Here is a 55178-nt window from a genome sequence, read left to right on the forward strand (position 1 = left end):
TGTCAGCAGGAATACAATCTCATCTGCGGCAGACTTTGGCACCCCAAGAATTTGTTTAAAGAGGTGGCACTGGGTCTTGTCGAGCTTCTGCAGCATAGATTTCGTGAATTTGAATACAGTAGAGCCTTGCTACATCCTAGGGATACAAAAGGTTTTCCATAGCTGGGATATAATAGTGGGGATGAGTCCACCTGTATAGGCACCTGTGCCAGAGAGAGCGTAGAAGGTAAGGAGTCACATTCCAATGATGTTATCTGTAGGATCAAACCTTGTTCCAGATTTGATGACACCAAGATGTGGGTGGTTATCTTTCTCCTCTATGATGGAACCACCGACTTCCCAGGATGATCTTGTAGGTTTTTTGGTCTTGTTTGTTACAACTACTGCACATTTGGAAGGATTGAATCTGTAGTGCCATTGTTGAGCATAGTTAAAGGCAACCTCTAACATTTGCTGCAGCTCTGTTGATGAGGAGGTGATGAGTGCAATATCATCCGCAAGGACTACCAGACCGGAGAAACGACCATCTATTGTGCAGCCAAGATTCTTTTCACGGAGTTTTTTATCAGACCATCAACATATGTAGTGTATAATGTTGGAGATAAGACCCCACCTTGCCTCACCCCTTGGGTGACTGGTATCAGCTTACTGGCTTGACCCTTCCAGAAGACCTTGCTTTCTAATCTGTTGTACATAGATCCTAACATGTCCTGAATGCATGGGCTTAGCTTTGATGATCTCAGCTTATAGAAAAGACCTCTGTGCCAAACAGATTACCACCAGTACCACTTAAATTCCTTAACTAGGCCTACTCAAAAACTGGTCAGGTTTTTAACACACAATGCAACATTCTGTAAACAGTGTCTTCCTTGTAAGTATAGTTTAGAATGAAATGTGATAATTCACTACTCAATACATTTTACAGCAGTCGTCATATGTTATAAAGTAGCAAATATAATAATAATAATAGTACATTTCTTAAAAACGCATAACACTTACAGGTCTCTATGCGCGATTGACTAAATCAAACATTCTGAAAGATGTGGGTTTTTAATTGAACTTTGAATTTCTCAAGCTGGGTAATATTTCTTAATGTCGGTGGTAGAGAATTCCATAGTGCTGGTGCAGCTTTCTGGAAAGCCCGATCCCCATATGATTTGGTCTTGACAGTAATTTCAGAGAGAAGATTTTGTGAGCCAGAACGGAGATTACGCGTGGGTTTATGAATCTGGACAAGTTCTTGAAGATAAGCAGGGGCAATACCATGAATACATTTGAATGTTAATATGAGAAGTTTATATTTGATCCTTGATCGAATGGGTAGCCAGTGAAGGTCAGATAAGATAGGGGTGATGTGTTCAAATTTTCCTTTTCGAGTTATAAGTCTTGCAGCAGAATTTTGGATGTGTTGTAATTTATCAAGAAGCGATTCCTGTATTCCGAATAGTAAACTATTATTATTATCTAAGTGACTTAAGATGAAGGCATGTACTAACTTTTCTGTTGTTTTCCTATCAAGATATTTTCTCATTTTCCCAATTTTGTGTAACCCAATTGCAGCAGCCCTACCCCGGGGGGGGGGCACTCGACCAAATAAGTGGTAGGGGTGTGCCGCGGGCGAGGCAAAAAACGGGGGCCTTGGAGCGGGCTTATTGTAAAAAGGAGGGTCCTCGGAACGGGCTTCGGAACTACAAATGTTTGTGAAAACGGGGGTCCTCGGAACGGATCTCCGTATCTCTGTGAGTGCGTATGCATCCCTATGGAACGGGCAATCGTGCATGACGCAGCTAGCGCGGCCTCCGCCGGGTGCGCTCCCGCTTAGGCGATGGTCGAAAAGCGCTCTAAGGCCGCTTTTCACAAAAATTGCAGCTCCTTGTAGCAGATCAATGCGACCGGAACGGCGTAACGAAAAATATGCGAAGCTTTGGAACGGATTTCTTTCTTCTTTTTTCTCGATAAGAAGGAAATGCTATGCCTTGGAACGGAAATTTTAGTGTAAAAATGGGGATCCTCTCCGCGGCACATACCCACTATGCATTACATACTGAGTGCCCCCCCCCCCCCCGGGAGCCCTACAAATATTGTTAACATGGGACTTCATTCCTAGTTCATTCTCGACAATTACCCCTAGATCCCGTGCCTTCGAGACTGGCTGAATGATAGAACCAGCAACATTCAGAGTTGAGACATCATATGAGTTCCTGTGACGAGACGTTATGTGCAAGATCTCAGTTTTCTCAGAATTCAACTTCAAACTATTCGTAATTGACCATTTCATAATTCCATCTAAACACGACTCTATCCTAGGGATAATTGAACTACGGTCCCTATCTGAGAACATTCTATATAACTGGGTATCATCTGCATATACAATTCTATTTATACCTTGCTCCTCAATAATGGATTCTAGAGAAGCAGTATACATTATATAACACAACGGTCCCATTACAGAACCCTGAGGTACACCATCTGACAACGAAACTGGTGCAGATGACACACAATCAATTACTACACTCTGAGAACGATTTCTAATATATGAGTTGAACCAATTCAATGCTAGACCTGAAAAACCATATCTGGAGGACAGACAAGATAGTAAAACATCATGATTAATACAGTCAAAAGCAGAAGAGTAATCAAGCAACACAAGAAGTGCTTCCTTGCCCTTATCAGCCGTTAGTAGGAGGTCGTTGTAGATACGAAGCATAGCCGTTTCAACGCTATGGTCCTTTCTATAAGCTGATTGCGTTTTGCCATACAGATCATTGGATGAGAGATAAGCATGAACCTGCTTAGCACATGCTCGCTCAATTATCTTACCAATGAACTTCAGTTTAGCTATCGGCCTGTAGTTTTTCAGCACCTCAGGATCTAGTCCAGGTTTTTTCAAAAGAGGATTGACATTTGCCTGTTTAAGCGAATCTGGAAAGTGACCATTTCTGAATGACAGGTTGATGATTCGAGCAATCACTGGAGACAATTCGTCCACACATTTCTTGACAAGCCATGTCGGTAGAGGGTCCATCTCACAGGAGGTAGATGGGGAATCTATAATCAATTTCTTCACTGCTTCTACAGTAACACAGTCAAACTCTATCATACAGGGATGCTCTCCTGGCGTCACATCAGTGCCTGGTTTATGTGTACTTACAGGTGCTGACGCAAAAGAAGACGTGATGTTTTCAATTTTGTCAGAGAAGAACTGTGAGAAATGATCTGCAAGTTGGCGCCTGTTCATACCCTCGTTTGATGGAAGGGTTTTGCTTGAAGATGGTGAGGACAATCTACAAACTTTCTGGAACAGTTGACGTGCACTACAGCCTTCAAAAGAAAGTCTGTAGTATTCTTTCTTTGCCTGTTCAAGCATGTTCTTATAAAGAATACGCTGCTTTCTGAAGATTTGTCGATATACCTCAAGTTTAGATGAATTCCACAAGCGTTCCCATCTACGCAGATCCTGTTTGGCTAAACGGAGGGAATTATTATACCACGGTGCATGGGGACGGGCTCGAACTTCTCGTATCATCTCAGGTGCATGGACATCCATAAGATCTGCTAGAACATTTTCATACTGATCGATGAGAACATTGAGATCAGAAGATGGAGTGACGCAGAGTGTTGACGAACGAATATCAGATCGAAAAGCATCAATGTCCATGTCTCGAAATTTGCGAAATTTGACCTTCACCTTGTGTTGCTCTGGTTTGCTCAAGTTCAACCAACATTCAACTACGGCATGGTCTGAGGGCAAAGGATTTGATGTCTTAACCTCATCAACAAAGTTATCCAGAGCTCGTGTCAAGATAAGATCCAACGTGTGTCCGGCCTCGTGCGTAGGACCTGCCACCAATTGACTGAAGTTAGCCGAGGAAATGATATCATTAAATATCACAGCATTTTGATTGGAAGCATCGTCCACATTAAAGTTAAAGTCTCCGCACAGCATGACAAAACCGGGATGTAAAGCAATGTCTTCCAGGAGAAGTAAAAAATCATTATAGAATAGAGGAACAGTCAAGCGCTTATCTGAAGTCATTTGTGGCCTATAGACTACTACAAAACGAACAGGTAAGCAGTTACTGGAACTAATAATCAAGTCCATGTATTCAAATGACTCAAATACTTTGGTCTCGCACAATCTAACATCAAATGACTTCCGAAGGCAGATGCATATTCCCCCTCCTCTCCTGTTCAGTCGTGGCACATGGTGCAGCTGATAGTCTGGAAGTGTACTTTGTAAATCTGCCAAAATGTGATGACTTCTATAATCCGCTGTCAGCCAGGTCTCTGTAATAGCAAAGATGTCAATGCTTCTCTCAATTATTAGATCACAGAGCACATGAGTTTTCTCATTAAGCGAATGGGCATTCCATAAGGCAAAAGTACACTTATCATTGTCTAGTGAAGATCCAAACGATGATAACAATGAAGGCTCAGGCCCAGGCCCAAGGTCCGATATCAGTGACGTTGAAAGCAAAGACGACTCCGGTGATAGTGAAGAAGGCTCCAGCTCAAGAGAGGGGCTTTCAGAAGTGGTATAAACTAGTGAGCTATTACCAGCAAGGTTTTGGTCCCCAAGCTTTTTGAAATTCTGATCATCTGCTCTCGGAATGACAAAATGGCGCCTCCGATTCCTTCCACCCTTGTGGCCACGTCTAGTTTTAGCTTTTCTTTGGATCTTAAGATCTCTGATCCTTTCCCTCACACATGGTTCCAGATGGTACGCAACATGATGGCGCAGGCTGCAAAGCTGTGCACTCGTGTATGCTCTTTGAACAGGCAAGGTTGGATCTAGACTGGTTGACGTAGATGAATTTTCAACGCCAGTTGGTCCTGGGTTCATGTGAACATCTCCACACTGTGCAAGTTGAAGTTGGAATGTACATACAGCATTGCTGTAGTAGGCTATTCTCCTTCCACAATAGCCCTTGTGTGGGTGTTCTTTATTCTTCAGGTCATGATTACAAGAGTGAAGTTGATGTCCATTGTAAGAAGATCCAGCAATGAATTGAAATGAAATCACCAGGACAATAAGATGAATAGCCTTCATTGTAAAAGTAACTCCAATCAAAAGAGGAATTAACTTGAATTTCTTAGTTGAATGACCAGTTACCGGCTCTGTACTGCAGTAATGGCTGTCTGCCACCTTGTTGAGAGAACCAATGTCCAAACTATTCAACCCAAAAGAACAGCAACATCTTGTGAGGAACAGCAATAAAATTATCTAGCCAAGCCCATTTATAATTTCCTCTCTAGAATGTTTTATTTTCTTTATTACGAACTTATTAGCTATTTTATTATCTCAAAGGATAATTATAAATACTTTTTAATTTTTCTAAATTTTCATATGTATAATTGAAATCACAAAAATGTTAGTCATTTTGCTTCCCCCTTAAACAAACCAAACAAATGGGCAGTGAGTGTATAGTGAAGTGCAAAAATAAAATGAAAGACAGCCCCTTCTCCACGAGTTGATCATAATTTTCTTTCCCCCTTTTTCCCCCAGAAGAGATATTACTTCTTGTTCAGTGATTGCATTTAAGAATAGAATGGATAAGCACTGGGAGAATGTTGCCTATGATTTTGAGTGATTTTCGATTTTGTTGTGCTTTTCATGGAATTTTTTGCTGTCTACGATACCCCTGCCACCCCTCCCTGCCTACACAAGTAGTGCATCTAATTTTGTCGGAACATGCTGAAGGAGAGCAGCGATAGACATTCTACTTTGGTCGATGAACAGGCTTTTTCCTACAACATCGCTGGAGTAAACTAAACGAGCGAGCCAATGTGTTAATGATAAATTTTGTCATGGGGCCGAATAATTCCATTCCCTTTCCTACTCTTTTCTTCTTTTTTTCTGAGTCGTAAAAATCTGGGTGGGGGTCCATGGTACCAAGCCCATTACCCCTTCGTTTGTGATTAGGCAGAAGCAGTTTCGGGTCTTGAACTATGCCTGTAATATTTAAAGGTTTTAGAACGCGTTGTGGCTTCTCAGATGCGTGCTTATCTCTCAGACTCGGATTTATTCCCCAAAATGCAATCAGCATACCGAAGCGATCATTCAACTGAGACAGCTCTACTAAAAGTGTACAATGATATCTTGCTCGCTCTGGATAAGGGTCATGAAGCCATATTGATGCTACTTGACTACTCGATCGGCAGCCTTTGATACGATTAACCATCAAAGAATTATTCAGTGCTTCCGAGAACGTTATCGTATCAGTGGTACGGTTTTGAATTGGCTTCAATCATACCTTGAAGATCGAAAGCAGATCGTTGTTGTAAATGGAGTTGAGTCCGATGCTTATCCTCTGGAGTGGGGAGTACCTCAAGGCTCCGTTATGGGGCCCTTGGACTTTATTCTATATACTGGCCCTCTTTCCGACATCATCGCTGCTCATGAAGGTATAAATCACGTGCTATATGCTGATGATACTCAACTCTATGTGGTCATTCATCGTGATGAGCTGACTGTTGGCATCTCATCTATGGACAAATGTGTGAAAGACATTAAAGTCTGGGCTGGCAAGAATAAGCTTCTGCTCAATGACGACAAGACTGAGATGGTTCACATTTCTTCACAATTTCGAAAGCGGAATGGTCGTGCAGTCATCACTATTGATGGAGCTGTCATTAATCCTACTGAGTCCACCAGATATCTTGGTGTCATAGTAGATGACGCATTAGACTAGGGAACATATTCGTAAGGTCTGCAGAGTGGCATCCTTTGGTATTTACAGAATCGGCAAACGTAGAAAGTATCTGAACCAGAGTTCCATTGAGCGCCTTGTCAACGCATTTGTAACGTCACATTTGGATTATTGCAACAGCTTACTTGTCAGCCTACCAGCCTCCCTTCTTACCCCTCTTCAACGAATTCAAAACACAGCTGCCCGTCTCATCATTCGCACTAGAAAGCACGATCACATCACTCCTGTCTTGCAAACATTACATTATACTGGTTAAATATCCCTCACAGAATTCAATTAAAAATACTTCTTCTCACATACAAGGTAATTCATGACCTTAATTGCTCCATCATACCTAATCGATCTTATCTCACAAAGATATCCTACTTCCATGTCTCTCCGCCCATCATCAAAACTGTAACTTACACCTGGCCCTCGCACTCGTACCCGTTATGGTGATCGTGCTTTCTCGATGTGCGCCCCTGCTCTCTGGAATAATCTCCCTGCCCACATTCAGAATTCTCCTACTGTCGATGTATTTAAAAATCGACTCAAAACCCATCTTTTTAATCAACAAAGCAAGTAGGCTGTTGTAATTACCAATTATCTCTTATCTTTCCATTTATTTGTTGTTATATGATTGATATTTCATTCTCTCTTCATGTTCTACACTTAATGATTACCAGTTATCTGTTATTTTCTTTCTACTTCATTTATTGATTTTTGTTTATAAAATTATGATTGACATTATTACACTTATACACTTATATTCATACTATGTTTCTATTTAGATTAATTATATTGGACTTGTTTTATTTACGTTCTGTTTAAATTGTAAAGCGCTTAGAAACTGTATTGTATTAAGCGCTATATAAAAGCTCCATATTATCATTATTATTATATATCCTAAAATAAACAAACAAATCCCAAGGAAAATTTCAATTAAGATTTTCTTCTCTGCCCTACCATACCATACACGTGCAGGGAATTTCCCTAACGTACATGTACGTACGTATACGTACTACATGTACTGTAGCTGAATATGAATGTGAACGATTTGCCCTAACTCTGAGTCTGAGGTTCACCCCCGGCAAAGTAGTGAGTTTATTGGTTATTTTACACTGTGCGTCTTGAGATTTATCCTCAAATAAGTCACCAGTACATTCAACTCTGCTTAACTTTATGTTGGTGGGATTGCTTGGATTAAATAATATTACAGTAGCAGCATTAACCAGGTCATGTCATGACATGCCATGGGAATGAACAATCTAGCGCCATATTCAACTCTTGTGCACACATATCTAATTGGTGTATCACAATTCTGTGTTAAAGTCGTTCGAATTGCACAGTCACTAAATCCCGAGGTATAGCACATAGTTTTGTGTGAGATTATCTACACACAATCTGATAAGTAATTTCAGAGTCAACAAAGAGCTGAATATTTTTCACTGCCCTCTGGCTTTCTTTATAGTTTCCAGCTAAATCAAAACAATTCCAAGAAAAATGGCAAACAGATAACCCTTTCGTGGATTTAAAGATGCAAAATATGAAATTTTAGCAACTTTTGGTGAAGGTTTTATTTTTAACTTAAATTTAGTTAAAATAAACGCCCATTTATAAATAGCGAAGAAAAAAAATATAAATAAACGTAATGACTCAGGCCTACGTTGCTGAAAATAAACTCTTATGTGTGTTCTTTTATACTGTACATGATTCTCAATTGTTATTTTGTATGACCTTTAAAAATAAAGAGTAGTGCCGTCATAATAAAAAAATAAAACGAATTGGGCAAGCAAATTTTTTCATCACTTGCCCAACAGGGCAAGTGACGAAAAAAAAATTTGTAGAGGCCTGCCGTAGTGAGTTTTTTTTTTTAATGCATTAACGTTTATTTAGACTCTGACTCATTCTAAATTTATTTTATTCATTTATATATATATTTATTCATTCTAAGGTAATCCTGCTTACCTTGGTTGTTGAGAGACAAGAGACATCACCGGTATCCGACGACAAAGTTCCATGTAGCTCACAATCTCTGGTATAATCTCACTCTGGTATCTGGTCTGGTATAATGGTCTCTGCCGTGGCCCGGCGTGGCAGCTCTTTATATACGTGGCTGCTGGGCCTACGGTTGACTGGGCAGCAAGGGCTATTGATCGGGGGAAACAGGGGATCAGGGGCAGGGTCTCCTGCCCTACAATGTAATCTTACCGATTACTATATTTCATTTACTACTATTGTTGACTGATTAATAATGATTGATTTATTGAGGCCTAGACCTCTATTTATTTATTCAAATTTATTTTTGTTTTTATTTTACTTAACTTATTCCTTATTTTGAAGTTGAACTCATCCCCCACCCACAAAAATGTGATTTTGTTATTCCTTTTCAAATTATATTGTTTATATTACAGAGGGGTATTATATACTCTTATACTGTAATTTAAATATAACAGTGAAGTTATATTTTTACATTAGCACAAGAATGTATCATGCTACACAATTGACGGAATAAAAAAGGGTGAGGGTGGTTGAGATGGTCGGGAAAACGATGCAAACAAAGTCTAAGGGAGCGATACGATTCATGGGTTAAATATGGCGATATAGCTTGGCACGAGTTCAGAATTTGATTTATTTTTTAATCGGTGCACAGACCTAGTTTGCAAAAAAGGCCATGATGATCAATGTTGTACACTCTCCAACTCAAGTCATTTCAACATATCCAATCAAGTACTTGTAAAACCTTTTCTTATCTTTAATACAGACTAAACCCAACTGTGGATTAAATCTGATTTAAAATGGCTGCACCTCCAGATGTAGCGACATCGGCCGTCTTGGTCCAGAGCTCCGAGATGCCAGAAGGCTCGGTAAAGGTCAAAGGTTATGATTTCAATGAGGGCATTGATTATCACAAGCTTCTGCAATCTTTCAAGACATGTGGATTCCAAGCTACGAATCTAGGACTGGCTATAGAAGAAATTCAGAAGATGGTATGTTTTGCAAGTAAATTCCCTCTCTCATTTAAACAACTGACTAAAGGGAGAGCTAAATTATAAAAGGTATAAATCACTCTGTTTGGGGTAAGATGGGTTGGAGTTTGCTGTGCAAACCCTTCGCTAGCGGAAAGTTGTCCAAATATGATGCTAAACTTTTCAGGCTGGGACTTAAACCTAGAAAATCCCTTTCATTGTATTTTTTTCGAGTATTTTGTCAAGACCTATTTGTCAGTAAATTTTCAATCTGTGTCTGCACTATTTGTTGGCAGTTTAGGTCTCAGGGGGGGGGGGGGAGGGCACTCACATGTATTGGTGGTACGGGATGTGCCGCTTTGATGACCCCCTTTTTCAGACCTAATTCTTAGTTCTCTAGATACTCTGAATGACAAAAGTTCCATTCAGAAGCAACCCCGCCCCGCTCGCAAGACCCCCTTTACGAAACATCTCAGTTCCCTAGCAATGCCAAAATTGTCTAGTGCAAGCACCGCATGCAAGAGCTGCATGCACGGCTTCACAACTCCCTCCGCTAGCAGCTCCATGCACTGCTAGCGCTCGTAGCACCCATATAGACACCGTACCCACTGTACCGCGATCCCGTTCCGAAGACCCTGTTCTCACACCGCCCGATATATATTTAGTTCCCAAGACCTCGTATTTTACCCATGTGGTCAGTTCCTTAGACCCCCATTTCGGATGTCATGAGGCACACCTCCATCAAAATATACTTTTAGTGCCCCCCCCCCCTTCCGGGTTTAGGTTGTGGTTGGGGTTCGCAAAATGTACATAGAAAAAACACCAAATGGATTTTAAAAATCTGATTTTCAAGTAATAATATTTAAACAAAAGGGTTTGATCTTCCTCCGGTTCACAATGGTCAGTCACCTTGAACTTAATCTTTATTCCAAGAACATTGTTTTACCTAATTATTTAAAAGGATAAAAGGAACCAGAAAATAACAGGAATGCTAAATGAGTATGGGTACAAGTACGTAATGTCTTTGTATATTTAAAAAACAAGCAGGTACCTGTTGTATGAATCTTGCTATTATTATGATAACTATGCCAGCCAGTGGTTATTACTGTTGTAACACTGCTCAACAGCCAATCAAAAGCAAGGATTCTATCAAATTTCCTATTGGAGGGAAAGCTTCTTATAGTAGTAACTTATATGGAACAGGGTCCAGAATATGTATCATGTAATACCAAATGTGCTCTTGCAATTCATAATTGATATTTTTTTCTTCAGATATCAAAGAAAGAGGAAGGATATGATGAAGAGGAAGCAAAGAAAGGAGCTGAACTTAACCCTTGTGGTCGACTCAAGTCAAACTGTACCATTTTCCTCGGTTACACCTCTAACCTCATCTCATCAGGACTCAGAGAAACCTTTAGTTTCTTGGCTCAACATAATTTGGTGAGAAACTGAAGCTCTCCCCTTCTCTCTCTTCACCCCTACCCCCCCCCCCCCCCCTTCCTCTCTATGTTTCTCTCTATACAAGTTTAAATACTTATCCTATATGTAAATTGGCATTACTACATTTTTTCCATTACAAAATACAATTTGTTTGGTATGAAAGCATCTACAGAAATATCTACTTCTACTCTTGGGGTGATCCTACACATAGGCGGCGGAAACGGGGGGGGGGGGGGGGACCTGTCCCCCCTAAATTTTTAGTTGAGAACCTTTTTTTCTTTTTTTCTTTTTTTTGCTTGTCAATTGTTTTTCCTGCTTCCCCCCCTAAATTTTTTGTTGTACCCCAAAAAAATTTTGGTTGATAAACTTTTTTTTTTTTTGCTTGTCAAATTTTTTACCTGTGTCCATCCCAAAATTTCAGGTGGACCCCCCCTAAATTTTTTTCCTTCTGCCGCCAATGATCCTACATGGAGGGGTAATCTGACCCCCTCCCCCCTTTACCCCCCTGTGATCATACCCTGGTACTGCATATCTTCAATGTTGAGTCTTTTCACAAATGAAGAAATGCAAAATATGATGGCTATATGTTGGCTTTAGAATTTAATTTCAAACATTCACTAAAGTATGAGGCATAATTCATGTAAAACAAAAATACTAGGAAAGTTTAAGATTTTGCCTGGACAGTAAGCCCAACTTACCGACTTTTAATGTCATCTTCTTCACCCCCCCTCTCTCTCTCTCTCTTCCATTCAAGGTTGATTGCATAGTGTCTAGTGCTGGAGGCATTGAAGAAGACTTCATAAAATGTTTAGGAGATACCTATATTGGGGATTTCAGCCTGAAAGGTCGTGAGCTTAGACCAAAGGGCATCAATCGTATTGGCAATCTCTTGGTTCCGAACGAAAACTACTGCAAGTTTGAGGACTGGCTCATGCCGATCTTGGACCAGATGTTGATTGAGCAGAACACGGAGGTTGGTTTGATATTTAACTGGATGGATTCTCAGCTGCATGCATATAAAATTCAGTTAAGATGTTATGATGCATATACTGTACATGATTTTTTTTTTGGGGGGGATGGAATGTGGTTGAGCAAAATGAGAGGTGGAAATTTGCTATGACATCACAGATGCATTATGAGCTTGACAAATTATGAAGTGCAGAGCCCATGAGTGAATTCAACTTTTAAAAATGCACAACTATTTGGCATATCTCCATTTGCATGACAAATTATGTAACTATTACTGCTCATTTTCCCTACTCTTTAATTGATTGCATTCATATCAATTGCATGTTTATATTACAGGGTATCAACTGGACGCCATCCAAGATGATTGCTAGGTTAGGCAAGGAAATTGATGATCCAAGTTCTGTCTACTACTGGGCATACAAGGTACATCACATTGTTCAATGCATTATTCTTTTATTTGGTTCGTTTCATTTTCTTTAAACCTGGGAATTGTTTCGCAGTACAACTTTGATCATTATTGTAACTACCAAAGAAGCCTTGATTGTGATTGGCCGCTGAGTCCTGTTACCATGGCAATTGTCATTATAGGAGAATTGCCTTAGTTGTAACTCTTGATGAAACAGCCTCGTGATCAGTGGACTGATAATACCAAACTCAGATATATTGGAGAATGTAGTAACGTTATTATTGATATATTCAAATTCAAGGGACACTTTACCCCAATATCATTTCAAGTTAACCAAGATGTGTTAAAAAGCTTTGACTTTGAAGGGAAGAATTATGCATTAGGTCACACCAATACTAGGGAATAGATGGGCATAAGTACACTGTACCATTGAGTAATGCATTACTGAAAATACAAATTATTATTAAAAGTTGAATTTGACACACTTAGCGCTGTATGCTAATTTCATTTTTACTTTTACTGAAAAAAGTATTTAACTGAGGTTAACATTAAAAGCAAATATGAGCTATGGGAATAGTCTCTTATATACAAATATAATTTTATTCATATTGTTGTATTCATATAATGTATACTTATTCTATTAATTATTTTATTGATTATTATTTTGGAAGTGAAATTATTTCTTTCTTTTTTTCTTTCATTTTCAGAATAACATTCCTGTGTTTAGTCCTGCTCTAACGGATGGTTCATTAGGGGATATTCTTTACTTTCATTCTTACAAGAACCCGGGCCTAAGATTAGATATCATTGAAGGTATGTCATCAGGACTAAGAACAGCTAGTAACTTATCCAGGATTAATAATGAAATTCACTAATTCAGCTGCAAATTCAATCTTAACTGAAATCCTTTGTCCCAGAATGGCCAGAGCTTTATTTGGTTATTTATCATGTGCATTAGACATGTATCTAAGCGCTTACAGATACATTATTACCCTGGTCATCGGATTCTATCAGTCATTTCCGCACACAAAGTATGCACTTTCTTCACTCCCTAGGGAGTATTCCAGCCAGTCGCCGGTGAGAAATACACAGTACTGGACAAGCAAAAATGACTTTCACATCCTACCGGGTACCCATTTAACACCTGGGTGGAGAGTGGCGAAGCTTAAATTGATGCCTTGCCAAAGGATGCTAGGCTGCGGTGGGATTTGAACTCACGACCCTCTGTTTACAAGATGAGCGTCAGAACCACTACACCACATCACTTATGACCCAAGTGGTCAGTTATTCATCAAGATATCTCCATAGGAAGATAAGATTATCTTTTACAATTTTTAAATATAATCATGAGTTTTTTTCCAAGAAATTCTATGGCATTTGTGACACTTTTGCTGTAGAATATTTGCATTTTGAATATTCTGAACAAAAAAAATAATCAAAACTCAAAAACACTTATCCTTTGTTAATGTGAGTGAAATTTAAACAGGAGTTAATGTCGGGTAAACTTTCAAAGGTTTTATTTTCAGAAGATAAAGTTGCATTTCATTACTGGGACATGTCTCTTTTTTTATTCACACAGATGTAAGGAGAATGAACAGCCAGGCAGTATACGCAGCACATACAGGAATGATCATCTTGGGTGGTGGGCTTGTCAAACATCATATATGTAATGCAAATCTGATGGTATGTATAAAACAGGAGATTTTTATCTCTCAAGGGTGCTAAACACCCACCTAGGTTTTTGTCTCGCCTGCATAGCAGAGCGAGACTATAGGCGCCGCTTTTCCGACGGCGGCGGCGGCGTCAACATCAAATCTTAACCTAAGGTTAAGTTTTTGAAATGACATCATAACTTAGAAAGTATATGGACCTAGTTCATGAAACTTGGACATAAGGTTAATCAAGTATTACTGAACATCCTGCCTGAGTTTCAGGTCACATGACCAAGGTCAAAGGTCATTTAGGGTCAATGAACTTAGACCATGTTGGGAAAATTATTTTCAAAATCTTAACCGAAGGTTAAGTTTTTGAAATGACATCATAACTTAGAAAGTATATGGACCTAGTTCATGAAACTTGGGCATAAGGTTAATCAAGTATTAGTGAACATCCTGCTCGAGTTTCAGGTCACGTGACCAAGGTCAAAGGTCATTTAGGGTCAATGAACTTTGGTCAAGTTGGGGGTATTTGTTGAATTACTATCATAACTTTGAAAATTTATGGATCTAGTCCATGAAACTTGGACATTAGGTTAATCAAGTACCACTGAATATCCTGTGCGCGTTTCAGGTCACATGACCTGATGACCATGGTCAATGGTCATTTAAGGTCAATGAACTTTGGCCGTGTTGGGGGTATATGTTAAATTACCATCCTAACTCTGAAAGTTTATGGATCTAGTTCATAAAACTTGGACATAAGAGTAATCAAGCATCACTGAACATCCCCTGTGAGTTTCAGGTCACAAAACCAAGTCAAAGGTCAGTTAAGGTCAATAAACTTAGGCTATGTTGGGGTAATTGTTGAAGTGCCATCATAACTTTGAAAGTTTATGGATAGAGTGAATGAAATGTGGACATGGGTGTAGTTGACAGTCTTAAGTCTCTGTTCAAATGTCATTTATGGTCAATGAATGTGGTATTATGTCATTATATGAATGATGTTTTTGTTAATGATTATTTTATAGTAGTTTTCAAAGTTAGCACTGCTGCTATATTAAATTGCGTAATGCAGGCGAGACTGCCAGAGGCGTTCCACTTGTTATATAATTGTGTTGTGAATGCTCCAGGGGGGGGGGGGCACTCACATATATTGGTACTACGGGGACGTGCCGCTTAAATGACCCCCTTTTTCAGACCTAATTTTCAGTTCTAAAGATAGTCCGAATGACAAAAGTTCCATTGAGAAGCCTGCCCGCTCGCAAGACCCCCAATACGAAACGTCTCGGTTCCCTATCCCTGCACGAGCACCACATGGGAGAGCTGCACGCACGGCTTCACAACTCCCTCCGCTAGCAGCTCCGTGCACCCAGATATACATGCACAGCACTAGCATGCACCGTACCTACTGTACTGCGATCCCGTTCCATATTTTAGTTCCCAAGACCCCGTATTTTACCCATGTGGGCAGTTCCTCAGAACTTAGTTTCGTGACGCACACCCCCCCCCCCCCCCCCCCCCCCCCCGCCGGAGTGAATGCACACTTAAAATGCTTATTTGGAGGTTTGAATACCCAGGGGGGTAGACTTCCTTTGTGCAATTGGGGCCTTCATGTTTGTTGCAGTATTGGTAGCAAAGTGACATCTTTGAAAGAATCTAAAAAAACAATATCCGATTGTACATGTATGAATAAAAAATATTATATGCCAAATAATTCTGGTAAAAAAAACATTTGTTCTGTGATTGGGAAAATAAGCAAGGTATCCAGTCATGAAACAAGTCTATATATAGCTAACTTGATTTTCAGCTAGTTTTGAAATGTTTCACATGCCAATATTTCAGAACTCCTGATTTAAAACAGCTATATGACTACAATACATCTCTATTTTATAGACTTTCAAAGTTAATGCTCAATGTGGCTATCATGAGAAAATGACAGATAATGATAATGAAAGGTATACATACCTCATACGCTACTACAGACTCGCATGAAAAACTCTAAACCTCTCCCAACAACAATTTTACCAGAAGTGATTCCAAATTATTTGATGAAAAAATAAATTTAATTAATTACATGTTAAGGTATTCAAGTCGTCCATTTGTCCTATAGGTTGAAATGAAAATTTCTGTCCATCATTCTTCCATTTTTGTAGAGGAATGGAGCCGATTTCTGTGTGTTTCTAAACACAGCTCAGGAGTTTGATGGATGTGATGCTGGAGCTAGACCTGATGAAGCAATCTCATGGGGAAAGATCAAGATGACTGCATCTCCAGTCAAGGTATGAACACAATATTCAATATGTGGGACTGAACAAAAAATTATTGTGGTCGTTGACCCATATATTCAAAGATGGTTTGAAACTTCATAACTTTTGATGTTGAGAAAGGGTGAAAATGAACAAAGGGGATAAGCTTATTCCTGTTGTGGGTTCACCCTTTCTGCTATTTCATATGAATAATCAACAGACTCATTCATTTAGAATTGTGGGCTCATTATGTTCGTAAATTAAATTAGGCCCATGTGACAAATATCTGACCCCTTATTAAACGAATTTAAACATAATCAATACATACAATTTGAGTAACCAATCTGAATTTGGTTTCTAAATCACATTTGTTAATTTGGTCCATTGTCTTTTATTTGAATATAGAATGCATACAAATCTACAAAATTTTATCACAAATATTCGAATTCTTTGTAAAAGTAACAAAATTAGATTTCAGAACCCCAGAAATTAATAATGTAAGGTTTAAGTGTACGTTTTATCTTTTATTTATTACATTTCCGTAAAAAATACAGATCTCTGACTTTATAGGTTTACAATGAAACAAGAACAATGTGAAATAATACAGTCAGTCGGCAAGCCCTGAAAAAGTAGCTTCTTTTATCCAAGTGATATATAGAGACCACACACCCACACAAATTCCAATGTTCCCCACACTGGGCCTCTGCAAGGTCACACTCACCATGTGGTAATCTCTTCAAATTACCCGCGCCTGTTGTTGTGAAAACATTATTCAGCCAATCAGAACTCTGGATTTTATGTTACTCAGAAATTTTAGAAATCTCGTCTTGCATCTTAAAGTAGAAATATATTGAAAATCATAAAAATAAAGAATTATATATCAAATTAAAGGGGAAAATAAGAAGAACACGATGGTGTACATCATTTATCATGGAGACCGATGAAACTCACTTAATTGATAGTTTAAAGTTCTCTCTCTGAATGCTTCAAACACACACAATTACGTCCGCGAAATTGGGGTTTTTTGATGACGTGTATAAGTGTACGAGAGACGTGATTGGCTCTCCCACGTCAAGCTCCTCTTGCATGCAAAACCTGTTGCTAGGGTACGTTTTCTCCACACTGTCACTGAATACTTCGATCACGAAATGAAAGAAAACCCAGAAGTTTATCTAGATTTTGGATTTTCAAATTGATGATTTTGAAGATGAAGAGAAAATTGATGAAGTTTCTAGCTCTAGTGACGTGGATGGAGGTAAATTAGGGGAATTACGCCTATGATGATAAATCGGACAATTCAACTTGCATGCCGATTCGCTACCAACTCATGCAGCTGCTAGTGCTAGCTGCACGTACCGCGAGCCAAAATAAATCCATGAAAATTAATTCAAGCCTGACAATCTAGACAGAGTCTCTTCCCTCATTTACTCTAAAGAAGGAAAACAATGATATAACTGTACTTACAAACAAGTGAATATATCCGAATCTGAAGGCAACTCAACGAATAGCAGCAGACGATATGCACCGACGATAATATTCACGTGGCTGGGATAAATTGTCACTCGTTCTGTTAGATATAATTTCTATCTCATTATTTTGACAAAATTACGAAACTCGGGGAATTATTTATCTATATAAAAATATAGTAACACCTCGTACTATTTTTAAATTACGATAAAACCTTTTTTGAAGCAAAAAGTTGAGGTAAATTAAAATTAGATGTAAAAGATCATCCCCAACATGCGTAGCTCATTCTGTATGTGATTGTAAACAAACCATCCAAAGTGCCGGTTGAGAGCTGTGCAACACGTGCATCTACCGTACTCTCTCAGCTCAGCCAAGGCGAGCAAGCAATGTGTGTTTGTGATGGTTTGTTTACATACGAGCTACGCATGTTGGGGATGATCTTTTACATCTAATTTTAATTTACCTCAACTTTTTGCTTCAAAAAAGATTTTATCGTAATTTAAAAATAGTATGAGGTGTTACTATATTTTTATATAGATAAATAATTCCCCGAGTTTCGTAATTTTGTCAAAATAATGAGATAGAAATTATATCTAACAGAACGAGTGACAATTTATCTCAGCCACGTGAATATTACCGTCGGTGCATATCGTCTGCTGCTATTCGTTGAGTTGATTTGCCTTCAGATTTGGATATATTCACTTGTTTGTAAGTACAGTTATATCATTATTTTCCTTCTTTAGAGTAAATGAGGGAAGAGACTCTGTCTAGATTGTCAGGCTGGAATTAATTTTCATGGATTTATTTTGGCCCGCGGTACGTGCAGCTAGCACTAGCAGCTACATGAGTCGGTAGCGAATCGGCATGCAAGTTGAATTGTCCGACTCATCATCATAGGCGTAATTCCCCTAATTTACCTCCATCCACGTCACTAGAGCTAGAAACTTCATCATCATTCTCTTCATCTTCAAAATCATCAATTTGAAAATACAAAATCTAGATAAACGTCTGGGTTTTCTTTCATTTCGTGATAGAAGTATTCAGTGACAGTGTGGAGAAAACGTACCCTCGCAACAGGTTTTGCATGCAAGTGGAGCTTGACGTGGGAGAGCCAATCACGTCTCTCGTACACTTATACACGTCATCAAATTCGAGTCAATTCAGAGACCGCTGGGAGGCGTATTTCGGAGAGGCATTTTAGCGCTTTTTAATTGGCAATTTCCACCTTATGTATTACTTTCGTTATTTTTGAATGACCAAATGATAATCCCCACATCATGACCTTTCCACTGATATATAATAAGGCCATATTCATAATCAATATATTTCTCCTTTAATGGAAAAAGCTGGCTGCTGACCCATCTAAAAGATGCCACATATCAAGTGTGACATTGTAAGAAAGTATAGAGTTTGAGCTTTCTGATGATATAAATAATGTTTGTGCCTAAAACACAAAATGTTGCACAATTTGCAAGTGAAAACAGAGGAAGAAAATTCTGTTTGGTGCATCTTTTCAGGTAAAAAATTTACTTATTTGTCAAAATATTTTATTCAAAAGAAATGACAAATATAAAAGAGTAACATTTACGCTTCCCCATGGTACAAAAATAATAAATTTTACTCAAGGAGAAAGTGGTTAAATTCTTTGAGAAAGAAAGTCTCACAATTCACGAGATTCTGCAGGGACATGAATTCAGCCATAAATTTTGCCCATTCAATGTTGAGTCTAGTTCTGACAGCCATTCACTTTTTACTTTGTAAACATGTGCACATTTTTCAATGCATGATTATATAGTTCCAGTGTTTCTGTTAATGTTTCCTTGCAATTCAGGTTTATTATCACAAACAAGATTTGTTTTTGTCTTACAGTACATCACAAGTATCCATGCATCTATGTATGAAGTTATATGAGTGAATGCAAATTTCAATTGTTTAGATCAACTACAAAATTGAAACTTGCTCATTTAAATTCTCAATTTATTTGTCTAATGCAGGTGTATGGTGAGGCGACCATGCTATTTCCTCTGCTTGTAGCCGAGACGTTCGCCCGCTGTGTTCACACAAAAGAAAGTGAGAAGGATGATCAGCCTCTGAGCAAAAAATCAAGAAACTCTGACTCCTACATTGCAACATAAAACTGAATGCATGGGACTGAAGATTATCATTGAAAGCAAGATGTGGTCAGGGTAAAGCATGCATGAGAACTAAAAGCAATTTTACATCAGATTTGGTGTGTTATCAGAGATGAAAGCGAGGCTCAGATGAGTTGGAACATGGAATTGAACTTAGGAGACTAAAGGTTGGAGAGAGCAGAGACTCAACTTTTGGAAATTAGTGACATCGCATTATGTGCAGGTAGAACATGTCTCAAGCGTGAGGCACTAAAACCTTGTGACCAGGGTTCAGACTAGCCTCTTGTCGAGGCCCTGGCGGCTGCTTCCCGAGCGAAGCGAGGGATTCCCTAATTCGCGAAGCGAATTAGGCCTGGCGCGAGCCAGGGCCTCTTGACATCTGAACTGAATTATATATTCATGAGGAACGTCTTCCTAATGAATATACATGAGTCATGATATTACTGGTCACCGAGTAAACCAATGAAATGTCAGAGCTGTTTCGTTTTGGGTTTGGAATACTATATAGTACTATAGTAGTCCACTATTCTGCAGGGGATTCATTTAATTGCGGGACACTAAAGGGGATATAACCAGCAAAATGCTACAAGTAGTGGTAGTACTACTACTACTACTACTACTACTACTACTGGCCGTAACAGACCCATCACCGCCCCGAAACTTCCCGGGAGATACTGCTCAGCCGCTGGTCAGACTCGAGTCAACTCCCAGCAACTCCACCCCAGCTTCCCTCACTGCACTGCACAGCGGAGATCGCCCGGAGATCGATAATCGACGCCCCGGTTCGACCGGTGGAATCGCATGAAATATTACATTTTTTCCATATCCTGTGGGTAGATTTACAAAGACATCTCGTCCTTTCAGTGCAGAGTTAATTTCATCGACTTGCAAATCCTTAAATCGGTCAATATTCAGCATTTTAGAGTCATATTCAGCGCTCTTTGATATTTCGTCGTCACTCTTCGCCAAGAATCCAAGGGTCGCCATTCAAGATGAGCTCATGAATATTTAATATGACGTCATAGCAGCTCGCGCTCTCATTGGATGATTTTCACCGGCCAGTTTTTGGTCGGTGAATTGGTAAAAACAAAAGAAAGTCGGTGAAATTCGGCATAGATGTCAAGAGGCCCTGTCTCGCGGCGCTCTGCTTCGCTCTCTCCCTTGCTTTGCCATGTTCGCTCGGAAAGCAGCCGACAGGGCCTCGACAAGAGGCTAGGTTCAGACCTGCCTTAGGGCCCTGGAAGGTTGGGTCACCAGGTGCTCTCTGGTACAATCTGAGGCCTAATCTGAGCCTTGTTCTGCAGTAGTTCACATGTAACAGTTCCCACTTACTTCAACATAAACATTACAGAAATATGTTAAATATGCATTCTTACATGATTTTGGAAAATATATTGGTAAATATTTTTTTATCTTTTAATTTTTGGATTATGGTGATGATCGTAAGGGTGGGAGTTGGGGCAATTTTTCGGAAGCCTTGCAATGGAATTGGGAGTGTTGGATATCTCTAGAGAGCGCCCCCATTGGTGGCTTCAAGTGCAAGAAGTGAATGATCTGGCCTTAGTAGGTGGTTTGTTGATGAAATGGTTTGCTCTGTGAGTCATACTGCTTTTTCTGTCCATGGGCAAGTCATTTATCTGCTTTTACCACTCTCCACCCAGTATGTGTATCAAATTATTTTCATTTTTCATGCAAAATTTTCTAATATTTATCCTTTGTTGAAATTAACTAAATAAATATGTAGAATTTCCTGTATTATCTAAACAAACAGTATATGTGTCACCTCTCTTGTGGCTCAGTGGATAAAACAAGAGTCTGGGTGAATGTTTTGTGGGAGAAAATTTAATTCACAAACCTAGCACAATATTTTCTCTAGATCTAATAGGCAATTTCAATTTTTTTATATGTGATCTGTATTATGTATAACACTGTTTGTTTACCAGATAATTTAGAATTTTGGGGAAAATGTAGTCATGAATTTATTTGGGAACATGGTTTGGTGTCATACTTCAGTAATCTATTTTTAAAGTGTGATAAAGAAAACTATCTTATAAAAGGTAGTTGTACTTCTTTGCAAAGTTTATTGTCCTTAACTTTTGAAATTATTTTACATTCACTTGCCTCTGAGATTCTGTAAATCCCATAGAAGGCACGCCCAGTTCTCATAGCCAACTAGTTAAATTTCCTGGACTTTTATCAAATGTGAAATATATAGTGAATTTTTTAAAGGAATATTAATATTTGGTATAGAGAAATACCAATATTTTGTTACCTTTTTCATTTACAATTTTTATTTTCTATTTTTTGAAGAATCTTTAATGTCATGCCAATGGCTTTGAAGGGTCCTTTCATAATATATTAAGATACTTTTTAACATTAGTAAAATTAAAAAGAAAAATGAAACTCCTAAAAATCAGAAAATTTGATGCACTTGTTTAGTATAGTCTTATTGTATGCTATTCTGGTAGTAATATCTGTTTATTATTTGAAGCGCTTAGTGACTGAGATTTCTTTTCATCTGTTCAAAAATTATATTAATCCTGTGCTTCTTAAACAGTCACATGTATAAAGACATGTGTATAAATAGTTTTGAAAATGTATTACTCTTTCAAATAGTAACAAATATTCCCCCTTTATTTTATTATAAAAACTATTCTCAAACAGAATAGATATTCCATTTTGGCTTGACATTTTTTTTTCTTATTTAATCACGCTATATGCTGAAGGGACAATGGATCCATTGCAATCTGTATTTTTCTGACAAAAATGATACGGTGGTGTATGATGAAGAGCAACATGTTTAAAAATAAATCTATTTTCTGATTTCTCAATTGATGGATTGAAGGATAAAGATATTTCTGAATGGGGAGATGGTAAATTAAGAATGCAAATTTCCTAGGCCCTTTGCTGAAAGAATTGCATTTGAAGGCTAAATAGAAACAAACTTTAAAAATAAAATGCAAGTACCCAATACACAAATTTGATTAGTTGAATTTCAAGTTGTTTTTTAATGCAACTCTTTCTACAATAGGCCCAGCACTGTAAGAGGTCACAAATAGAGATAAGCTAATACTGATGAATCAATATGTAAATATGTAAAAGATATTAAAGAAACAAATGAAATTGACTGAGGTGGTTCTTTCATTAATCAATTTATTGATTTCTATATATTTGTTGTCATAAATCATATATGCGATTTGCATCAAGCAGTGTTTAAGTTTACATTTGATAAATATTCATTTACATTTGAACCATATTTTAAATACAGTACATAAGAGTGATAGCATAAGAATAGGCTGTAATATTTATTTCTTGAAACAAATTTTATACATCTGCTTATGAACTGCATGGATTTCGATGGGTCCATTCATGACATAATAATTGAATTCCTTAAGTACATGGATTGCATAAACTAATTTTGTGTAATTCATGTCCGGCCTCCTGTATATAGTATATATATAGTATATTTCAATGCTTTATATGGTACACAGGTTTCATAAAACATGAACCATAAATGTTCTGGTTTAGAGTTACCTCATGAGCAATTTTGGTCAAATGACCATTCATTTCTGTAAAAACTGATTAGACCAGGTGACTAGCATAGCACACCAATAAACACACGCTATGAAAGTATTTGTTGCATTTCTACTTTGAATGCATCTGCATGTTATAACAATGAACTTGGCCAACTGTGAAGTATCAGTCGCTAGTGGACGCATTGTTTTTTGTGGATCTAATGAAAAACACAATTCATAAGAATATATGAATAATAAAGAAATCAAAGTTGGTGCATGTCTCATTAAATATGAAACCACCATGTAACTTTTTAGTACAAATGACCTTCTGATTCATGCCTAGAATGGAACCCGAACTGGCTTATAATGAGGGGTCAAGTTGTGCCCTCAAGGGTTGACAACTTTTTCTTAGATAGCACACACCGAGAGTGAAAATATAGAGAAACATTTTATGTATTGTTAAGCCCAAGTGCAGGGAAAAATAAGTATTGATCAGTAAAAATAGCAGTAATATCATGGAATCACTTTGAGGGAGAAATACACTGATTAATGCATGGAGTTAAGTACTCCTAGTGATGAGGACAGTGTCGTTGGCCAATCCGCTAAGGATTGATGTCACAACTTGCATGCATTTATTATGAAATGCACAAATTAACCAGCTATTTTCACACTGAAACTACATTTAAAACCCGATTAGCAATTCCAATTATGATTATTTTATTCAACGTGCTATGAATTCCATCTTAGAATAGGAGAGAATCCTTTTTTCCTCATACAGAAGATTAGTTCTCTTGATAATTCAAAATCATTAGTGTCTATCTCTAGGTAATACGTAATGAATATTTATTTTTGAATACAAAGAAGTAACATTTATTTAATTTGAGTATTCCTATTTTGTCTCATATTACATACACAGAGATGCCAACCGTTACGGATTCGACGTATTTGTTCCGATTTTATTCCTCCAATTACGGTGTTACGGCAACAATAAAAAGGTTACGGAAAAAACAACTACAATACATGTGTATTGCTTTGCTGTGCATGTGTATATATGCGTGTATTGTGTATTGTGCATGTATATGCGTGTATTGTGTATACAGGTATCGTGCATGCAGCGTGTGTGTGGCCAACGGTAAACCAACGGGAGTTTCTCTACTGAGATTTCTATTGCAAGCGCCTCCGCGCGCTGCTGCTGAATACACAGCGAAGTGCGGAGTGCAAGCCGCGCCGCAGTTCATGCATGCACAATGTCAATGGCGATTGACTGTACACATACATGTACATGTAATCATTGGGTGGTTGAGCGTATAAACGATGCTACTTCGCGGGATGTTCCTGAGAAACTCCCATTTGTTCCTGACAAATATGGTAAATATTCCTGACAACCATCCCTTTAGGTTGGCATCTCTGCATACAACCTGTTAAATACAGGAAAATTATATGAATCTGTATAACAATAAATGGTTATAAATCACAAAAAAAGCTATGCAATATGAATCTTTTTTTATTTTTTAGTACCGGTAATCTCTGTTTATATACCCATGTTCATATTACGCAAAAAAAAAAGATACATGAAAGACAAGTTACATTATATTATAATAATGAAAATATAATATCCATGTATAAATAAATCTCTGAAGAGTTATAATTATATTACATGAAAAATTACAAATCCATATAATCATTTCAACACAAACCTAATGCATATATAATTAGGCAGTAAAAGTAATGCTAAATTCACAATATAGAAAAAATTATTTCCTAGAAAAATACAAAAAAATATCTGTAGCAATAGCTTTATACATTTATACATCATTAAATATTAATTGAAATTAGAAAGTAGTATCGAATAAAACATGTTATGAATATTTATTGATAAACCTTGAGAGATAGAACATATATTTCCAAAAGTGGTTTCATATGCCCAAGTACTACGAGTCAGTGAACCCCACCAGAAGTGTTCAAGTTCTGCCATGTTTTAGATATTTAATTATGAAGTCACTTGATAACATATTACATTCGATAAATTTTGTAACTCTGGGCTCACTGAACATTGTAGTTCTGTTGTCTACATTCAACACTCAGCATGAAGGAGTGCATGTTGTGGTGGGGTTCACTAACTTTTGAGCACAACTGTACACATGAAGGTTTTGCGAGAGAAATATCCACATACATGTACAGCTGTATGTGGTATCTCCCATTCTGTTAATTTGGCTTTTCCCAATGCAGTAATAATACACATGCACATGTACCATCTGTATATTCCTGTACTGACCGCACAGAAACGTTGTTGGCACTAACAATGTGCTAACAGAGGCCTTGTTTGGACTATTAACGTGGAAGCGATGCCTAATGTTACAACAATGCATTACTTACACATTGAAATAAATGGTTTGACTTCTCAATCCAAAAGATGTCACTGGGCTTATTTACTGTTGGGCTGACAATGTTTGTGCGGCCAGCACAGGGTTTTAGTCTAGATTGAATGACTTCATAACATTCAGTTTATGTAAACAAAACTTACTAGATATACATCTATGTGTACTGTATTCTTGCAATTAAACATGATTTCAAAATCTTGATATCAAAATAATTCCTCACTATCAGATTAGCTTTAAAATATACATGTATTCAAATGAGGGAAATGGATTGCAAAAATTACAGAAAAATACAAATTTAAGTACATAGTAACATTTGGTCATCACACTCCTTTTCAAGGATATTACAAAGCAGTGATTGAGGATTGTCTGGTTATAATACATTGGCATTAGACGAATTGGAAATAAACCCTACATGTAGACATCGATCATTTAATAGACCTATTTGTTAAGACTACATTTCCATAAAAATTTGAGCCAATAAATTCTATGACATGCATTTCTCTAGGTTCACCAGTAAGTTGATCTTTAAAGAAATGGATCCCAAATAATAATAATAATAATAGCCAATTTTTATATAGCGCTTTTCCCAGAATGGCTCAAAGCGCGTTACAGCTCATTATTACCCCGGTCATTGGATTCATTTCAATCCCGCACGAAAAAGTGCACGATTTCCACTCCCTGGAGAGCATTCCTTGCATTCATCACAGCCTCATTATGGCACTGGCAAATTAAAACATACAATATCTTTCGCATCCTACCTGGTACCCATTTAGCACCTGGGTCAAGAGTGGCAAAGTGTGGATTAACGCCTTGCCAAAGGACGCTAGACCGCTGGACCAAATTCAGGACTAGTCCAGAAACTGGGCCCAGAGAAAAGAATCACACGGGGGCTCGGGGCAATTTAGCCCTAGAAATGATCAAAAGAGAACTGGAATATCTACATTCACAGCAATGTCAAAACTTTTTTAACCTATGTTGCAGTTTAGAAAATGGGTTGTGAAAAAGTAGCCCCCAGAAACTAAGAAATCATTTTTTGTTGCCTGTCTGGACTATTCCTGATGCCCAATAATATCCCTACTTTTGCAGCAAGTTCATTGAAATGGTGCAATGATTACAATTGCGTGTTCCTAAAATGCTGGAGGGTATGATAATAATATTGACATTTTTGTGGCTTTTTTTGGTTGCTTTATTGCTTTATCAAATGTTTTGTACATGTCACCCAAAAAACACAGAATTTGATGGTTACAACACTGAAGAAGACAGAATTTATATTCAAGAAAACTGGGGAAAAGAGGTTTTAAGTTTGAGCAAATCTTGTAGAAACATGCAATTTCTTAATAACGTAATGTTATGTTCCAGCAATTAGATATAGCATTATGCCCCATAACAGACACCCTGATTCTCAATAACAAACAGATACAAGTTTGTGCAAGTTAACTTCAGAACAATGTCTGTGAACATCCATAGAAAATATAGACTTACTTAAATGAAATAATACAGAATAGCATAAAAGTTGAACTAGAAGTACTTCCCTACTCGTACATACAAACAACATGAATATACACGAGTTGTGCTTACAGCAAAGATAAAATAAACATTTTTCTTACCACTGTACATACATAAACCTATCAATCCATCTTTGTATCGTTATCATTTGGATTCGCTACATCCTCGGCTAGGAGCGGACTGGAATCTGGAATGTCAAGTTCTTGCTTGCGTCGAATATCTCTCTTCACAACGAGCATACAGACAGCAAATACGACAGCCCTGAAAGATCAAAACGCAATACAATTGCCAGATTAAGCCAGGGTACTTATGCTGCATTACTGGAAAGCACTAAAGACTTTTGATAAAGTGATGTATAGGCAAGTATAATTATCATTATCAACAATTATAGCGATATAAAACATGCAAATGAGACGTGAGAAAGAGCAACTAAGCACAGTTAAAATGAAAATATCATTTTACAATCGATGCAATCTCTAAAAGAGACAAAATTAATTGGAACCCATCTTCTCATTATTTAAGAAAATTGCTGTGAAATGTATTCTGCTGCTAGAAAGCTAATATCAGAATGTATTACTGGCTGAAAATAATTAACATCATAATAATTTTGAGCCTGATTCTTCATGGGAAATTTGACACCATGCATTCTAAAAATGAATTAGCAATTGACATATTGACTCCTGTATTTGTAATTCACATAAGCTCTATGCTGGGACGACTTGGTTCTAGAAGCTCACAAGCCTTGTCTTTAAATTAATACGGTCCACGATTATACCAGGCGTGTATCCAGCATCAGATCCTACAAAGCGTTTCACGGGCCCTATTGTATGGGGACAATAGTGACTCTATTATGCTTGCGCATGGGCCCATACATTTCTTTGCCATATTTGATGCTGGATACACGAGTGTATACTATTGATTAATGTGGCAATTGAACTTGAAGATTAACTAAACCTTCAGATGATTTTAGCACGGGACCGGCAGGTGCAATATACCAGGTGAACACTTTACTCTTTGACAAATATGTGCATAGGTTGTGCCTCTACTATACAGACAAATAGTGTATTGGTTCAAAAATGTATAGGTTGTGCCTCTCCCATATACAGGACAACATTTGCATCCTTATCTGACTGCATTCACACCTGCACTGAATACAGCAGTGAAGCATGCTTACACGCAAATTCAAATCCATCAGTTTTTTTTATTAGACAACTGTCGGCAAGAGCGGGACTCAAAACCACCCAAGCTGCAATCTTATGATCTTATAAAAAAAACAGGCGCCCTAACCGACTGAGCCACGCCCCCTTCAACGTCTCCATAATTCTACTTACGCCAACAGATAGCAGCCTGGGTAGAGTATGTACAAGGCTGTGCGGAGGCTGGTAACCTGTTCAATAGGGGGTACTAAGAGGGGCATGTTACCACCGATGTTACTGATGATGAAGAAGTAGTAAGCGATGGCCGTCGTTCTGATGTTTGACGGGACCAGTTCTATCACGACGGCTAGCGTCACGCTGACCCACATTTCTCCTGCAAGGAAGAAGACAATCATGGATGATAAGCTTTCGTACATTGGCTGCTCTCATGAACAAAATTTTTAGTTTAGATTCCTATCAATCATGATTCAGGATTATGTCTTTAATATAAAAACAATTCTGCAAAAGGATGTTCATTCAACTTTAAGACAAAATGAAGAAATCATGCTATGATAGTAAGTATGGCCTATGTTTGATATCATAAGGCATTTTTGTTCTGTGTGGTAATTAATTGCCATTGTTGAATGCAATATCTTGAGTGTAAATAGTGACTGTTAAAATGAAAAGTTCACATGATAGGACAGGCATAATTTCCTCACATCATTTGGTAAAATGAACAATAAGATGTAAAACAGGCACGCTAACAAAACATTGGTAACATAATGACATTGCCCATGTCAAAACAAACCTCAATAAAAAAACCTTCAGTTTTCCTGGAATCTGACTTAAAGCTCTATTGATTTACCCTTATTCTTCCTTGCACCTTGGATTCATCATTCAGTGAAACATATCTTTGATTTTTTTCACACCCACAATGATTGCTGTGAAGGAAAATATATTGTTGACACGCAATGGAGACTAGGCCTCTAATGATAATGAACATTGATGGCTCAAATATTTTTAAAACACTGCAATTGCCCAGTAAGTTTGGGACCCTTGACATACTTACCAATGATGTAGGTAGGTATTTGACAAACAAACGCCCATGGTGGCTCGAAGAATAGGGTACCAGCGGCAAAAGGAGCAGCTAATGTCTGATTACATTATTCAAATAAGAAAAAAAAGAGAATAGTGAGCTGAAATGCAAAACTGAAGAGAAATTGTGAATAAATATTGTAGTAATCATGGTGCTCAATTATTGAGAATAGGACTATCAATGGAAATTCACATATAAAACCACATTACGCTTTTATAGTTTAAGGACGTTCCACAGTTAAAATGAAGTCCATGTCATTTTCACAAAATTTTGCGGAGAGTTACTTTGGTATCTATGCATTATTAAAATGCAAAAAATAATATAGGTTCATGTGCTTATTTTTTTTCTACGGGTCTTCAAAGTCGCCGTATTTGAATGATATGAAATGTTGCGCAATCAAGAGAATTATGCCTCTCTTAGACCTCACGAATTCACCAAATGAGTTTAAGTAATCTTTACTCAGTGGATAACGCATCAAACTTCATCAAACTTTCAGAATATGTAACCCAGTAGATACGAAAGTAAGAAAAAATATTTTAATTGGTAAAACTATATCTATTTGGAGTCAGCAGCGCCCTCATTTGGCAAAAATGGTGCAAAAACTCGGAAAAAACAAATCTTCAAAGACGTGAATCTATTCAAAAATTAAAAAAGTATTTTTTAAGCTGCACTTTTTTCAAAATCCATGTCATTTTCATCAAATTCGGCTAAATTGTAGAGGAATGCATATCGAAGGTGTAGGAAAGTTAATAATGTGGGGTCCATGTGCTCGTTTTTTAACTATGAGTGTCCAAAGTGATGCGAGTTGGCTTGAAAATCGCCTAAAATGCGCCGAAAACGTGCAAAAAGCCAATAATACCGTCTAAAATGCGAATGGTTCCCGTATTTCGCTCCCAAACATTCAAAATCCATGTCATTTTCATCAAACTCTCTAAATTTGTAGAGGAATATATTACAAAGCCGTTAAAATATTAAAAATATTGGGTCCATGTGCTCGTTTTTTAATTATCAGGGTCCAAACTGTTGCGAGTTGGTTTGAAATTCGCCTAAAGTGCGCCGAATTCGCCGAAAACGTGCAAAAGTCTAATAATACCGTCTAAAATGCGAATGGTCCCGTATTTCGCTCCCAAACATTCAAAATCCATGTCATTTTCATCATACTCTTTAAATTTGTAGAGGAATATATTCTAAAGCCGTTAAAATATTAAAAATATAGGATCCATGTGCTCGTTTTTTAGTTATCAGTGTCCAAACTGTTGCGAGTTGGCCTGAAAATCGCCTAAAGTGCGCCGAATTCGCCGAAAACGTGCAAAAGTCTAATAATACCGTCTAAAATGCGAATGGTCCCGTATTTCACTCCCAAACATTCAAAATCCATGTCATTTTCATCATACTCTCTAGATTTGTAGAGGAATATATTCTGAAGACGTTGAAATATTAAAAATATGGGGTCCATGTGCTCGTTTTTAAACTATCAGTGTCCAAAATGTTGCGAGTTGGCTTGAAACAGCCCAAAATGCGCCGAAAACAAGTAAAAGTCTGATAATACCGTCCAAAATGTCTAAAATATGAATAGTTCCGTAGTTCTGCTCCCAAACATTGAAAATCCATGTCATTTTCATCATACTCTCTAGATTTGTAGAGGAATATATTCTGAAGACGTTGAAATATTAAAAATATGGGGTCCATGTGCTCGTTTTTAAACTATCAGTGTCTAAACTGTTGCGAGTTGGCTTGAAACAGCCCAAAATGCGCTGAAAACAAGCAAAAGTCTGTTGATATACCGTCTAAAATGCGAGTACTTCCGCAGTCTTGCTCTCAAACATTGAAAATCCATGTCATTTTCATCATACTTTGCACAAAGATACTTTAGCACCTGAATATTCCAAATGTACAAAAATTAACATGGGTCCATGTGCTTGATTTTTTGCTATAGAGCTTCAAAGTTAACCCAAAATGGATGAAGTTCTTAAGAATTGTGCATCCAAAAGTATTTGGCATATTTAGACCTCACGAGATCACAACAATGAATTTAAAGCTATATTACTCAGTCAAAATCCATGAAGATTTCATCCAATTTTGTAATATGATTAATAATTGTATCCGTATGATGGATAATTTATTTATATTGCTGTCAATTGTCTGCTCATTAAAGTTTAACAACACTCTCAGTTCTCAGAAATTGCGGGAAAGATACTCACCGTCAAACATTTCAAATTTCAATAAAAAACTTGAGAAGTAAAAGAAAGGCTGCACTTTAGTCAAAACCCATGTCATTTTCACCAAACTTTGCAAAGTTGTAGAGGAAAGTATACCGAAGAGGTGCAAACATAAAAAAAAATATGAGTTCATGTGCTTGTTTTCAAACTATCAGCACTCTTATTAGAGCAAATTTGCTTCTTAAAACACCCGAAAACGCGCCAAAAGCTTTGTATCTATGTGAGGAAAAATTCCGAACCACTTTTCCATTTATTCAAACTCGGGGTCATAGTCATCATACTTTGCACCACTACAGAGAAACTATTTTGAAATATATATTATAGGAATAAAAAAAATGGTCCATGGAATAATTCTAGTTTATTAGCTTCATAAAATAACACATCAGATCTGAAGTTAGTGCAGATAAGGAGAAAAATCAGCTCACATTACTTACAGCTGGTTAACCAGTTCATCATTGTGACGTCAGCGCGCAGAGTGTAAAATATGCGCAGATCATGATGCGCACAAACATAACTGTGGAACGTCCTTAATATGTCAAAATGAAATCACACACACACACACAAATATGAAACAGTGGAAATCTAGCAAAAAGTGAAGTAAACTATCAATATATTGGATATAAGGCTACCTGGTTTTGGTTCTTTCCATTCAATAATTTCTGTGATTATGAAATGATTTTGATGACTAAGGATCATCTTATTCTAAACTCATATTTCATATCTACATGTATTGTTCCTTTGCAATGCTCATTTTGAAATATCAATGGCCTAAATTCAGATAAGTTTTATCCATGGTTGAGATACAAACCTCAGTAAAAAAAAAAAAAGTTTACTCAATTGTGCATTGATAAGCCCAGAATTCATAGGAAATATAAGATTAGATCTGGGGAGTGTTTCATCAACATTTTCATCCGACAAGTTGTCAGATCTGACATCTTTCTCTGATGTTGATTGGCTGAGAGGTACTGTTACTAAGGTAACTGTCGGATGAAATGGGACTTGTCGGATAAAACGTCCGACAAGTCCTTTTATGAAACGCCCCCCTGATTCCATGAGCACATTAATAGAATGCAGAAGGGTTTAAACCATGATTCTAAACAAACTTCTTATGTCAGGGGCCGCGGAACGGTTTTCAAAGTGGGGGGGCTGACCATGCAAAAAATCACAATCGTATGGTCATTTTTGCGTTTTTGTACACGGTTTTGGAAAGCCCCCCCCAGCCCCCCCGGTTCCGCGGCCCCTGTATGTAATTATGGGCTAATAACGCTAACAGACTGGGCTATTTTGAAGCCTGAGAAGCAACCGGCACACGTTTTAACCATGGCATAATCTACAAAGTTGTGAGATCAAATTATATGAAAATCTCATTACTAATTAAGAATGTGTAAAATCAAATCCAATTAACTAATTCCAAGTCTTAGCAGGATTAAAATTAACAAGGCTTCATAAACTTACTAGACTTGCGATCAAGACCCATATCCTGGCGTACGGTCCCCATTTGACCACTCTATCGGATATAAATCCTCCGAAGACCACTGCAATGCTGCCCCCTACCAGCGGGATCCATGATAGCCATTGTCCTGTGCTGACTTCAGGGTAATAAGTTGTAAAGTAAAGCTGGGTGTTGTAACCCCATACATAGCCAGCTGAAAGACAGAAATAATGTAATTTTTTTATATCTGCATCTTTTTTTATGAACAAAATAACAAAGAAAATACAATAAGAAGAGTATACATTAAAGCAAGTAATAAGCAGAATATTCAACAAGCAAAACAATGAACAAAGTTGCTATTTTTATGATATATTGATTGAACAAGGTTGCAGGGGTTGCCACTGTAAGCATATCTTGACTGTGTGACAAGCCTGAAAAGCAATCCAAAAATTATGTCATATCAACTGCCTTAATGGAAGAGTGCAGGTGCATAATATATTTTTTGTATTTTTTTAAATAGATTTCAAGGAGTGTACCATACATCTGGATCCTGTTTCATTCACACTTGTTATAATAAGAAATGCACAATTTTTATAACAAGTTTACTATTGGCCAATCAAATTGAGTGAATTCAGTAGCACTAAACTGTTATTGAAACTTTGCTACTGTGAAAAGTTTTTTACTTTTATACAGAGGGTACCTCAGGAGAGCTCTTTTTTGTCATTTGAGTTTTCAGATCTGACGACTTTCTTTCGTTTTTATTGGCTAAGGGGCACTGTTACTATGGTAATTTTCAGATAAAACTGCTAACAAGTTTGTTCATGAAACCCTTCCAAGATGTCTGACTTTTACTGTGGAGGGGTGTGAGTGATCACTGATGAAAAGGGGTGAAAAAAAGCTGATAGGTGCTGAATTTTAATGAGCTTCCATACTCTTGTAAAGAGGAAGCTACAATATGTTGACATTAGGCGAAAGATCAAAGCTAAAAATTGCTCAAATCAGCTACAAAGCTGAACTCTTACACGCCTGATTACGATAAATGTATGATGAAACACTTCCCGGGGACAAGGGAGTTCCTGTATTTGCTCATTACATAGGATTCCATCATATGATACGGGATTACACAAAGTGGACATTACACTGACCTCCATTCCTAATGGAACCAGCAAGACACAGGATCAGTAAGGAGGGACTACAGAAGCAGGCCATCACCATCTTTAACTTCTGCAGACCGGTGACCTCGTAAGACTCTGACCTCTCCTGCAGCGTTGCATTTTTCGTTCTCACTGGCTCTTTGACGGTGAAGGCTAGAAGGGCCGCTACCAGGAACCCAGGTATACCAGCTATCCAAAACACCCAACGCCAACCCTGAGTAAAAGAACACATTCTGGTAAGATCTTAACCAAGGTATCCCCCAATCCAGAACACCCAATGCCAACCATGAGAAAAATAATACATTCTGGTAAGATCTTAACCCAGGTATCCCCTAATCAAGAACACCAAATGCCAACCCTGAGAAAATGAACACATTCTAGTAAGATCTTAACCCAGGTACATGTATCCCAGCAATCAAGAACATCAAATGCCAACCCTGAGAAAAAGAACACATTCTGGTAAGATCTTAACCCAGGTATACCCCCAATCCAGTACACCCAACGTCAACCCCGAGAAAATGAACACATTCTGGTAAGATCTTAACCCAAGTATACCCCCAATCCAAAACACCCAATACCGACCCTGAGAAAAAGAACACATTCTGGTAAGATCTTAACCCAAGTATACCCCCAATCCAGTTCACCCAACGTCAACCCCGAGAAAATGAATACATTCTGGTAAGATCTTAACCCAAGTATACCCCCAATCCAAAACACCCAATGCCAACCCTGAGAAAAAGAACACATTCTGGTAAGATCTTAACCCAAGTATACCCCCAATCCAAAACACCCAATGCCAACCCTGAGAAAAAGAACACATACTGGTAAGATCTTAACCCAAGTATACCCCCAATCCAGAACTCCCAATGCCAACCCTGAGAAAAAGAACACATTCTGGTAAGATCTTAACCCAGGTATACCCCCAATCCAGTACACCCAATGCCAACCATGAGAAAAAGAATACATTCTGGTAAGATCTTAACCAAGGTATCCCCTTATCCAGAACACCCAATGACAACCATGAGAAAAAGAATACATTCTGGTAAGATCTTAACCCAGGTATCCCCCAATCCAGAACACCCAATGCCAACCCTGAGGAAAAGAACACATTCAGGTAAGATCTTAACCCAAGTATACCCCCAATCCAGAACACCCAACGCCAACCCTGAGAAAAAGAACACATTTTGGTAAGATCTTAACCCAGGTACATGTATCCCAGCAATCCAGAACATCAAATGTCAACTCAAAGAAAATGAACACATTCTGGTAAAACCCCCGTCACACTAGAGGCGGAATGAGCCGGAATGCCGTCGGAATGAAAATTCTTGGTACATTCCTGGATATTTGAAGCGCATTCTAAAAATTCTGACTGCATTCTGAGTGCATTCCAGACATTCGGGTCCATTCTTGTGACCGGCCCGAATGTTTTGCTCATGTTCAAAACTTTCGAAGTGCATTCGAAGTGGAGAAATGTCGAACGACATTCGAAGTGCATTCTGACTGCTCTCTGACTGCATTCTAAATATTCTTGCTGCATTCTAACAGCATTCTTAATATTCTTCCTGTGTTCCGACTGTATTCGAGCTGCATTCGACAGTCGATACACCCGGAATGTGCAAGAATCATTAGAGGCAGGATCAAAGGACGTTCTAAGTATTCGAACGACATTTTTGAAAAAGTAGTGAAAATTTCAAATTCCCTCCCGAATGTGGCACGAATTTAGAAAGTTCTTCATTCCGGCTGGGTCTGCTCGATTCCTGCTGATTCCGAATAAGTGTGACGGGGGTATAAGATCTTAACTCAAGTATACCCCCAATCAAGAACATCTAATGCCAACCCACTGAAATTGGTGTAATTGGCCTGGTTTCAAACAGTAGGCCTATAGAACCAGGCCATATTACATTTGATGGGCTATTAAATACTGAAACATCACTTTTCTCTATATTAATTTTTATTCAAACCTATCCTTTTTCATTATTAGTAACAATTTCTGTATATTAACCCTCAAAGTGACATTAGACAAAGTAGCTATCATGGCTAAACCCACTTGATCTGATATCAATTTGGTCTAATTACCATTCTGTCAACACATCACTTGTTCTCATACCATGCCCAGATAATCTGAATTTCATTTCATCTACTTATTATTTTTGACTTTGTCCAAATAAATTTTTTTTCACAAACAGCTGATCTGATCGACTTCTAGTACCAGGTAATTGATGTTAAACAAAATGAAGACTATACAATATAAGACAAATGGTTTCAGGGTCACGTGTCATTTAATAGACAAGCTTGGATTAGACCATTGGGTTGAGACCAATGGAAAGTAAGCCAAGTAGGTGAAGACCAAGTGGCAACTGACCCTCTGAACCCCTCTTACCTGTCCATTTATGTTTGCTGCCGTTATAAAATCCCCGAGAGCATAGGACAAGCTGTAACCCGCATAGATACCAATGTTGTAACCACCAAGTGCTATCCCACGGACGCTCGCTGCAAAATAATCAGCAATAAGACTGGAAGCAAACGGTGTACAGCCGGCTTCTCTGTATTGAAAGAAAACAAAAGAGAAAGTGCTAGTTTTACACAAAGGTCTAGAGTTAAAATATCACACAAGTGAGCTCATGAAAAGGTTGGGCTTGCAAGAATCGGATGTGGGAGTAATAGAGAGGAGCAGTTCGAGATGGATGAGCCAGGTATTGAGGAGGGAAGATGGTGAACCTGTGAAAGTAGCTAGGATCTGAGAGCAACAGGGAAATGCTGACTGAAATACACAATGATGATGCTAAACTATTTCCATGATTTCCAGATTACAAAAAAATTGAAAAATAACTACATGTATATGAATGCTCCAGTACAGAGTCAAAGTGTGCACAGGTCTCCACCATATCACAAATATCACAGTGAAACTGCCTTGAACTGCCCACTTACCCAAATCCCAATCCAAATCTTAGAATGACGAGATGCCAGTATTCTGTAGCAAACCCAGTAAGAAGCGTCATCAGACTCCAGAAGGCCAAGCAGATAGCAAGAAGAAATTTACGATTGGTAATATCAGCCAAATATCCAAGTCCAATGCCTGGAATTATAGACAGAAAAGGTCAAATAATGAATGACTTCATAAGCAGTTCCCCATTTCGTTTTGATTTTTGCCTTTGCTTATAAATAATTCATGTTGCAAACTTTTAAAATTATGAATAAAATAAATGCAATTTGAATCAAATTAAACTATATATTATTAGTCCAGTCTTTTGATTTGACAATGAGAGCAGGAGAAAAGATTTCCACAGACTATGACTTGTGCCAGGTACTAACCTTTGGCATGATAATTTCACGGCTTTCCTCAAGCACTGACTTTCTGAAAAACTATGCAATTAATTATAATAATAATAATAATAGGCATTTATATAGCGCCATCTATCTAGAAATACTCTATTCCGAGGCGCGTTGTTATTATTATTACCCCGGCTTTAGCTCGAGCTGCCTTTCACCGCTCATGCATTCAAGGAATTAATCCTGCCGGGTACCCATTCACCTCACCTGGGTCGAGTGCAGCACAATGTGGATAAATTTCTTGCTGAAGGAAATTACGCCATGGCTGGGATTGCCTTTGCTTCAACGAGGCCCACCAAAAGGTTACATGTATACCATCAACATATTAAATTCGACATACCTGCGAATGTGTAAATAACAATGAAGATAGGTCCAGCTAAAATCTGGTACTGAAAGCCACCTCCAGTCCTATCATAATAACATACTTCTGTATTGTTGGGACCAAGGTACGAATTACACCTGCACATTGAAATGAGAAAAAAAAATGTGAGCACTGTTTGATAACAATTGTTAGCACTGACCAGAAATTCAGCAATAACAATTAACAGAATGTGACAAAAATATGACATATATTAATGTAAACCTCTTGTCTGACATCTTGAAGAGCAAATGTTTTCCCAACATACACTACATTTTTGTAGTAATTTGAACAATTAATCATATTAAATTGGATCGCATTGTCTTACAACTTTGTGTTTATTATTTGTACCAACCTTAAGCATGTTAAAGCCTATCTTTAGTTTTAATAAATCCAACCCCTGAGAGTGTACATGTATGTAACTACTCTAATTCATTACAAGATTATATAAATGTATGCGTCTAATATGATGTAAAGGATAAAAAATAAAAAATGTCTTTTACTGGATAAATTAAACATTTTTATATCAAAATTATTTCAATCGAGCGCCAAATCAAAATAAAATATCTGCATATTCATATCTTGTGTCTATAGAACACCTTCTCAAGCATGGAATGGGCTGAAAATTTCAGAATATGATTTCTGTCTGTAGCTTTCTAATATCCAATCAGTAAATTTGTAAAATAAGTGCTCAAAGTTCTCTTTAAATAAAATTTAAAAAGCTTACTAAGAGAGGGTGCTTGATGCTAAATTTAAACTATAACAGCTTCAGAAGAAAGATCAAGTGACCATTAAACCTCAGGTAATATTGGAATGTTCGATGATACTTGTTTACAAATCACATGGGTGACCTTCTCTCTAGATTTGACCAAGCATTAATACTAAAATCGTCTCAACTTACTGTGTTTTTGTAGCATTTTTGGGACAGCCATCCTTGCCTATCTCTTCCTTGGAGACATTCTTTAGTTCCAGACACCCAAAATCACCATAGCCTATCTCCTGAGCCATGGGTTGTGTACAGATGGCCAGAGCATAACGGTCAAGCTGGTTCAATAGGTAGGTGACCAGCAGAATTAAGAGGACATACAGGGCATAGGCACCTTTGCGATCAAAGCGGAACTCTGAACTGGTAGCCATTATGATGGCTATTAGTGCCGTTTACTGGATCTGACGGAGAGAATTGTGAAACAAACACACACACAGAAAAAATAAATAAACCACAACATCTTTGGTTTATAATACAGGGCTGATCATAGTTAAATAAAGTAAACAATATAGATCTGTACAATTTGAATAAGGTTAAATCAAATGTGTATACATGTAAGTTCAGCAGTTTTTCCCTGAACTTTAAGATTGGTACGGTTCAGGCAGGGTTTGGCAATTCTTGACTGAAAAATAAAAAATCTTGAACAGATTGGAAGCATAGAGCAACATGAGCATTTGATTTCTTGAATAATAAATATTCATGAACTAGCTTTCCTTGTTTTCAAAATTGGTTACAATAGATCTACATAAAAAATCAAGCATTGATCAACTAGACCAGTACAAAAGAAAATAAGTCAATTGTCCTACAATGCCAAGTAAACTTCATCACATCATGACCCTGATCACTTGTTCACTGCAACCACCTGCCTGTGGTGTACATGTAACTGCAACATAACGAAAGGCAATTAAAATATATTTGAACATGTTAGAATTTCAAAACAATTTTAAAACATGTCCTGATCGTTCATTCATTAATCTGAGATGTTTGTGATTTCTGTTCTCTTTCATATTCCTTTCCGCCGTTGACAGAATAGTGCGTCATTTATATTTCCCAGAGAGTTTATAACGAAAGGTATATAAAATATATTTCAACTTGTTAGCACCTCAGAACAATTTTAAGACATTCCCAATCCATTGTCAGTAATCTGAGACGTAAGTGACTTCTGTTTTATTTTATTTTACTTTCTGCCTTTGTCAGAGTAATACATCATTAAGGCCTACTTCTTTTCGGAGTTCATAACGAAAGTCATTGAAAATATATTTTAACTCGTACAGCAAGGCTCCACATTAACTTTTTTTGGTGGTGGCCCGTTCGGGCCACCAAAACCTTCAAATAATTTTTTTTGGTGGCCCGATATTAAAGTTTGGTGGCCCGAAAAATATAAAGAAAAACATTAAAAATGAATAAATGGGTATAAATGGTTTAACCACTGTCCAAAAAAATGAAAGAAAATAATAAAAGGGCAAAAAAAAGTGTTAGAAAATTCCTTCCCTAAATTTGCCAAAATGTTGGAAAAATTCACATTTCATATTAATGAAATGCCTTCCCAAAGTATTTACTTTCTCAAGAGTTGTTTAAGAAGTCATTTATAAACAAGAAAGAAAGAAACTGTCTGTTTATTTTTGGCTAGAAAAGACCGGAAAAGACACAGCTTCGAAAGAAACCAAGTAACAACATACATACAAATGCACATGTGGGACTGTGATGTACTCACCTATGTGTTTTTATGTGTATTATTTTCATTTGGAAATCGGTCTTTTTGAGTCAAAAGAGAGGTCATGATTCCTCTTTTTAATGCTTGCAAATAATCAGAATACACCAGATTTTAGCAAAAAGGTCTGTAGAAGGGCATTTCATTGGTGTAAAATGTGACTTTGACTTGGATTTTCACAGTTCTGTGGAAGATTTCTTAGCAGCAACATTTCGTATTGCAGCTCCCTGAGTCTGAATAGGCTGCTAACGCGCGCACAGCTGCTTCAAGCATGCAAAGCTCACGCCAGCCGGCCGGCACGGCCGGCTGGATTAAAGCTACTTAATGCTATAGCGGTAGGCCAACTTTGTGTGTGTGTTTGTGTGTAGATCAACAAAAAGGGCGCATGACAAACTGGCTTGCAATTTGAACTGTAGAAAGTTGATAAATGCGTGCAAAATGGGGAGAAAAATTGCGCTATTCTGAAAATTATTGGTTGCCCGATTCGGGCCACCAAAACTTAATATTTTTTCAATAATGATTGCCCGAGGTGAATTTCTGGTGGCCCCGGGCCACTGCTAATGTCGAGCCTTGCGTACAGGACCTCAAAACAATTTTAATATTAGTTCGTAACAAAAGTCATTTAAAATATATATTTAAACTCGTACAGGATTATCAAAACAATTTTAATACATTCCCAATCAATCGTTCATTAATCTGAGATATTTGTCATTTTTGTGACTTCTAGGCGCTAGTGTAGTTTCGCACCTCCCCGTTTAATGGTTTTCAAACATGTACAATCTCACCCTAAATAATTCACAACCTATAATACTTGCATCTGAGCCTCCAAAGTCCAGTAGAAGTTGAATATTTGCCGTTTTGACACTTTTTTTTACAAAGTTTTACACCTATTTCGGAATCACTCGGTCGCTTGAAGCTTAGCCTCTTGTCGAGGCCCTGTCGGCTGCTTTCCGAGCGAACATGGCAAAGCACGGGAGAGAGCGAAGCAGAGCGCCGCGAGACAGGGCCTCTGGACATCTGTACCGAATTTCACCGACTTTCTTTTGTTTTTTATTGTTTTTACCAATTCACCGACCAAAAACTGGTCGGTGAAAATCATCCAATGAGAGCGCGAGCTGCTATGACGTCATATTAAATATTCATGAGCTCCTCTTGAATGGCGACCCTTGGATTCTTGGCGAAGAGTGACGACGAAATATCAATGAGCACTGAATATGCCTCTAAAACGCTGAATATTGACCGATTTAAGGATTTGCAAGTCGATGAAATTAACTCTGCACTGAAAGGACGAGATGTCTTTGTAAATCTACCCACAGGATATGGAAAAAATGTAATATTTCATGCGATTCCACCGGTCGATCCGGGGCGTCGATTATCGATCTCTGCTGTGCAGTGCAGTGAGGGAAGCTGGGGTGGAGTTGCTGGGAGTTGACTCGAGTCTGACCAGCGGCTGAGCAGTATCTCCCGGGAAGTTTCGGGGCGGTGATGGGTCTGTTACGGCCAGTAGTAATAGTAGTATTAGTAGTATAGTAGTAGTAGTAGTAGTACCACTACTTGTAGCATTTTGCTGGTTATATCCCCTTTCGTGTCCCGCAATTAAATTAATCCCCTGCAGAATAGTGGACTACTATATAGTATTCCGAACCCAAGACGAAACAGCTCTGACATTTCATTGGTTTACTCGGTGACCGGTAATATCATGACTCATGTATATTCATTAGGAAGACGTTCCTCATGAATATATAATTCAGTTCAGATGTCAAGAGGCCCTGGCTCGCGCCAGGCCTAATTCGCTTCGCGAATTAGGAAAGCCCTCGCTTCGCTCGGGAAGCAGCCGCCAGGGCCTCGACAAGAGGCTACTTGAAGCTCAGCGCTGCACATAAGCAGTCGGTACGCGTACAGTACGTACCACCTAGTGAAGTGCAAGAAGAGCGAGTTTTTCTATGGTATCTTCAAAAAGATTTTTTTCCCCTCTTTCAGCTTGCACCAAGTATTACGGTAGTGGTTGTGCAGAGTGGTTGATGTTTGTTGTGTGAATGTGTGTGTGGGGTGTGCGTGTGTGTTTCACATTTCTTATTTCATTCAAAAAATCACACACACGCACACCCCACACACATTACTGCACAACCACTACCGTAATACTTGGTGCAAGCTGAAAGAGGGGAAAAAATCTTTTTGAAGATACCATAGAAAAACTCGCTCTTCTTGCACTTCGTCTTTCGGATGGTGACGTTAAAGGTCGGTCCCAGACGTAAATAATCATATCTGATTGATACACGTCTGACAAAACTCAAATACACACACACACTTCACTAGGTGGTACGTACTGTACGCGTACCGACTGCTTATGTGCAGCGCTGAGCTTGATCAAGCGACCGAGTGATTCCGAAATAGGTGTAAAACTTTGTAAAAAAAGTGTCAAAACGGCAAATATTCAACTTCTACTGGACTTTGGAGGCTCAGATGCAAGTATTTTAGGTTGTGAATTATTTAGGGTGAGATTGTACATGTTTGAAAACCATTAAACGGGGAGGTGCGAAACTACACTAGCGCCGACTTCTATTCTGTTTTTTTCTATTCCGCCGTTGTCAGAATAATGCAGCATCAGCTTGCAGCATGCAGCTTGGCCTATTTGGCCTGGCCCTGGCCCCTTGGCTGGTTTCACAGTAATTATGATATAGGAATCTAGACTGAAATAGTCAGTGACTAAACAGTCTAAATTGTGCTTGAGAGACCTTACATTTGCGAAGAATTATTGGCAGAGAAATTCTCTCAAAGTTGCGAAACTGCATTAGAGCCCAAACACAATTCTTTTCAACCCGATATTTTTATACACACGCAATTTCGCTACATACATTTCAGTATCAAGCGAACACAATTCCGTGTTGCAGCAATTCAAATTGTACAGTAGCTAAATTCCCCATTATATGGGTACAGCTTGGCATTCGTTGTGCGATTGGTGCGAGTTTGCATTAGCAAAAAATTATGCAAGGTCCAGTAATTATTAGAGTCTACTGGTTCTTTGTCACAGTTTTACAATAAGACCATCAAAGCAATTATACTCACATCTATATTTTCCCAGATGCACAAAAGTTGCCACCTTTAAATTATAGTCGAGATCTATTTTAAATTGTCTGGGCTGGGTTTGTTCTGTCTGTGTTGTTCGCCTCCGGTGATCAGCTGACCTTCTTGCAGTACACGGCCACGCACGTGATTAGATTGTTATGCAAACCTGCAAACTCGATCGTAGGGGGGGGGGTCAGTCTCAGGATCAGTTACAAAGAGAGAGGGGCGAGGGGGCGAGGAGGTCAACCAGTCAAGATTAAAAGGAAATTACAATTTTAAGTGATTACTGTATATGCGTGTCCCGATGTGTGTTTATCTGAGAGAGATCGATCGATCATATCGAAGGCTTTATATATGCACCCCTCGATCCTCCCCAAAATAAAGGGGGGGGGGGGGTCGATCATTCCTAGTTTGCAGAAACTTTGATCAGCAAGTGTGTCTCCACGCAAAGACGAGCGCATACAAAACTTGCTGTTTGAGAGAGGTCCGTGAAGTTAGTTACTTATTCCTTATTCCTTATTCCTTATTCAAAATGTGAAGTTAGTTACTTATTCCTTATTCCTTATTCCTTATTCAAAATGTGAAGTTAGTTACTTATTCCTTATTCCTTATTCTTTATTCAAAATGTGAAGTTAGTTACTTATTCCTTATTCGAAATATGCAGTTACTTATTCGAAATACGCAGTTACTTATTCGAAAAACGTAGTTACTTATTCGAAATACGCAGTTACTTATTCGACATATGCAGTTACTTATTCGAAATACGCAGCTACTTATTCGAAATACGTAGTTACTTATTCGAAAAACGTAGTTACTTATTCGAAATATGCAGTTACTTATTCGAATTACGTAGTTACTTATTCGAAAAACGTAGTTACTTATTCGAAATATGCAGTTACTTATTCGAATTACGTAGTTACTTATTCGAAAAACGTAGTTATTCAAATACGTAGTTACTTATTCAAATACGTAGTTACTTATTCGAAATACGCAGTTACTTAATCGAAAAACGTAGTTACCTATTCGAAATACGCAGTTACTTATTCGAAATATGCAGTTACTTATTCGAAATACGTAGTTACTTATTCGAAATACGTAGTTACTTATTTACATACGTAGTTACTTATTCGAAATACGTAGTTACTTATTCGAAATACGTAGTTACTTATTCGAAATACGCAGTTACTTATTCGAATTACGTAGTTACTTATTCGAAAAACGTAGTTATTCAAATACGTAGTTACTTATTCGAAATATGCAGTTACTTATTCGAAATACGCAGTTACTTAATCGAAAAACGTAGTTACTTATTCGAAATACGCAGTTACTTATTCGAAATATGCAGTTACTTATTCGAAATACGCAGTTACTTATTCGAAAAACGTAGTTACTTATTCGAAATACGCAGTTACTTATTCGAAATATGCAGTTACTTATTCGAAATACGCAGTTACTTATTCGAAATACGTAGTTACTTATTCGAAAAACGTAGTTACTTATTCAAATATGTAGTTACTTATTCGAAATACGTAGTTACTTATTCGAAAAACGTAGTTACTTATTCAAATACGTAGTTACTTATTTGAAATACGCAGTTACTTATTCGAAATATGCAGTTACTTATTCGAAATACGCAGTTACTTATTCGAAAAACGTAGTTACTTATTCGAAATACGCAGTTACTTATTCGAAATATGCAGTTACTTATTCAAATTACGTAGTTACTTATTTGAAATACGCAGTTACTTATTCGAAATATGCAGTTACTTATTCGAAATACGCAGTTACTTATTCGAAAAACGTAGTTACTTATTCGAAATACGCAGTTACTTATTCGACATATGCAGTTACTTATTCGAAATACGCAGCTACTTATTCGAAATACGTAGTTACTTATTCGAAAAACGTAGTTACTTATTCGAAATATGCAGTTACTTATTCGAATTACGTAGTTACTTATTCGAAAAACGTAGTTACTTATTCGAAATATGCAGTTACTTATTCGAATTACGTAGTTACTTATTCGAAAAACGTAGTTATTCAAATACGTAGTTACTTATTCAAATACGTAGTTACTTATTCGAAATACGCAGTTACTTAATCGAAAAACGTAGTTACCTATTCGAAATACGCAGTTACTTATTCGAAATATGCAGTTACTTATTCGAAATACGTAGTTACTTATTCGAAATACGTAGTTACTTATTTACATACGTAGTTACTTATTCGAAATACGTAGTTACTTATTCGAAATACGTAGTTACTTATTCGAAATACGCAGTTACTTATTCGAATTACGTAGTTACTTATTCGAAAAACGTAGTTATTCAAATACGTAGTTACTTATTCGAAATATGCAGTTACTTATTCGAAATACGCAGTTACTTAATCGAAAAACGTAGTTACTTATTCGAAATACGCAGTTACTTATTCGAAATATGCAGTTACTTATTCGAAATACGCAGTTACTTATTCGAAAAACGTAGTTACTTATTCGAAATACGCAGTTACTTATTCGAAATATGCAGTTACTTATTCGAAATACGCAGTTACTTATTCGAAATACGTAGTTACTTATTCGAAAAACGTAGTTACTTATTCAAATATGTAGTTACTTATTCGAAATACGTAGTTACTTATTCGAAAAACGTAGTTACTTATTCAAATACGTAGTTACTTATTTGAAATACGCAGTTACTTATTCGAAATATGCAGTTACTTATTCGAAATACGCAGTTACTTATTCGAAAAACGTAGTTACTTATTCGAAATACGCAGTTACTTATTCGAAATATGCAGTTACTTATTCAAATTACGTAGTTACTTATTTGAAATACGCAGTTACTTATTCGAAATATGCAGTTACTTATTCGAAATACGCAGTTACTTATTCGAAAAACGTAGTTACTTATTCGAAATACGCAGTTACTTATTCGAAATATGCAGTTACTTATTCGAATTACGTAGTTACTTATTCGAAAAACGTAGTTACTTATTCAAATACGTAGTTACTTATTCAAATACGTAGTTACTTATTCGAAATACGCAGTTACTTATTCGAAAAACGTAGTTACTTATTCGAAAAATACGCAGTTACTTATTCGAAATATGCAGTTACTTATTCGAAATACGCAGTTACTTATTCGAAATACGTAGTTACTTATTCTAAAAACGTAGTTACTTATTCAAATACGTAGTTACCTATTCGAAAAACGTAGTTACTTATTCAAATACGTAGTTACTTATTTAAATACGTAGTTACTTATTCGAAATACGCAGTTACTTAATCGAAAAACGTAGTTACTTATTCGAAATACGCAGTTACTTATTCGAAATATGCAGTTACTTATTCGAAATACGCAGTTACTTATTCGATATACGTAGTTACTTATTTGAAAAACGTAGTTACTTATTCAAATATGTAGTTACTTATTCGAAATACGTAGTTACTTATTCGAAAAACGTAGTTACTTATTCAAATACGTAGTTACTTATTTGAAATACGCAGTTACTTATTCGAAATATGCAGTTACTTATTCGAAATACGCAGTACTTATTCAAAAAACGTAGTTACTTATTCGAAATACGCAGTTACTTATTCGAAATATGCAGTTACTTATTCGAATTACGTAGTTACTTATTCGAAAAACGTAGTTACTTATTCAAATACGTAGTTACTTATTCAAATACGTAGTTACTTATTCGAAATACGCAGTTACTTATTCGAAAAACGTAGTTACTTATTCGAAAAATACGCAGTTACTTATTCGAAATATGCAGTTACTTATTCGAAATACGCAGTTACTTATTCGAAATACGTAGTTACTTATTCTAAAAACGTAGTTACTTATTCAAATACGTAGTTACCTATTCGAAATACGCAGTTACTTATTCGAATTACGTAGTTACTTATTCGAAAAACGTAGTTATTCAAATACGTAGTTACTTATTCGAAAAATACGCAGTTACTTATTCGAAATATGCAGTTACTTATTCGAAATACGCAGTTACTTATTCGAAATACGTAGTTACTTATTCGAAATATGCAGTTACTTATTCGAAATACGCAGTTACTTATTCGAAATACGTAGTTACTTATTCTAAAAACGTAGTTACTTATTCAAATACGTAGTTACCTATTCGAAAAACGTAGTTACTTATTCAAATACGTAGTTACTTATTTAAATACGTAGTTACTTATTCGAAATACGCAGTTACTTAATCGAAAAACGTAGTTACTTATTCGAAATACGCAGTTACTTATTCGAAATATGCAGTTACTTATTCAAAATACGCAGTTACTGATTCGATATACGTAGTTACTTATTTGAAAAACGTAGTTACTTATTCAAATATGTAGTTACTTATTCGAAATACGTAGTTACTTATTCGAAAAACGTAGTTACTTATTCAAATACGTAGTTACTTATTTGAAATACGCAGTTACTTATTCGAAATATGCAGTTACTTATTCGAAATACGCAGTACTTATTCAAAAAACGTAGTTACTTATTCGAAATACGCAGTTACTTATTCGAAATATGCAGTTACTTATTCGAATTACGTAGTTACTTATTCGAAAAACGTAGTTACTTATTCAAATACGTAGTTACTTATTCAAATACGTAGTTACTTATTCGAAATACGCAGTTACTTATTCGAAAAACGTAGTTACTTATTCGAAAAATACGCAGTTACTTATTCGAAATATGCAGTTACTTATTCGAAATACGCAGTTACTTATTCGAAATACGTAGTTACTTATTCTAAAAACGTAGTTACTTATTCAAATACGTAGTTACCTATTCGAAATACGTAGTTACTTATTCGAAAAACGTAGTTACTTATTCAATTACGTAGTTACTTATTTGAAATACGCAGTTACTTATTCGAAATACGCAGTTACTTATTCGAAAAACGTAGTTACTTATTCGAAATATGCAGTTACTTATTCGAAATACGCAGTTACTTATTCGAAAAACGTAGTTACTTATTCGAAATACGCAGTTACTTATTCGAAATATGCAGTTACTTATTCGAAATATGCAGTTACTTATTCAAATACGTAGTTACTTATTCGAAATACGTAGTTACTTATTCAAAATACGTAGTTACTTATTCGAAATACGTAGTTACTTATTCGAAATACGCAGTTACTTATTCGAAAAACGTAGTTACTTATTCGAAATACGCAGTTACTTATTCGAAATATGCAGTTACTTATTCGAAATACGCAGTTACTTATTCGAAATATGCAGTTACTTATTCCAAATACGCAGTTACTTATTCAAAATACGTAGTTACTTATTCGAAATACGTAGTTACTTATTCGAAATACGCAGTTACTTATTCGAAATACGCAGTTACTTATTCGAAATATGCAGTTACTTATTCCAAATACGCAGTTACTTATTCAAAATACGTAGTTACTTATTCGATATACGCAGTTACTTATTCGAAATATGCAGTTACTTATTCAAAATACGTAGTTACTTATTCGAAATACGTAGTTACTTATTCGAAATAGGTAGTCACTTATTCGAAAAACGTAGTTACTTATTCGAAATACGAAGCGCGAGCAATTTTTGTGTGTGAATTAAATTTTATGCATTTTTTCCTAAAACTTGAATAGGCAATGTTTGATATCTTGAAAAAGATGTGTATGCTACTGAATAATTACTACGAACGCGATCAACCGCGAGCAGAAATTTTGATACATTTTTTTAACTAATCGAAAAGGTTGGCATACCTACTGCTTGCATTTAGCCATGTAGACCAGGTGCAGATCCAGCCTTCGCCGGGTTAGGGCGGGGTTTTTCAGCCATATTTTCCCCGATCTGCCGCTCGAACATGATTTTTGTTTGTTTCTTCGAAGGGGTAGTTACTTCTTAGCTTCATTCTTATAAATCAACATAAATATATAATATCATAATCCTTATTTATATAATGCGAGCGCGAAGCGCGCACAAATTTTTAATTTTATTTTATGTATTTTTCCTAAAATTGGAACATTCTAGGCAATGTTTGATATCCTGAAAAAGATGTGTATGCAACTATGATAATTACTAGAAACGCGATCAAAAGCGCGAGCAGAAATTCTTGATACACGTTTTGAACTGATCGAAAAGGTAGGCCTACCTAGTGCTCGATCGCAGTTAGCCATGAAGACGTTACATATTTCAACAATCAAATAATGCGAGCGCCAGGCGCGAGCTGGAATTTTTTGACGTTTTTACCTAAAGAGTGGAAATTCTAAGCACTTTTTGTAACTTAAACAGAGATTTAGACCTAGAAACAAGACAATCTATTCATGTTTTGTAAATCATAAAAGGATGAGTAATTGGGGATCTTCCTTACATTAATAATGCGAGCGCAAGGCGCGAGCAGAGAAATTTTATATACGTTTTGAACGGATCGAAAAGGTAGGCCCTAACTGTTAAGGACTGCTTGCACTTAGCCATAGAGACGTTAATATTTCAACATTCAAATAATGCGCGCGCGAAGCGCGAGTGATCAAAATTTTTGACATTTCTACATAAAGAATGGAAAATGTTAATCAATATTTGTAATCGTGAACAGGACAGCTATATTACTTAACAATTGATGCGAGCGCGAGCGGAAAAATTCGAAATTTAGACCTAAAAACGGGACTCGATCTCTATTAATGTTTTGTAAATCATGAAAAGGAGGAGTATAGGGGATTTTCCTACATTAATAATTTGAGCACAAAGCGCGAGCAGATGGGCGCGCGTGTTTCAGATTTAATCCTGAATCTAGGCATTCTAAATACATCTTTTATTATGAAAATCAAAGCGAGCGCAAATCGCGAGCTTAAAATATTTGACATTTCGATCTTAAAAGGGGTCAATTTCAGCTCTATAATTCAAACACTTTGCAGGGAAATTGTGAGTTGGATATGGATCGCACATAATTTGTTTTGTATTTCCCTCGATCGAAGATTTATTGATGAAACAAAATGAAAAACAATTGATAACTCTGTAAATAATCATAAAAGAGTTCATTTAACTCGCAAGTGAAGAAGGCATGGATATCATCTTCTTCCACGTTACAGTGTATGCATTTGTTATCGTTTGCAATACCCAATTTATGAAGGTTTCGCCTCGTTGGTAGTAAAGTTATATAAAAAAATTGAAACAGAACTCGCGTAATTATTTTCCTATTAAAGATTCAAGAAAAATCTTTTGGATCGCGCACTTAATAAAGAGCTGATATGATTTTGATATAGGAGCGGGACATCCTTTAGGACATGTCATCATATGAAAATGATATATATTTCTATTCCTCTTGCTAATTAAGCGCTAGATGAAACAAAAGGGACAATTTAATTATAAAATTGATATCTTATTTATTAATGCATAATAAGGGCGCTGAATTAATGCGAGTGCAAATCGCAAGCCGAAATTTTTGATGAACTGTCATGAAAAGGGGATTTTAAGTAGTTTGTTAATTGTGTAATAAATATTGACACATACATAACTCGCCGATCGAAATGCGAGCGTGCAGCGCTAGCTGATAAGTTTTGACAATTAGGCCTGAAAAGGGATATTTTGAAAACTTTATGGAATACACGAAAATGATAAGTACCTGATAAATCAAAATTTGCGAGCGCGTAGCGCGAGCAGAAAATGTTAATATTAATTCTGACCATAAAACTGCCATTTTACAGAGCACATGCAGTAACAAATCTATTTGTAAATCACATAAAATAATGTAAGTTTGATTTCCGAGGTGAAATATGTTTTGTATATCGACTTCTAAAATTGATAGTTAATCTCCACAAAGTGAATAAGTTATGTAAATCACCTAACAGGCAATGGGAGCGCGAAGCGTGAGCAAAAATTTTACATAGTGACATGAAAGATTTTTTTTATTTTCCAAGTCTCCCCCTCATTTTAATCTTTTTTATTCAATCGTCTTCCTCTTCTTCTTTTTTCTCCTCTCTTTTCCCTTTTTTTGCTCCGCCAATAGGGGGGGGGGCCCTCCCCCTAGATCCGCCTATGTGGTTTGACGCAAGGATCATTTGTACCAAGTGTGAACATAATTGATGCAGAAACAAAATTATTGGGAGTATTAATTGGTGAAAAACTCACCTGGAAAACGAAATGAAAACAGCTTAGGCTGTCGGTGTGATCAACCATATTAAGTGTATTATTCCTAAGAAAGTACCAGTTGTTATATAATACGATGATATTACCCCATCATGATGTATCATATTGCAATATTGTATGGGGACATTTTTGAATTTTATAGACTGTACATCGTGCAATAAGGGTATTGCCACGTGTAATGTTTCACCTCTCAGCCATACCTCTCCTCTTTAAAAAAAAATTGAATGTTTTAACATTTTTTTTAAACTTGCAAAAAATTAGGAATATTTATCACCGTCAATGTTTAACTATTTGTTTACCCAAAATAGTGCAATTCATTGTTACAGTACAAGGGCTAGGGGGGATATACGTTTACCTTTATTGAAATTGAACTTCATGCGTACCGAATGCTGGAACAGCATCCCGCTTGAATTATAATCATGTCCTACTTTTTCATTCAAAAGAAAATACAAATACTATATACTGCAAAATGAAAATTAATACCATTTATAGAAACATGTTACATGTCCATCTTTTTTTCAGACACTATCCATCTCATTTCCCTTACTGTTTTCTCTCTCTTCTCTTTTTCTTTCTATCTTGGCTTTGACATCTTTTCTTTTAACAGTTTGAATATGTTTTCTTAATTATGTGGGAATACCCTTGATAAGCACTCGTCACTGGCTTTTGGTGTTTCCATCTTATTCAATTTGTTATGTAGTTTAAAAAAAAAATGTTTTTATATTTTCTGTGATATATATTCTTGTTTTTGATTTGATGATTATGTTTGTTTTCAATTTGAATATGGAAATAAATGAAAATAATTATTTAAAATTGATCTCTCCTTATTTAAACCACTCTCCTTCAAACTTGCTCTCTCCTTGTTCAAAATGACTCTCTCCCTATTAAAAAAGGCTCGATTCTGAATGACTCTCCTTATTCGCTTGACTTTCTCATTCAAAACTTTCAAAATAGTTCTTTTTTGCACCAACAGCAAATTTCAAATTAAAAATTGGTTACAAAGTCAATATTTTTTTCTCTTTTCCTCTTCCTTGAGGATTTAATATTTCAAAATATTTACATGTGTACATATTTACATAGGAGTAACTTTTTTCAAGAGTTAATGATGTAATACAACAGGAATTACAACATATCAATAATTTTCTCTACTTCTAGTACACAAAATTGTTTAGATCCGTAATAATTCAAATAATACTTCAAATATGAAACAAATTCAATGATCAGTCTTTCATTGGTATGATTTAAAATTTTGAGGTTGCATTTTACATAATGATTGTGAACTATATAAACTGTACAACATTTATCGTCCAATTAATAAGATCAAATTTTGGGTTTTCTAATTAACAGTTGTTTCATAGTTATTACCTTTTCTTCTTTAAAAATAAAATAAATCATCCTGGATATAATTTTCCAATAAACTTAAAAAATATTATTAATGGTCTCGATTTCCTTACAAATTTCCCATTGATTTGTATTTACAATTTTCCACTTGTACAAACTATCTCTAGAAGTTTATTATCTTTTTACATCTAAAATGAAGGACATCTTTCCAAACAAAAATTTTCTGGCAATTTTAGCTATTTTCCCCCTATTTCCAAAGTAAAAAATCAAAAATCAATCTTCCTTTTTTGTAAAAACAACAAATAATATTTCTTTTGCTTTGGTGCAAATTATATGAGTACTTTTATGATAGTGTGTAGATATTTTCCAAAAGAATTTTGAACATGTCATATTTCAAATATTTTAAGGTCAAATGTATTTTTTAAGGGATCCTTATCTCATGATGTAGAGATAGTACAGACAAAATTAGGCCCAAAGACAAAGTAATTTTCATTTTACAAGGCTTTTTATGGGAAAAATAGTCAATTTGAGGACAAAAAATGTGACATGCTCAGACAGGGTTACATGTGATGCAACTTATCTACATATTTCATATGTATTTTGTTCTCATTTGTAGCTAGCATGTCAGGTATGCAGGGAATAGCAAAAAAATTTGCAGATACATTGTAACTAAAAGTTTGAAATGAATGATTTTCCAAAAGTGGAACATGCGTTACTCTTGGTGTCCACGTTGTTTTTGGAACAAATGTTCCACGGCACAGCTAGAATATGGACTACCAAATGAGATACCTTAGTAAAATTTCAATTTGAATAATTCCCTGAATAATGAATAAACAATGGATAATTGCTTTCAAAATCTAGTAAAAGTAATAAATTCTGGGTGCTTGAAATTAGGGGAAATATTTGGTGTCCATCATAACACGTGTTCCGTGTGCATTTCACAGGGGTCATAGTTAAAATACTCATATGCAGAATTCTATAGCACAAAGGTCTATTAAACAGATGAATAAAATCAATACAAAAAGGATTGTTTTAAAATGTGGCAGCCACTTTCATTTGGTGTCCAAGCATGGACACCGTGTAACAAATGTTCCATGCATTTTCAGAGGTAGGAGAAATCTGCAAAGAAATGAACACAGCCATGTTTAACTGCCAGGATATAATCATATGTAACCACAAACTAAGAACTTGGAGATGTTGAGCTTTTGCATGAAGAAAATAAGCTAATTCTCTAACTTGTGTTAAATTTGTTACGGTGGACACCAAGGACAATTCATAAAAATGCCAATAGGAACCCATACATAAAAAAAGTTGAACTTATGTTCATATCATTGGTGTATTCAGAGCATTTTATGAAGGAATTAACAATTTCAGTCTTATATATGTCACACGTTCCCTCCCCAGTATTCCCATATTAATACATTCACCAACAGATGTATTGATTTCATCTTATTCTTGAGAATCATTTTGTTTTTCTTTTATTGTACTTAATTTTTCAAACCAATGAGCAAGAAAGACTTTTTAATTTTGAAAATCTTGATATAAATAAATGTACTAAAAATGAGATATCCTTCCATTTACCTTTATTTATAACTTCTTTAACACATAAAATACCAGCTTCTTTCCATTCTTGAAAATTTAAAGGTTGCCCATTTATTGTAATGTTACTATTATTCCATTACATTTCATGATATATGTTCTCAACATTCTGCTTATGTAAATAAAGTAGTTCAGCCCATGTGCATATAATGTCAATATAAAACATCGGGTAAACCCTTTTTTCTACAAAGCTTTAATATGTGTTTTGGATGACAATTTATTGGAAAACAATAGGGGATTCCTCCTATGTAGCTTACCCAAAATAATAAGTTTTCCAGTCTGTATCATTGATATTTTAAAAGGAATTTATACAAGACAATATAAGTGATTTTGATTTGAATATAGATCTACCATACTTTAGGTCTGACACAAATATTACGTTAAACTTTTTTCATTCTTCGAATTAGGCACAAGCGATGTTGTGTCTTGCCCACTTGCGAAAATAACCAGAAATATCGCAATT

At 36.6% G+C, this 55178-nt stretch overlaps 3 protein-coding genes across 6 annotated transcripts; 1 reads left to right on the top strand and 2 right to left on the bottom strand.

Moving 5' to 3' along the window:
- Nucleotides 1-234: 234 nt before the first annotated feature.
- Nucleotides 235-4036, bottom strand: LOC135156767 (uncharacterized). Its single transcript, XM_064110032.1, has 2 exons — nucleotides 2821-4036; nucleotides 235-527 (listed from the first exon to the last, which is right to left on the bottom strand). Exons 1-2 carry the CDS (start codon nucleotides 4034-4036, stop codon nucleotides 235-237), a joined length of 1509 nt encoding a protein of 502 aa, XP_063966102.1.
- Nucleotides 4037-7681: 3645 nt separating this feature from the next.
- LOC129277875 (deoxyhypusine synthase-like) lies at nucleotides 7682-23103 on the top strand. Of its 4 annotated transcripts, XR_010295788.1 has the most exons (11): nucleotides 7719-7787; nucleotides 8644-8727; nucleotides 9454-9679; nucleotides 10931-11098; nucleotides 11853-12071; nucleotides 12404-12490; nucleotides 13181-13286; nucleotides 14053-14156; nucleotides 16285-16410; nucleotides 19839-20235; nucleotides 21174-23103. XR_010295788.1 is itself a non-coding variant. In XM_064110082.1 (10 exons), the coding sequence occupies exons 3-10, from the start codon at nucleotides 9488-9490 to the stop codon at nucleotides 19977-19979; spliced, it is 1143 nt and encodes a 380-aa protein (XP_063966152.1). In that variant the 5' UTR covers nucleotides 7682-7787; nucleotides 8644-8727; nucleotides 9454-9487; the 3' UTR covers nucleotides 19980-23103. The 4 variants fall into 4 exon arrangements, 2 of the variants coding, with proteins under 2 accessions (XP_063966152.1, XP_063966153.1); XM_064110082.1 differs by having other exon boundaries at nucleotides 7682-7787; nucleotides 19839-23103; XR_010295789.1 differs by lacking the exon at nucleotides 8644-8727 and having other exon boundaries at nucleotides 7717-7787.
- Nucleotide 23104: 1 nt separating this feature from the next.
- LOC129277901 (protein spinster homolog 1-like) lies at nucleotides 23105-43780 on the bottom strand. Its single transcript, XM_064110081.1, has 10 exons — nucleotides 43647-43780; nucleotides 39005-39270; nucleotides 38086-38204; nucleotides 37344-37491; nucleotides 36796-36958; nucleotides 34407-34629; nucleotides 33285-33475; nucleotides 29584-29668; nucleotides 28710-28908; nucleotides 23105-27639 (listed from the first exon to the last, which is right to left on the bottom strand). The coding sequence occupies exons 2-10, from the start codon at nucleotides 39238-39240 to the stop codon at nucleotides 27501-27503; spliced, it is 1503 nt and encodes a 500-aa protein (XP_063966151.1). The 5' UTR covers nucleotides 39241-39270; nucleotides 43647-43780; the 3' UTR covers nucleotides 23105-27500.
- Nucleotides 43781-55178: the final 11398 nt, after the last annotated feature.

This window comes from Lytechinus pictus, chromosome 15 (assembly GCF_037042905.1).
Source record: "Lytechinus pictus isolate F3 Inbred chromosome 15, Lp3.0, whole genome shotgun sequence".
NCBI classification, from domain to species: Eukaryota; Metazoa; Echinodermata; class Echinoidea; order Temnopleuroida; family Toxopneustidae; genus Lytechinus; species Lytechinus pictus.

Excerpts from the sequence above, each read along its gene's own strand:
- LOC135156767 (XM_064110032.1), bottom strand. The coding sequence starts at position 4,036 with ATGACTTCAGATAAGCGCTTGACTGTTCCTCTATTCTATAATGATTTT. Across the intron at positions 528-2,820 it reads AGCTAAACTGAAGTTCATTG|ATGGTCGTTTCTCCGGTCTG; the intron begins GTAAGATAATTG and ends GCTGCACAATAG.
- LOC129277901 (XM_064110081.1), bottom strand. The coding sequence starts at position 39,240 with ATGGCTACCAGTTCAGAGTTCCGCTTTGATCGCAAAGGTGCCTATGCC. Across the intron at positions 37,492-38,085 it reads TGTTATTTACACATTCGCAG|GCATTGGACTTGGATATTTG; the intron begins GTATGTCGAATT and ends CTATAATTCCAG. Across the intron at positions 28,909-29,583 it reads AATACCTACCTACATCATTG|GAGAAATGTGGGTCAGCGTG; the intron begins GTAAGTATGTCA and ends TCTTCCTTGCAG.
- LOC129277875 (XM_064110082.1), top strand. The coding sequence starts at position 9,488 with ATGGCTGCACCTCCAGATGTAGCGACATCGGCCGTCTTGGTCCAGAGC. Across the intron at positions 11,099-11,852 it reads TCTTGGCTCAACATAATTTG|GTTGATTGCATAGTGTCTAG; the intron begins GTGAGAAACTGA and ends CTTCCATTCAAG. Across the intron at positions 16,411-19,838 it reads TGACTGCATCTCCAGTCAAG|GTGTATGGTGAGGCGACCAT; the intron begins GTATGAACACAA and ends TGTCTAATGCAG.